This window comes from Phycodurus eques, chromosome 5, assembly GCF_024500275.1.
Source record: "Phycodurus eques isolate BA_2022a chromosome 5, UOR_Pequ_1.1, whole genome shotgun sequence".
In the NCBI taxonomy this organism is placed as follows: Eukaryota; Metazoa; Chordata; class Actinopteri; order Syngnathiformes; family Syngnathidae; genus Phycodurus; species Phycodurus eques.
In genome coordinates, this window is record NC_084529.1 from 4,604,961 (window position 1) to 4,660,977 (window position 56,017).

A 56,017-nucleotide genomic window follows, 5' to 3' on the forward strand; every position below is an offset into this window, starting at 1 on the left:
CCAGGACTGACCTGTGAGAGTCAGCGTGGCGATAGAGTGCATCCAGAATGACAGGAAATACGAAGAAGAAGAAGAAAGTATAGTAAGAGAAAAAAAATTTAAATTAAAAAAAAAAAAAAAAAAACTAGGCTGACTATTAGCTTGTCTGGTAAGCTAAACAATCGAAAACAATTTGACCGCTTGTAACTTGAAAAACATGTTGGTTGACTTTCTTATGTAAAATATGCGCCTTGGCTCAATTAAGTTTGGGAAACACTCACTCAACATAACCATTTGCGCGTCTATTTGCGCCCAGCAACGGCGCCATCTTCAGGATGCTTGCTAATTGGCCGTCGTTCCGTTGCACGACACAATCGGCGTGCCCGCGGCTCGGCCTTGCTCGCCGTTGACAAAACGCGCACGAGTTCTATCGAACGGGTTGAACATTGACGAGGGTCCGCCCCGACTCCGGGATAATCGCTCGGGACGATCTTGCGGGGACATTTGAGAATCGGGCCTTTGTTGACTTCAAACGCAATGGAGGGGAAATGCTCCAATTTGGTCCGATTTTCGGTATGTGTGCCGTGTTTTTCTACACATTGTATGCATTGTGTTCCAATATGTTTAGAATGTGTTTAAAAAGTGTGCTTATTGTAAATAAATGTAAATATGTTTAACGCGTGCAGGAGCAGTAAACGTGCAGCGTTGTGGAACACGAGAGACACTTCATCGATTATGCTCATTTTGGAAAATGTCAGGCAAGCGAGCGGCGCTATCCCGCCGCGCCGCGCCGCGCCGTCGACCTTTGTGAACCGCGTAAATCTGTCGGGAGACGTTATCGAGCGGTATTGTCGGCGGCTCGAAAATTCAAACGCGGACGTGAAAACCCGAGGGCGACAATACGCTGCAAAGCCTTCAGGCGTCGCAAAAAATGACCAGGAGCGATAAGAAGAATAACGCTTGATCGACACTGTCGCTGAACTATTCGATTAACAATATTTACAGTGATGAACAAATTGATTAGATGGTCGCAAAGTGTAAGTTTTTGTTTTTTTTTTTGCGACTGCAGTTTCTCAAGGCACCTTTGTTTGACCTTTGTTCCCCCCCCCCCCCCGGTGGTACTTGATGTAAAAAAAGTTCGACAATCGCCCATTTAGAGTTTGCAGTCGACGCGCTTTTGGAATGCTGCGAGGAAGCCGGAGCACCCGGAGAAAACCCACGCGTGCAAATGAGATTCCAACCCCAAACCTCCGTGCCGTGAGGCAGACGCGGCGACCGCTAGCCCCACCGTGCACCACAATAATAAAAACACGGTTGAATTCAAGGTGGGGGGTGGGGAGGGGAGAGAAAAGGGGGAAAAAAACAATTGTTACGCTTTTGGTGGCATTCTAGTCCAGAATATTGAGGGTGATGGAATGCTGCGAGGGTTGTGAATATTGTGCAAGACCCGCCCCCCATCTTCACCCCCACCCCCCCGTCTCACCCCCGGAGGATTTTGGAGATGCCGCCCATGCAATGACAACAGAATGATGAGTTCCCCTGGCTGTGAAGAAGCACAGAAATTTTTGGGTGCAGGTTGGACCACTCCTCCCTCCCCCTCTCTCTCTCTCTCTCTCTCTCTCTCGCTCTCGCTCTCTCTCTTTCTCCTCTCGGGGCTGAGAAAGAGACGAGCAGAGCAGAGAAGGGGGAGGGTGGTCGACGCGAAGGAACAGGACTTTATTGAGGAGTAGCTGCATCGGTGGAGTGGGGGGGGGAAGCCCCTCGCCTTGCGGATGCTTGGAGAGGAAAGAAAGGGAGGAGAGGAAGGGGGGGGGGAAGAGAAGAAAAATTGCGCGCTGAAACAAATCGTCACTTTGCCGCTTTGCCGAACTTGTTGATGCGACGCTATTGCGCCGTTGTCCGTCGGCGTGTGCGCGCGAGCGCGTGTGTCTGCAGTAAGGATGGATGGGAGGCGATACGGCAAGTAGTCTCCTGAGAGGATTTGATTCAAGTCCCCGTCGAGGCAGTTTAAGGAGCAGCCTACCCTAGGGTGAGTGCTTTTCTTTTTCTCCCCCCGTTCTGCTTCAGAATACGCAAACGCTCGCTAATCAGTTTGCCGCAATTGGAATGCGTCTCATTTGATCAGATTCTCGTGTGTGTGATTTCCCCGCACTGCGATAACCTCGCGTGTGCGCCCCCCCCCCCCCCCCCCCCCCCCCCCACCCCAACTCCCACCCCACTCCCCACTCGGCTTCCCGACTTCCAGGTCAGCATGGCAGCAGGTGTGGCGGCGTGGCTCCCGTTCGCCCGCGCGGCGGCCATCGGCTGGATGCCGGTGGCCAGCACCCCGATGCCGGTCCCCCCGCAGGACAAGCGCAAAGCCCAGGACGGGCTGATCGTCCTCAACGTGAGCGGCACCCGTTTCCAGACGTGGCGGACCACGCTGGAGCGCTACCCGGACACTCTGCTGGGCAGCACCGAGAAGGACTTCTTCTTCCACGAGGAGAGCCACGAATACTTTTTCGACCGCGACCCGGACATCTTCAGGCACATCTTGAATTTCTACCGCACGGGGAAACTCCACTACCCGCGCCAGGAGTGCATCTCGGCCTACGACGAGGAGCTGGCTTTTTTCGGGATCATCCCCGAGATCATCGGGGACTGCTGCTACGAGGAGTACAAGGACCGGCGGCGCGAGAACGCCGAGCGGCTGCAGGACGACGAGGAGATGGACGGCGGCAACGAAGTGACGCCGGTCAACCTGACGGCCAGGGAGTACCTGTGGCGCGCCTTCGAGAACCCGCACACCAGCACCCTGGCGCTCGTCTTCTACTACGTCACCGGCTTCTTCATCGCGATCTCGGTCATGGCCAACGTGGTGGAGACGGTGCCGTGCGGGACGCTGCCCAACCGCGCCAAGGAGGTGTCGTGCGGCGACCGTTACGCGCTGGCCTTCTTCTGCTTGGACACGGCGTGCGTGATGATCTTCACGGTCGAGTACCTGCTGCGCCTCATCGCCGCCCCCAGCCGCTACAAGTTCATGAAGAGCGTGATGAGCGTCATCGACGTGGTGGCCATCATGCCCTACTACATCGGCCTGGTCATGACCGACAACGACCAGGTGAGCGGCGCCTTCGTCACGCTGCGCGTCTTCCGGGTCTTCCGGATTTTCAAGTTCTCGCGGCACTCGGCGGGCCTGCGCATCCTGGGCTACACCCTGAAGAGCTGCGCCTCCGAGCTGGGCTTCCTGCTCTTCTCGCTCACCATGGCCATCATCATCTTCGCCACCGTCATGTTCTACGCCGAGAAGGGCTCCGCCGCCAGCAAGTTCACCAGCATCCCCGCCGCCTTTTGGTACACCATCGTCACCATGACGACGCTCGGGTAGGTCACCGAGCTTCCTCGGCGAATCGGCGGGAGTGCGAAAGGCTCCCGTGCAGCAGGTGGCGCTACTTTCCGCGGCCATTGCACATTTTATATTGAATACAGAACAGTGGGGGTGGTGATTCTCCAGTTAGGTGAGTTTTGTTTAGCCACACATATTTCACACTCGGCCTGTTGGTGCACCTTCGTTACTACGACAACGGTAAGACTCCAGTGAGAAGCAATCCGTGCTACGTTCAGCAGGTGGCGCTACTCTCCGCGGCCATTGCACATTTTATATTGAATACAGAACAGTGGGGGTGGTGATTCTCCAGTTAGGTGAGTTTTGTTTCGCCACACATATTTCACACTCGGCCTGTTGGTGCACCTTCGTTACTACGACAACGGTAGGTCAGGTAGGTCACCGAAGATCCTTCAGACTCCAGTGAGAAGCAATCTGCGCTACGTTCGGCAGGCGGCGCGACTTTTCGCTAACATCGCGCATTTGAACTTAAGCGTCTTCAGTGCCAACCGTTATTTAGCCGAGGCGCATCGTTTACATTCGCCGTTTCGGAAAGACTTTTGTCACCATGACAACACTCAGGTACAGACCATCAACGATCCTTCAAACGTTGGAGCGAGGAAAGCGATCGTGCAGCGATTGGCATTTTATATTTCATACAGAGCGGCAGGGTGATTCTAGGATCAGAACAATAAGAATTACACGCAAAATTGACCTTTCATGTGCACCGCTGGAATTATGACTTTCGTGACGGACTACGGCGGATTGTGACTTTATTCTTAAATTCAGATACTGACGTCACTGCAGTCGTAAACCAAGCGGCCCCGCCGTGAAATCTGCAGTATGCGTGTAAATATGCAACATATACTATTTATTAGTAGCGCTATTGGGGGGGGGGGGGGGGGGGGGTTAAGGTCTGCCATTCAGAATGAGTGACGTGCCATTTTTCATTGACCCTGTGAGGCAGTTATGATTGACTCCTCTGTGAACTCTGCCTAGCAACAAGTGGCCGTGACCAGAAAAAGACATCAAGCGATCCTGTTGATTTATGTTGCAACATCTACCCAAGACAGCTAAAATATATGTATTCAGTTATATATATATATATATATATATATATATATATATATATTTATGCACTACTACACAAGTACTATGATGATTTATGAATTATTTGTAGCATTGCTGTTGACAGACCGATTGGAATTTAAATGATGTACATCAGCCAGTAAGAGTAACTTTTTTTCCACATACAAAGCAAAACCACCACTGGATGGATTTATCTGGATGGAAGCATTTACATTTATTTTCTTTATCTTTTTTTTGTCCAATCAGATTTCAGCTTCTCTGTTTTTTGCTATGTCGACAGTATTCTGCCCAGGGCCTTCACAATCAGTAGCGCCGGCCGACGGGACTTCAACTCTACCTTGCTGCGTCGACTCACAAGTTTCATTTGTTTCATGGGCACGCTCATATCTCAAATCATCATTCTCCATTCAGATGAATCCTTCTGGTGAACAAACCTTGACCAACAGTATCATACAGTCATACAGACACAAACGAAGAAGAGTTCCACATCTAAGCAACTCACTCACCTGCAGTAATGTCGTTTTTTTTCGCAGAGGATAAAGAATACATGCCTGTAATTATTGTCGTATTGCCTGTCTAAGTGTTGCTCCGCCGTTTGTGTTCAAATAGCCGTTGCTTCAAGTATTATAACGCCTTCCATAGATGCTATTTGTTAGGCCGTACATAGTGTTTTGCATTGTGTTAGCATTAAGCACGCAAATAATTCAGAAGGCTTCGTTTTATGTCATATACAAATATTCATCGTCTTTATAACTGTGACGTGATAGCGGCGATATTAAGAGGTGAATTAATTCACGTGGGTCCCTATTGAAGGCCCGCGTACAACGCTACTGTCTTCGGCCGATCAGAAGGCTCGGCGGTGGCTCGCGATAATGATAATTCTGCAATACATCGGGCAGACAATCGACGCATTCCTCCGCATTGCTGCAAAATCATCACGTACGCCGGGGGGGAAAAAAAATATGACAAATTTGGTCGCACGATTGAAATGTGGTCATTTTTTGGGTTTGCTTCACACATATCAATCATGTGCAACCGATGTACATTTCAATTCAGTAAATCTAAAAGACTTCCCCCCCAACGCATATTAAATGCACTTGAATTTCCCCTGAAGGGATCATTAAAGCAATATGTTATGTACACGCGCACAACAACGACAACAACAACTGTCTGACTAAGACGTAGGTAAAGTGCCAGCTCCGCTATGCGCTCACGTGGCTTCAAATAATTCAAGAGAGCAAGAGGATTACACGCCAGCCATTTGAAAATGAGTTTACGAACGTATGGACGTGTGGCACTCGGCTGAGCGCGCGGCCCGCGCGGGCTACTTGACACGATTGTTATTCACGTCATGGCTACTGCTGTCGTGTGCGCCATTGCCATCTTTCGGCACGGCTCGGCCTCCGGGGTGCGGCGGCGCTTTGCGAGGTGCTGAAAAGTTGTGACGCTGTTCCAACAGGCTGCCATCTGCTTTTTCTTTTTTTTTTTTTTACCCACCCCCCACCCTTCCTTTCTACCTCCTGGAAACAATAAAACAGAAAGCGAGGTTTGGCTGCCTGGAGCGTGATTGCTGGTTATACCGTGGGGGGGGGGGGGGGGGGGGGATAATAATCAGATTAGTGTTAAAAAATGACTGGATGTGTTTAAAAATATCTTTTCAGCTAACTGCACCGTGTCTCCTCTGGGCTTGGTGACACACCCCCCAAAAAATATGATTTATTTATTTATCTTTTCTTTTTTTTGTCTTTTTTGTTGTTGTTGTTAGCAGCAATGGCCGAACTAACATTGCAAAATTGATTATCATGTTAGATTAGATCAGGCACACCTTGAGCCACTGGACAAACGTGCAACTGATGCATGTCTGATAAAACCGAGGTGAGTTTAAAGATGGTTATGGTTAATTATGGGGGGGGGGTGTAAATACTCACTGGCCACATTATTAGGTACGCCAGCATAGTTGACCAAGACAATGAAATGCAAACTCAGCACAGGCACAGATTGGAACCCCTAACCTCATTATCCATTGAAATTAATTTCACATTCTTTTATGTATATCAAAATATAGTTATGATCTCTAAAATGTATTTTTGTTCATTTTAGGGTGGGGGGGGGGGGGGGGTTCTGGAACCAATGAATTAGATTTACATTATTTCCTACGGGAACTACTGCTTTGGTTTGAGTCAGACTTTTTGGAACTGATGAATCCCAACGAGTATGATTCATTCTTCGACGCAGACATGTTCTACCGAACCATATCACGTTGTCTAACGAAAGTCCGCTAGCTTATTGCTAACACACATAATGTTGGGGACCTTCTCTGCCTCTTCTTCTTGCTGTTCATGACACTCCGTCTCTTTCAGCAGACCCGAGTGCTGCTCTGGCGAGTCGCGGCACAACATGATGGTACCATGTCGATGCGCGACTTCTCTTTTGTCTTTTTAATGGCATATAAAGATACTCTTCCACTTGCCAGAAGTCAGCATACTACCCACCTGAAAAGAGATCCCATCTGGAGCGTAATTAGCGACACGCACGATGCAGAGCTCCAACGCCGCTGCACCGGCTCAGCTCAAGCCCCGCGACTCAGTGCACAGATAAAAGATGACTCGTGTCTAAGAGAGTACTTATCGACGAGGCGCAAAGGAGATATCGCCGCCTTCACCTTCTGATCCCTTTTTGTGTTTCTTTCGAGGCACTTGACAAAATACGTTCTGCTCTAGTGAAACGCCCGCGGGTAACGCAGACGTTTGCGTCACCTCAATGTGACCCGCGACTGACTCGCGAAAGAGAAACGAAGCAGCGATCCCGTATGCTGCACAGTCCGGCCCCACCTCCGGAAAACCCTTTGAGCATTTAAGGTCCTTGTACTAGTACGCTCTTTGTCCTCACTAGTAGGACAAATCAGTACCAGTTTTATTTGCACATCTTTAATGGTGAGCTAGTTTTACCTTAGTTTTTCTTTGCATACCTTGCCATCTCTTTTTTTCTTGTTTTACCCACCACGTTGACCTTGTCACAGATTGTCTCCCATATTGAGTGTCTTTTGGTGGTATTGGTGGTACTTATTTATTCAGTAATATATTTGCCTCTTCCACTTCCAATTCCATCACTCTGAAAGTTTGTGCTTGCTGTGCTCTCATCAATTTTCCATGCTGGAAAAACAAACAAAACAAGCGAGCGACAGCTCAAAACCCTCTTTTCAGGGTCTCCGCCATTTTTTGTTGCCAATTGTGCCGCAATCTTAGTAAATCACGCGCAATATGTCCATTAGAGGCGCGCGCAACCTGTGAGCGTGAAAACGCAATTTTGCACCCGCTATTCGGGATCTCAGCTAAGGTTCCATCGTATCTCATAAAATCCTGTCGCTGGCTTGATTTGCCATTGGTCGTCGCTTGCGTGTGAGGCAAAAATGTCAGACGCTCTCCAACAGTGAGCTTCCAATACTAATGCGATGACGGCAAATGAGTTATTCTGCAGGGTTGTTTCAGGGCTCAGCGTGCAGGACCATCGATCCCCCATCTGGCCAAGAGTCCGATATGACGAGAGCAAGCCTTTGCAATGCGCGGTAAATAAGCACTGGCGAGGTGCCGCTGGCATCCGCCGCCGTTCTGAACCTTTTTGAAAAGCTTTCACCGTCAGTCTGATAGTCAATGACGCTTTGTGGCCGCCCGCTATCATGATGCCTTTCCACTACATATACTTTCAATGTCCCTTCCCCGCAGCCCGTGGAAGTTAAGACAGTGGCGGGCATTCTCCCTCCGCCCCGTGCCGACGGCCCGTTGATTGTGCTTAAGGAGACGCGCAGACGTCGGGAGAGCAGGGGTTCCTGTTCGGAGGCTCTTGGCAGGCAGCCGGGATGAAAAGGACCGGCGGAGAATCAATAGCGCTGCGCAGCTGCGTGTCACGCTTCCGCGTCTACCGCTCGGAGCCGCCAAACACGGGACAACACCCTCTTATTCTGCTTCTTTATTGAGCATCATAAGCGGCATCCAGACATCCTGGCTCCTTTGTTAACCCTCTGCGCTCCACATTGGCCGTTTGCCTTTATTAAAGTTACCAAGGGTGGGGATTTTTGTCAGATTTGTTATTTGTATAATTTTTTTATTTTTTATTTTTTTACTTCAAACTTCCAACTCTTTAAATACATCAGTAACATACTGTTGATATCAAATTATAACTTTTGGCTCTATCATGGCCCCTTGAAACCTATGAAAAGCGCCGCTACATTTTTAAATTCCTTATTTACTGGGTTAAAATTTGGGTAAAATTGTGATAATGCTGAAGGCATCTCAGTACTTCCACGTTTCTCAACAGATTTTTTTTTTTTTTTTTTTTAATGCAGTTAAATAAGTTTAAAAAAACTAAAGCAGCACATAGGCTGCTATGTGGCCAAAAAATGGCTACGGACCACGCAAAAGAGTAATAAAACCCAACGATAAAATATGCTAATTGGGTCTTTGGGGTGTGTTGCCTTTGAACAGAACGCATCGCTGGACGATTTCAAAAATATTCCCACACAAGAGATCTTGTTGCGCTTCACATGAGAGTGGAATCCGATGTTGCGGCGTTTGCTTGTTTTCCTCCGGTCGGCCCCACGCGGCCGCAGGAGGAGTTTTTTGGGTGCCTCGGATCTTTGAAGTGATTTAAGGTGGAATGGAGCGCACCGCTGGGAGCAGCTGTGAAAACAGCAGAAATCAAGCGCAACACACAAGGGAGGCGGAGTACGTGCCGAGAAGTGGCCGTGGTCTGGCGTGGAAGCGCTTTACGGACGGATGGACCGACACACGCACAAAGAACTTTTTGAAATCAGCACATACACTTTGCCCTGGTTCATGTTGCACCTTTGTCAGCTTTATGATTTTTAATGTAGAAATTAGGCGAGAATGTGCCCTCTGGAAAAGTATTTTGTGTTTCATGAATCAATATAATGTATGAGTATTGAAATAAATGGACCTTTCTACCATATTCTAATTTAGTGGGATGCACCTGTATATACTGCAGTAGTATACAGTGTGATCCTTCTTTGTTGATTTTTGTTGGTTTGTTTGTTTGTTTTGCTTTGACTTGCGAGCAAACATTTGACACGAGCACTGTATGGAACTCGAGTCAACTCACTTGACAACAAGCAGCGGTTTGGCAGATAGTGAAAAGTGGAGGTTTACTAAACTAAATATAAAGCAGGGAGAAATAGGTCCTCTGTATGTAAAACCATATAAGTTTGCCTTAAAGTCTGCTAGCCTAATGCTAACACATAATGGGAAACGCTATATATAGAAGGGCCTACGAATCGTATCGGTGCTGTGATGCTTTAAGCCTTTATTTCAACACAATCAGTTGAGCAACACATGTAGACAGATAACGTAATACTCCCAGGCATATATTCTTGATCCTCTGCAAGGAATAACTATTATTACTGCGGCGCACTGAGGAGCTGAGAGCATTTTCGTGTACAGTATATCATTAAGTCTGTATTCTACTGCCCCCCAGGTGGCCAAGGCATGCACAGCAGGAGGAGCACAATGTCCATTGAAATGAAGCGAAAAACGTGGCAAAACCAGATTTTTATTTAGGAACGCTTCTGGACGGTTTACCCCCGCCTGTTCAAAAAATGTTCTGGTTTATTTGTTGTTTTTCTTTCCTCAGGCAATTATCCACGTACTTAGACTATTTGCGGTCGGGGCTGGTCCCTATCGCTTGCGAAACGTGGCGGTCCGCGCTTACTTACTGTCATGTCCTGCACTTTTCAGTCATTGGTTACATGCTGAGAGAGCAGTAAAACACACGGAAGCTGCTGTCTGCCACAGCTCTCGCGCACACACTCACACGCAGGCTCGCCCACCAGAACCCGCCTCTTAAAGGTACAGTACATGCACGTACACAGACTCTATAATACGTAGTTTATTCGTTTTTTCCTGTTTTTCAAACATTGTGTAAAAAAATGTTTTAATAGATTTAAGTGTGTTTAAAGCGTGTTTAAAACACATATACATATATATATGAATGTCAGATTTGTATGAAAAAAAAATAATCCTCAAGAATCTCCTAATGTTGGGAAATCGGGAGTCTTGGCCTCACTGTAGTTTCTACTTGGAATGGTTTTGCTCGTATTTTCTCCGCCATCTTCTGTAAAGCCAAATTCATCACTAACTGGTCTTTGAATTCCACAATCATCAAGCAAGGGAAAAAAAAAATCCTTTTACTGCCCAGCGTTAGGATCATAAATGTGGATGATTATCGTAATCATTTGGGCCTTGCCGTTGTGACCAGTGGATGCAGAGGGGAGGGAATTGCGGGAGAATTCGACCCAAACCAGTTTCTGAGACCAGTCGCTCAACGCAATTCATCTCGTTTGCCTGCGCTGCGGCTCCACCCACCAAATATCAGAGGAAAGGCTCGCCGAGTGAGCCCCATAAAGTCCTCAGGCGGGATTTATGCGCCGGCAAAGGCAAGGTTAACACACACGAGGGTCACCGCAGGGCCCATAAAGTCCAACCGTTATCATGCGAGCTCGTTCGACACGCTGACCCCGATGTAATCACGACCTTACACGCAAACGTCACGCCTCGCCTCGCTCGCCGCCGCGCCGAGCTTTCCGGAGGGACTTGTACCCCAGCTGCACTCGGGAAGTAACAAATGCGTTCTTGACGCGATGTCACTTGTGGCTTGATAAGTTGCGGCGCCCCCTGGCAGGCAGTCACATGTAGTGGTGTGGAGTAACAAAGTACAAACGACCGCGACTGTAATTAAGTAGATGTTTCTCCTCCTTCTGATGTGCCCACTTTGGCCACAGGGGGGCAGTTTAATACGGCCATACAGACACAAATGAAGAAGAAGTGTTTCATTGTGCTGCCGCTGGTGTCATTTCTGTCTTTCGCCGAATACATGAAAGCGCTTGGCATCGTGTACAATATGTTAGGCCCATTATGAAAATCAGCAAGCCATTCAGGGCCCACTGATGTACAAGTGCGGTAAGCGCAAGTCGCCGGTGTGAGCCACTTAGACCGCCATTAGGCCCTCACCCGTGCCAGCCCGCCCCCCCCCCGCGGGTGCTTTATTGGGCACGGGAGCCGAGGCTCATAGCAGCCGGGTATAATGGGCTTGAAGTGACAGGGGACTTAATGAGAAGAGCCCGGTGGTGAAATGTGCTCGGTGCGAGATTCCTTCTGCAAATCACGACGAAATGGTGTAGTATGTGTGTGTGTGTGTGTGTGTGTGTGCGTGCGCGTGCGGGGGTAGCATGCAGCCTTCCGCCGTCAAGATTACGATTGCGCTGGAAGGCAAAAAAAATAGGAAAGGGGGGGGAGGCTTTTTGCTGTTGTTGCTAAACTGAAAATAGGGAAATCTTCCAATTTCGTGTGGCATCGAGGTGCATCTCAATTACAGGCGCAACAATTGATCAATGAATTCAAATCACTGTTATTCAAATAATTCAACTCAATTCAATAATTCCGATTTTGATCATCGATTAATCGTTTAGAGACCAACATATTCAAAATTTCAGCCTGGCTCTCCTTTGGTCTATTATCACCGTTATTCTTTTGTATGTAAAACATTTTTTTGCGTAAATTTCGCATAATCGCGATTGGCTACTTGTGAATTAACCTATTTTTAGATTTTTGGGGTAACCTTCCCTCCTTTTGTTTTGTGCTCAGGCCAAAGCCCTGTCTAACATAAAAGTTGTGCTTTGGTGCCATCTTGTGGCCTCTATAGGTAATTATAATCCTTTTAGTTCAGTCTCGGGCTAATGTACATACAACACAGAATTAGCCGAGTTGATTTTGTAATTTATTTTCTATTTTATTTTTCGCTACTGCTCAGCGTTTTCATCCGCTTCCTTACGACGGCGAGCCACGTCAAAGATGAATGGAATTTTCCGGAACGGGATTCGAGGGGGCGGCATCACCGAAAATAAGACGGGATGTGAGAAAACACATCACCTCAATTTCATTGTTGTTAGAAAGCATTTTCGCCCCCCTCCCGGGGGGGGGCTCCGCTTCCATCCAATCGAACAGCCCGAGAAAACCTGACCCAGCCCGAGTGAACGGATGCGAGCGAGATATATTGCCTCTTTCGCCGACTGCCTTCCTAGCTTGGCCGTTGATATGTCGTAAAAGATACAAGATTGAACGCGTACGCCAAGAGATCAGTGGCTCAAAGAATGCACAAATGATCAATCCCAGTGTAAAAAAAATCAAATCTTCGCCTCCTCCTCGAGTGCCACTTGCCATATTTACATACTCAGCATTTACATAGAGATGAAAATGGCTGGTGTGCTCACGGATATTAGCGCACAGACGCACATAATGCCTCCTCGTCACTTTGTCGGAACGCCCGACGGCGCGGCACGTCAATTTCAAGCAGCGACAATCACTATTGGATCTGTGCAGTCATCGTGTCAGCATTGGGATAAATATGCGACCCCAAAAAAAAAAAAAAAAAACCAAAAAAAACCAGACAAGTTCGGCTAATTTCTGAGCGGAAAACGCATTGGAAGGTTGCGATGAATTAAACGTAGACATCTACCGCTGTTTACGTTGTTTCATGAAGAAAAAGGCCCAAAATAATTATTGCAATCTGAAACCAGCCTGATTCGTGCACCTAGGTCAAAAGTGGATGACTAAATTTGCCATTAATTTATGACTTACGCTGATTACAGTTTATAAAAAAAATAAAATAAATAAAATAAAAAATTTTTTACAATTTTTACAAGCTAAGAAGAACATTAAGTAACCATTATTCGTCTTAATCCGGACGTAGACATTGCGGACAAAATTATTTATTGTCATGCTTTTGTTCTTTCTTTTACGGGGAAACGGATATGTGCGGAAAGTTAACGTTAGCATGAGGTTTTACTTCAAAATCGATATGGGCACCGGAATTCGTCAACTGGATTTCACGAGGAACAGAGAACGAAAAACACAAAAACACTTCAGAAATCGCCACAAATCATTCAAAGTATTTTGCGGAGTTTACTCTTCGATCGCGCTGTGTACAGTAAAGAAGCGAGTAGAATGAAATATTTCTGCAATTCGGTAGTGCAGGCGCGCTATTAAAGTCAATAAGCACACACCCAGACGTTGTGTTGATTGGTGGTATTTTTCAACTTCTCTGCTGCAGTTTGTGTCGATCTCGTCCATCGTTTGGGATGCATATTACATTTCCGTCGAGGACTTCACTGCAAGGTCAGGAAACTGATTAGCAGGCAACGAGTGGGACTAAATTATTGAAACAGCGAAATGAATGCGTGGGAAACGCCCATCCCCCCCCCCCCCCCCCCCCCCCCCCCCGTATAATCACTGTGGAAATAGTTGGTGTACTAAATTGTGGCATTAAACATTAAACTCAGTTTATGTATGCTCAGTATGTGTTGCTGCTCTGTCTGTGTGAAAGTAGCAGTTGTTCAAAGGCTTATAATTACCGTAACATCTATGCTAATTTCCATTAGCCCATCAATGGAATTCCACATTTATTCGTGCTCAGCTATTTACGGTATTACGTCAAAAGACACGCGACAAGGCTAAAAATAAACTAGCTTTCGACCAACGACCGGCGAATTACGACGTCGGAGCCGATCGGCATAAAATGCTAATTATCGGCCGATACCCATCAAGTCCATCAGATCGATGTGAAGTCCATCCATCCATTTTGTACCGCTTATCCGGGTCGGGTCGGCTTGATGAAGCCAACAGAACCACATCATCAGCAAAAAGCAGAGATGCAATACTGAGGCCACCAAACCGGACCCCCTCTACTCCTCGGCTGCGCCTAGAAATTCTGTCCATAAAAGTTATGAACAGAATCGGCGACAAAGGGCAGCCTTGGCGGAGTCCAACCCTCACCGGGAAGGAGTCCGACTTACTGCCGGATATGCGGACCAAACTCTGACTCCGGTCGTACAGGGACCGAACAGCCCGTATCAGGGGGTTCGGTACCCCATACTCCTGAAGCACCCTCCACAGGAATCCCCGAGGGACACGGTCGAACGCCTTCTCCAAGTCCACAAAACACATGTAGACTGGTTGGGCAAACCCCCATGCACCCTCAAGGACCCTGCCGAGGGTGTAGAGCTGGTCCACTGTTCCACGGCCAGGACGAAAACCACACTGCTCCTCCTGAATCTGAGATTCGACTTCCCGACGAACCCTCCTCTCCAGCACCCCTGAATAGACCTTACCAGGGAGGCTGAGCAGTGTGATCCCCCTGTAGTTGGAACACACCCTTCTTAAAAAGGGGGACCACCACCCCAGTCTGCCAATCCAGAGGCACTGTCCCCGATGTCCACGCGATGTTGCAGAGGCGTGTCAACCAGGACAGCCCCACAAAATCCAGAGCCTTTAGGAACTCCGGGCGAATCTCATCCACCCCCGGGGCCCTGCCACCGAGGAGCTTTTTAACTACCTCTGTGACCTCAAACCCAGAGATGGGAGAGCCCGCCTCAGAGAACCCACACTCTGCTTCCTCATGGGAAGGCGTGTCGGTGGAATTGAGGAGGTCTTTGAAGTATTCTTCCCACCGACTCACAACGTCCCGAGTCGAGGTCAGCAGCGCCCCATCCCCACTATACACAGTGTTGGTGGTGCACTGCTTTCCTCTCCTGAGACGTCGGATGGTGGACCAGAATTTCCTCGAAGCCGTCCGGAGGTCTTTCTCCATGGCCTCACCGAACTCCTCCCATACCCGCGTTTTTGCTTCAGTGACCACCAGAGCTGCATTCCGCTTGGCCAGCCAGTACCCATCAGCTGCCTCAGGAGTCCCACAGGCCAAAAAGGCCCAATAGGACTCCTTCTTCAGCTTGACGGCATCCCTCACAGTTGGTGTCCACCAACGGGTTCGGGGATTGCCGCCACGACAGGCACCGACCACCTTACGGCCACAGCTCCGGTCGGCCGCCTCAGCAATGGAGGCGTGGAACATGGTCCACTCGGACTCGATGTCCCCAGCCTCCCCCGGAACATGAGCAAAGTTCTGTCGGAGGTGGGAGTTGAAACTCCTTCTGACAGGGGATTCTGCCAGACGTTCCCAGCAGACCCTCACAATATGTTTGGGCCTGCCACGTCGGACCGGCATCTTCCCCCACCATCGGAGCCAACTCACCACCAGGTGGTGATCAGTTGACAGCTCCGCCCCTCTCTTCACCCGAGTGTCCAAGACATGTGGCCGCAAGTCCGATGACACGACCACAAAGTCGATCATCGAACTGCGACCTAGGGTGTCCTGGTGCCGAGTGCACGTGTGGACACCCTTATGCTTGAACATGGTGTTCGTTATGGACAATCCATGACGAGCACAGAAGTCCAATAACAGAACACAGCTCGGGTTCTGATCGGGGGGGCCGTTCCTCCCAATCACGCCCTTCCAGGTTCTCACTGTCATTGCCCACGTGAGCATTGAAGTCCCCCAACAGAACAATGGAGTCCCCAGCGGGAGCGCTCTCCAGGACCCCCTCCAAGGACTCCAAAAAGGGTGGGTACTCTGAACTGCTGTTTGGTGCATAGGCACAAACAACAGTCAGGACCCGTCCCCCCACCCGAAGGCGGAGGGAGGCTACCCTCTTGTCCACCGGGGTGAACCCCAACGTACAGGTGCCGAGCCGGGGGGCAATAAGTATACCCACACCAACCCCTCTCGAGAGGACTGGTACCAGAGCCCAAGCTGTGTGTGGAGGCGAGTCCGACTATATCTAGTCGGAACGTCTCGACCTCACACAGGGAAAACGAAGTCCATTGTTTGTCGTCATCATTAGGGGTCTTTGAGCCGTGCTTTGTCTGGTCCCTCACACAAACCCCTCCACCACGACAAGATGACGGCTCAAGGAGGGGATCTATTTTATATATGTGCTAATAAGTTTACATGCCCTTGCAAAATGTGTGAAATACTGGCAATCTGGGGGACTGAATGGGCATCATCTCATTATTATCTTGCTATGTTTTGAGTTTTTCTGAAATTCGTCTTCGTTCAATTGGAATTCCATAAAAAAATAGAAGAAATGCCTGGTCCCTCATCTTTTCTTTTGGCACGCATCTTACAAATTCTGCCACGAAATGTAAACTTATGAGCACAACTGTATTTTTATGGGTCATTTTCATATACAGTCATTTGAACAGACAATAACAGTCAAGACACGGGGCCACACAATTGTTGGTTTTGAAAATCAATACATGCCGAAATGTCTTTACAGTTAGTTGACGCAAATGAAAGTTTCATCATTTGCAACACGTTTTCTGACGACGTGATTTACATTTTTCCATACATAAGATTGTTCTCCTCTTGCTTAATACTTACTGTACGCCTTGTCGTGCACAAGCTTTGTCGTTCGTCACAGACAACAGTAAAATAATCAACGCGAGGGCACGCAGTTGAGAAGAAAAATAGAATCGTTTTTTTGCGTGCTGCCACCCACAATAATTGAAAATCAATGATGGATAAATCAGCAACGTTGATCATTTCACCTGCTTTAAACACATTGAAACTTATTCAAGCACACTTTCTACGGAATTCTTTGCCACCCGTTCTTACGCTCACCGTCAAGAAATGGGATACTATCATATGACTTTTAGGCAACCAAAACAACAAGACTTTTTTTGTTTGTTTGTTTGTTTGTTTTTCCACTCCCGGTTGAAGTCTGCAATAAAACACACAAAAAAGTGAATTCAAAATGCCGTAGCTGAACACCAAAATGTTCTCACCAAATCTGCAGGCAGCCATCGTGTGCCGCGACATGGTCGGCCTTCACGGCGAATCGGGACAAAGCTCATTAGTGCACAGTCAAAGAAAAGCGAGCCGCGAGTCAACGATCGCCTCTCACCTGCGTGTAAATTCTACGGAGCGTGACGCGTAGCGTTCGCCCCGTCCGTCGGCGACTTTCATCCTCAGAGCGTGTCGCAATCAATGTCGACTTTTATGTAACAGATTAACAGAAGGCGCGGCTTGTCATCACTTTCAGAGAGCGCGCTAAAACTTTGATGGCGACACATTAGCCGAGCCTTTATTTTTGGTTTACGGCCCATTGACAACACCTGAAGGAGCCGCTTCGTAGCGCGGACGCGGGGTATCGTCGCGGGCTCTTTGGCGGCCTCGTCGCCCGCCGTCTCGCTTTTCCCGGATCTCCGTGCGAGCTCGTGCCAGTTTACGGCGCCAGCACGCCACAATAAAAAGCTCCTCGTGATAAATATCCCGCTTGAATGAAACTGTAAAGGAAGATCTGGCAGAGTGCGGCTGCGGCTCAGGCTGCCCGCTGCTAACCCACTTTTCATTGTTCCGTCTTTGCCACAGGCTCCATAGATTATTTTACTTCCGTGCGCGCGGTAGGAATGATAAGAGACTCTGCCCCCAATTTAGTTTTGGGCATAAACAGCTTCCTCCTGTCCGCCTGGCACGGAGGTCCTGCTGCGAAGACGGATGTCAGCCTGTCACCCTGACGCATGGCAGCTGTTCCCTGCGTGCCCCAAATGCTATAAATAGCCGTATACATCACCTAATGTAGGGCGTTTGGTCAAACAGACACAAAAGAGGGCGTCTGCGCCGCTCGGGGCCATATTTGTCGCCCCCGTCGCCCTCCGACTCATTTCTGTGTCGGTGTCACCGTCACAGGCTCAGAAGTTCTCTGCCTCGACCCGTCTCTGTGTGCCCACGCCGGATCGATGGCACACTAATGGCCGCCGTATCCTTCCATTATATTCTGTCGCGCGCGGCCCTTCAGACACCCTCCGCGGATCTAATCCAAGCCATTTTAGAAATGAATATGATAAATATTCAGCCATCTATCGCGATGTTTAACACTGTAGACGGAGCTCGTGCTTTGCAATGAGTACAAGCAAATCATCTTCGCTGCTCCACTCATTGCATTGAGGGAAAACACTGCTCCCTTTTACGTACTCCAGTTAGGAGGCGGGCAGCCGCATTTTGAGCAAACTGGACACAAAGAGGACTGGCTGACTCCAAAATAAAGTGCAATACCGTAATCCAGCCGAGATGTAATAAAGGCAAGGATTACTGTTTCGAGAGTTGTCTTGTGCAAGAAAGGCCATACGTGTGCAACTCTAAATTCAGACTTGCCTGTACAGTATATGGTTAAAAAAATAAATATATAATAATATATATATTTTTTTGAATGAATCACTTTAAACCTGCGATGATAGCGGGAGTGCGAACGAACTACAAAATGAACATACGGTAGCTGGGGTTGACTATATTCCAATTTATTTATTTCCCCCCCCCCCCCCCCATCAACAGCCGCCGGCGTTACGCAGCGGTGGACCTTTAAGATTTCTGCACAAACACCGAGCGCATGCGCAGTGAAGTCCTCCCGTGCGCCGTGTCTGAGCTAATACTCGAACTTGACGGTTGATAATCGAAGAAACGTCTCCTCGGGCATCCCTGTTGGCTCTCCGTTTGAATAAGTCATGACATTTCGATCAGTTCGCAAGCGGCGTTAACGTCAGTCTCTGCACGTCCCCTCCAAGCTGATTATTCCTCCCTCTTGAATAATCCGTTATGTTTTTGTTTTGTTTTTTGGTGACTTTTTTTCCGCTACGTATGCGGGATAGGCCTGACAATACATTTCGCTCTTTTGAAGAATGATCACAAACTCATGCACTGCTTTTTCACCGTTTCCGTTCGGTACGAAGCACATTTTGTTACAAGGTCATTTTATGCTACAGCAATCGGGGCACAAATAGTGCCAAATTCCAAGGCAAGGTTTACTATTTGGACAAAAGTATTGTGGAAAACCTCAGAACTGATCGACTGATCATTCAGGGGTGAGGGGGGTGCTGTACACTGTACATCCCGTTGAATCTAAAATTTTATTTATTTATGGGTCTCTCCGTGTCCTCAAGCTTCTTCTTCTTTCTTCTCGAAAGTCAGAGCTCCTGTTTTCAGTTGCCGGTACTCGATTCTCAACACTATACGTGTCCAAGATTGCCCTGATAGTAGAAAATACAGCGCGTCGGTACGGCCAGATTGGGGCTTAAAAACTAGAGAACTGTGCCAGATGACAGCGTTTTGTCCCTTTTCGGCATGTCTACCATGTGTAGGTGTTTGTAATAGTTTGTTGAAAAATCAATGGTCTCCAGTGTGATACAAGCGAAAGCCCATTTAGCATGCCGTGACAACGAGGCGCTCTAAAGCGGCCACGGCAGCGCGAAGCCCCGGTCCGCACGTGGGCTCTCACGTCTGACCCTTTTTTCCCCACCCCGCTCGCTCTTCCGGTTTCTCTCTGTGACGCGCGTGCGCTCACAACCGACAACGAGGCGCTCTAAAGCGGCCACGCCGGTGGAGTATCTGACGATTCATGCATTTCTGGCTCGTAGGGTTGCCTAGACAGCTAACTGGACGTCGCCATTGCGCCATATTGCTGATGCGAACAAATGGGCTTAAGTTCTTATGTAGTGCGGGAGGGGCCATAGCGGGTCACGCGGCGCCGTTCTAGTCGTGCTCCTAAAAAGTGAAATGGTGAAAAACTGTTCAACCCTCTATCTCCACAATTCAATACTCCACACTGTAGTTCTCAAGTCTTTTTCAGACATTTTCAGCAGCACTCTGAATCCACGTCACAGGGCCTGTAACTTAAACTGGCGAGAATTTCGCATCTTGATTTAAAAGGGATAGCTTTCTTTGACTGTTCGGCGAATAGGCGTCCTTGAAGTGCCGCTTGAGCTTCCACTCACTTCTGTGCATCTCCATGTGTCTCAGCAGCTTAAAGACTGGATTTCTATGTGCCGATTTTATTTTTGGTTTTTTTCAAGGTATTAGTGGAAAACCATAAACAGATGATGATTATTTGGATTTCCCCCCCTCAGCCAATTGTCCCTAATCCTTGCGGAAGAGCTTAAAGTGTTATATTTCTAGCTTGCGTGGCCTTGCTTTTTTCGGCCACAGACAAATGGAATGCCACCGTTCGCAGTAAGAGTCTCACATTGGAGCTAAAAGGGAAGAAAGTGAGTCGAGCCGAGGAGAAAAGCCAGCGAGACGTTACCATTAATAAAAGCGGACACGGCAATCAATTTCCGAGCCGGCTTTGTCTCAATCACTTGCACATACAGATACTCTCTCACATGTGTGGAAGCGCGCACGTGGCATCGTTTCCATTGCTGCCGCAGCTGCCGGTTGCGTGGGGAATCGCGGCTGACGTATCGAGCATCGGCCTCCCTGACGCCACGCTCGATTGCCTCCAAAGGTGAAGTGGTCGCATTGAGATGCAAATATCAATCTTCTCCGGACTTACGCGGCGAGTTTACATCTGCAATTTTGCGACGACATCTGCGTGTGAGTCAGCGAGCTGCAGCAGTTGCAAAATGAAATCTGATTCTTTTTGGTTTTTGTTTTGTAACATCTTTGGAAACTGCGGAGATATTTCTTAACCCTCGCGCGCAACATTCGGTCGATACCGAGGAGCCCAACGCCGATTGTGAAATCTGCCACGAGGATCGTTCATTTTGTGAATGGCCGTCGGTGGCGCAGACCACACAGTCAGATGTACGGCGACGCTCCCGGCAGACGCTCGCTGATGTACGAGAGCATATGATTGGATGCTTCAGCCACAAAATCCCCAGAAGACTATTTGTGGACCTCGACAGATGGAAAAGTCCAATTAGAACGAACGGATAGGAGAAACGGGAGACGAACGATCCAAGTTGTTCCGCCTCTCCCTGAGGACTGACATCGAGTCTTCGAGACGACGTACAAAACCAACACCGCATCTCTTTTGAAAGAGAAACAGAAAGAGGAATAAAAGCTCCAAAGCAGGTGCGCTCTGGAGGAAAGAGAAAAAAAAAAAAAGGCCGATGATTTGATTTCTTAACAGTCAAAAAAGGGAGGCGTCGAATTTGATAGCGCTCCCTCCAACTTCACATCGACAGGATGTATAAATATCTCCTTCTGTTGTCTGATTCTTCAAGGGCAAACGTCCCACAAAGCAATTACCTCGCTATCAGCCAAGACCAAAAAAAAAAAAAAAAAAAAAAAAAAAAAGGAGAAGAAATGAAAAAGTGCTTAAATATAGCAAAGCCCCCCGGGATAGTGGGAGGGTGGGCGTGCTGTAGTGTGATTAAAATGAATAACCTTCACTCAGTCACGATTGTCAACGCCGGATTCGAATGCTCCATACGAGGCGGGTACGACGCGGCGCCTTAATTCCGCCTTTCTTCGGCAGCGTCAACATCATTATTCGTCATGAGGCCTAAGTTCTAAATAATGCGGGTCGTGTCATTAAGTACACATTCGTCGTCCTCGTGGGCCCCGGGTCATCTTCTGCCACCGTAGTCGCGAAAGCAGACAGTAAAGCGCCGACTACTGATAGATTGCGCAGCTGTGAAACCAATTTTCATCAACAAAATGACCTTTCGGTCCTGTTGTTGTTCCGCCCACGGCGCCGAACTATTATTTCTCATGTCATGTTTTGATTTGACAGGAGAACTCTCGTGGAATGAAATTAAAAAAAGTAATGATGTCGCTCGAGAAGTCGGGAAACAGCGAAATGAAGAATACGGCGGCGGCTCGCTCCTCCGCTCTGCGCCTGTCGGAAGGGATTCGGTTCCTCCCCCCCGATACGCTGTCGCAGCTTCTCGCCGGTTCGCTGCTACTCGCGGTTTTCCTGGCGGGGACACGCCGGGGTCGCCGGCCACCTTTCCTGAGAGAGCGCTGGGCACATTTTGACACGTCGCCACATCTTCTGACAGCCTCGTGTCAAGATGTTCACGTCTCTCTGAACTCACAGATGGTTTTCTACCTCCGCGTTCGATTCGGAAAACGGAAGAATTTAGGCCGAGTTAGCCAAAGGTATTCGCGTTCTGTCATTCAGTCGAACTACAGATACTTGTGTAAGACTCATGAAGAAACCTACACAAGATAGAAGAAGAGGGAAACACATAATAATAATAAATAAAAACACCTTACGTGTCGCATGTCGTTAAAAAAAGTACATTTGGACAAGGTAAGGAGTAGAAAGCACAGACATCTGCTTCCTCAAATGGAGCATATTAGATCATATTTTAGGGTCTTTTATTCACTGCGAATGTCTTTGTGGAAACGCCCACACATTGACGTTGACATTAACACAATGACACCGGGCTCACATTGATTGGCTAATTAGGATCTGTCTGCTTATGGTACAGTCACATTGGCAGATGGCTGTTTTTTAATCCACATTTGGAGGAGGACTTATTGCAAACTGAGGAGCTCAGTCCCAGTGCATTTGTTTTAATGTTGTTCCCCCCCCCCCCCCCCCCCCCCCCCCCACCCTATTCTCGCCGCCATGACTCATATCTAAATTGGGCCCCTTTGGCAGGGCAAAAATCGGAATTGTGTCACTTGTATCATGTACTGTACATCCAGCCTCAAGAGTGTTTGCTGTTTTAAGATTGTGGAATCTCAACTGAAAGATAACCTCTCCACCAATAACCTCTATGAAAGATTTCAATCTGGATTCTGTTCCGAGCACAGCACTGAAACAGTCCTCCTCAGGATCGCGAAGGACCTACTTCTCTTCTGGCAATCTCAGCATTCACATCCTCTTCGACCTCAGTGCAGCTTTCGACACCACACACCGCTCCGTTCCTCTCAGCTGGCTTGAAACCACCTCCGAGATCACCGACACTGCCCTCTCCCGCTTCAGATCCTACCACTCCGACAGAAGCCGATTCATCCACATCAACGACTCCAAATCCCCTACTGCTCCCCTTCTCCACGGTGTCCCCCAAGGTTCTGTTCTTGGCACCCTTACTCTTCTTCCTGTACCCGTTCCCTCTCCGGCACAGAGGCCAGTCTCCGGTTCCAATCTTCCAATCAATCTTAAAGTAAAGAATCTAGTTTATATCCTGGCCTTGGGTGTCAAGCATCAGAGCAGAGTCTTATCAAGAAAACATGCATTTGGGTATTTTTATAAAATTGGAACATCTTAAGAGTTCAAATGCTAAAGGCGTCAAAGAACCACACCTACTAGCAAATTGCCTATCATGGCATTATTCGATGGTGCTTTTCCTAACTCTGCAAAAACAAAGAACTACGTGTTTTACGTAGAGGTTTAAATAAAGATAAAGGTTTAAATAAAGGTTTAAATAAAGGTATAATAGCAGAAAGCGCCAAGTGCCATACCCATTTTGGTGCAGCTACTGTCTGACGGTGTTTGCGATCAGGTTTTCAGATTCCACGAAGAAGCCTTCGGCCGATGTCGGTCGCAATCAAGTGAGTCGACGTGACAGGATCTTGAGGACAGCAGCAACCGAGACGATAACTGACTGTGCAATCAGTGTGACGTTTCTCTCCATTCGAAAGGTTCGGATTAAGAGTTCAATTAAGGTTGAGTGTTAGCTCTCGAGATTGTAGTTCTAGTCCACTCACCTGCTTTTCATTTGTATTCATAAAGCATAATGGTTCCCATTTCAGTGTAATTTGAATGTGAAAATTCGAGACTAAACCAAATTTCCGGAGAGTTGTCTGGTTTTGAGATGAAATCATATCAATGACCTCTTTGAAAGACTTTTTCAATCAAAGTAAGATTTTTTTTTCCAAACGCCTCCTATTTGATTCATATACATTAACTTAGAATACCCTAAACAAAAATGATTAGCTTCAACATGGAACTAGAAATAAAAATTTAAAAAAACATTTGACTCAAGTCACGAACAAAATTCGATTTCTGCTTTTGCAATTTCACTCTTCATTTCGAAAACATTTGCTCTTATTCACTTTCAGCTTATTGGACCGGTGAAAGCCTTTTGAATTATTGGCCCCACCTAATATTTAAATGTCTTGGACTGATGAAGTCAGTAAATAAAACAAACGAGGAGTCGCAGAAAAGGAATAATAGCCTCAAGTTGGTTATTTAAAAAGGTGAAATCGCTGTATTACTGGGAGCATGAATCCAGAGGTCCCAAAACACTGGCAACACTCTTTAGTAACGGTCGTGTGCTCATACTGCAAGCTAAGAGTTTCGGGCCAGTTGGTGGAGGAAGCTGATTTCTAGCGGCTGCTCAGAGAGAAATTGCAGATCAAAGTTAATCTTGCACCGTCTGCTCTGTCGCCGCCGAGCACTAATCTGCTGTCAGTGTGATGAGGCTCCTGGACCGGTTCCCTTTTAACGACCCGGCGGCACTAATCCACAGGACCTTTCCTTTCCTTCGCCCCAACTCCCCTCCACCTCCCTCTTCTCTGTCGCCTGAACGCATGTCAAAGGTCAAAAGGGACACGCAGCAGGTCAGTTTTGTCCAAGACAATCTCATAACAAGCCAACTAAAGCCACAATTACTAACCCTACCAATTGAATATTTTCATTTGTCATCTACGTGTTAAACCCGAGCTGGGGCTAACTTCCTTTATGGTCGATCAAAGCATTCCAGAAAATATCGCCGCTATTCCGATAACATCGGCTACGGAATGAGCTCATTAGCATAAGCGCTCGGGAGCCGGACGATTTAACTTGATCATCGCATTCTCTTATAATCTATAGCTGTAGCTGGTTGAGGCACAAAGCAGCGTCATTGCATTATCTAAGTACTATACTGACGTTGTGTGAATGTATTTTTAGCTTCTGGCTTTCAGAAGAAACGCTGCAGGGATGATGGGAAAAGATGACAAATTGGCCGTTGAGTCACTAACAAATTTTCACCTCATTGTGACGCGCACAAATTGTTGTCACGTTTGCGTGTTTATTATTTTATGGCTCTGTGAGGACACTTAAACCCCCGTAAAACTTCTATTACCTCATCCACTGCCACCCGTTTTCAAAGCAGACTTCTCCATATTGTTCACCGTTTTAGAGCATTTGGATGTTTCAAGACCCATAGAACGTTGTGTTGTGTCACAATAGAAGCACCGAATCTACCTACCAGAAAAAACTGATTTTTGAACAAAAAGAGAAAACTGACGTTAAGCTTTTTTTTTTGCATTTGTTACCTCAAACAATAATACAAAATAAAATCTAATCAAAAACAGAGAAAAGGCTTTTGATGGGAAAGTAATCATTTATTCACAGCTATACTGCTAAGAAATGCCCTGTGAGCAACACTGACTCCCCGTATGGCTCGACTTGAAAGTCATTGGCTTTTTTTATATGCCATTTGAACTGCGTCATCTTTTCTCACGATCGCGGCACACACTTTCCACTAACTAGCGCAGCCAATACTCTGTTGTTCCGCAACTCCCTACGTGTGGGCATTTCTCTCCGTGGCAAGCCGAAATTCACCACCTATCCTCAAAAGTTGTCTCGTTTTCAAATCCAAAGCGATGCAACGGCACCCTCTACTGGCCTCTGTTTGTCACGACAGTTATGTAAAAGCTTGAATTTCATGGACGAGCTGGGCTAGACCCTCTTCCGCGCTTACCCGTTGAAAAACATACTTGATTCATACATTCGTCTGTGGCAGTAAATGTTTGGATTCCAGTTGACGAAAGTAAACGGCCACCTCAGTAAACGGTCACTTCAATATAGAGCAGCTTCTAGTGAATAAAAAAAAAAAAAAAAGGAATCGGCCGTTATCACAGCGATGAGGACCCCGCCTTAAGAAGTGACGTGGCATATAATGGAAGCAAAACCAAGACATTTCTTTTCCGCATAGGACAGCAGTTGTTTCTCAAGTGTCAGCGGGTGTCCACCGAATGGGTTGGGAGCGCAGAAGAAAAGAAAAATGTCAAGCCGGTCTCTTCCGACACTGCATGATAATGGCGAAATGGGGCGGGGGAAAAAAGCGGATGAGGCGTTTCATCCCCGACTCGTTGATGGAAAAGGCAGGCAGGTGGGTCCAGCAGGAGGAAGGGTGAGTCAGTCAGAAATGGAGAAAGAAAGCTTTTGAATCACCTTCTCTTAAGAAGATCCACCAAATGAGAGTGCGTGCATGCTAATGTCAGAGCCGCCGCGATAACTAGCCGCCTGGTTGCGCAGGGGTGAGGGTTAAGCTGGGATTTGGTGGGTTGAGGGAATACATGTTTGATATGTAAGCGGGGGAGAGCTGAGGTGCCTTTGCCAGGGCTGTATGCGAGGGATTAATGCATATGATTCATCTGTGTCTGCATGGCTGGAAGAGAAGAATTGTAAAGGCCTTTATTGCGTTTGTGTAGCTCGCGTGACTCGGGGATGAACATTGAACGGGAGGATCAAAGCCACATTGACAGCAGCACTTGCTTGCGGTCAAACACAGCAAAGGCCTGATTGTCGCATGTCTCTGAAAGATCATCCCAAGCCATTATCCTGTGGTGTGGAGTGTGTTAAGAGTGATTTTCTCTGCCCCGATCTGCGCGGATGACTGTAAAGTGTTTATTGCCACTGCCAGTTGAAGTTTACTGTCAAGCTAAACACAGATTGAACAGAAACAGTGCAGCATCAGATGTGGAAAGATAACAGTAGTCACTGTCATAGATTCTTTATCCTCTGCAAAGAACAACTAATATTAGTACCGCACTGATGAACGGGAAGGCATTGAGAGGTCTCAGTGGACACTTTATCCATCGGTTTTATTCTGCACCCCGGGTGGTCCAGGCAGACATACCAGAAAGGTACCTCAAGACACCACTGTGTATTATGAACAGTTTAAATATTTCTGTGAAAAACAAAAAAAAATTGCGTTGGTCAATTCAGAGTTCGGCTATGTTGGTCATTTTGTGTACACCAACCATGATAAGAGCAGTAAGCACACACACGACAATTTTTGTCCTTGCCGCACACATTTCCAAAAAATCAGTGGGTACCCCACTTTTCAGTGATTGTCAGGATCATATTTTATTAACCATTAAGAAGGCACGATTTCTTGAAAAATGCCTTTTGGAAATAGGATTCTAGTAAATCAATGACTACTAATTTATTTTTAGTTTAATTATTGTATATGTCAATGTCATGCCAATACAGGATTTATTTGGGAAGGTTTAGCTAACCTTGGTTTAAAAAAAAAAAAAAAGGTCTCAAAGTACAAGATTTTAAAAGGAACATTGTTTTAGTTTTCATTTAAACATTAAAATATAACAATATTTCTGCAGGTAAAATGCACCGAAATCAACGAATCAGGTGTTGCTGGTCAAGATAATGCGTTTGTTTTACGAGACTCCAACTAAACCTGCAGAAACATCACTCACATGCATGCATTCTTGACCCATATACACCCCTTTCCTGCAGTGTTCCTCAAGGGTCAATCTTAGGGCCCATCCTATTTGCCCTCAACATGCTTTGTCTTAGAGATGTCATCTCATTATCATTCAATTGCAATTCTTCACCTGTCTCAAAAAAACCTCTTTAAACCCTTTCCAATTAGTAGAAAATTTCACTGCTAGGCTTTTGTCTGGATCCCACTGGTTCATCCACATCACTCCTGTTCTGTCATCCTCCCTTTCCATTTTAGGATTCTGTACAACAGTCACAGAGCTTTCAACGGTCAGGCTGCTTTTAAAAAATAAAAATAAAAAATAAAAAAAAAAGCAGTTAAAAAACATTTGTTTAGGCAGGCATTCCAGTAAGACAAGATTGTTGTTTGTTTATTTGTTTATTTTTGGCTATTTTGGCAAAGACCTGTGGTCTCATCCACATAGTGTTTCTTCGGAGTACAGTGTTGTTTTTACAGCTCTGTATGGACAACAAACATTTTGACGACATTGTGAAACTTTCCATGGTCTCAATAGGCTGTTGTTCTGTAAAAATAGCAGACTGAAAGTGTTGCCGATGCCTCAAAGTTGTTCTATCCTGCAGCAATTGCTTTGCGGCTTCACTCAACGTTTCAGCTGCCATACAAATGGCGCCAAAGCAGTGCGGTCCTGTGGCTTGCCTCCTATCTCACACTCTGCTATCTCCCCATTATGTTGTGAGTCTTCTGCCAGCCTTCCCTTCCCTCCCTTATCACCTGTGGTGAAAATCTCGCGGGCTAATCCCGGTGCCCGTGGGATTCCCCCCCATCTTCCATAATGATGTCTATCCGAGGGATAGCATCAGAGCAGAGTCCTATCAGCCCACACACTCCTAATCCCATCAGTCTTTGGTGTCCAAACACAAGGGAGGAAGCATTTTGAATGCAGTGCTCCGGGGTTGTGGCCAGAGTTGCAGAGCATAACACCAGGAATGATGTGCAGTGTTTAGGGATCATGTCAGAGATTTTTTTTTTTTTTTTTATTATGATTCTGGAATGATGGTGGTGTGCATATACGTGCTGAGTGCTTTGGCTGCCGGTCTCCGTGGTATCGGTATTATTATTTATTATGATTATAAATTGAGAGTTTAACAGTTTAACTGTTCCTGGTGGAGGTGGATAAATACGTATCGCACTTAATATTTAATCACTGACCAATTGACATTTGTTTCATCAATAATCCAAACATATCATACACCAGAGAGGGTCTGCTTTTGTTCAGCAAGTACTTCGCCTTGTTGATGCGGTAATGCCGCAAATCTCTGTTTGCTGCATTATTCTTTTGTTCTGCTGGGGCATGGAACAGCACAATCCAATTCACTCTTGTATGTACAAGCTAAATGTTTTATGAGTGCTCTTAATGTGCCGTAACTTGCTTTAAGACCTGTTCTGCAGGACTCTATAAATCGTATAGCCGTAGTCTGAAAACTGTGTATCTCCTTTCACTCATGTGAGTCTCTGACATGCAGGCAGTGTAATCCATTTTCTTGAGCTACTGAATTCATAGCTGTACGAGCATGATGTGGAGTTGAGTGGAAAAATTTAATTGTTTTTTTCTTCTTTTTGGTATATCTATTATTTAGCTGTCAGCGAGGATGAATATTGTGCTCCTTCAGAAGGTGCAGAGAACCGCGTTCCTCCATTTGCTCCTTGTCATGACGCGTATTAAAAAGAAAAGCAGCCTCTCTCAATTGGTCAGCGCGAAGCTTCATCACGCGTGTCATGTCGTGATGATATGGATGATTTGTCGATTCTTGAATCTCGCATAAAGCCCACCGGCGATGGCGCTACACTGACGGCATCAGACGTACAACAGACCTTACCACTTTCACCTTTGAGTGGCGTGATGCATCGAGTCATTGACAAGGTTTTCGGTCTTGCGGGTCTGCTGCATTTGTACGTGTAGTGCTGGCCATTAAAACGGTGTAACTGAGCGAGTGAATTACCCGAGAGAAGCTGATGGGAAGCTCAAGGTGGCAGAAGATGAAGGTCAAACAGAAAATCAAGCCCTTCTCGTCCACTCTGGGTCCATCTTGTGTTGTCCTACTTGACAGAGAAAGGACATTGAGGGTGCTGCTCAGTCGAACAAACAAATGGCATATTCATCGCGAATAGAAATGGAAGCACCACAGCGCGCCTCCAGTCCCCCTAACAGCCATTGACAGACGAGGGTACATAAAAAGATATCCGTGTCAATAAATAACAATTTAAACTGACAAAATATCAAACCGAGGCATAATAAAACACGGACTAAATTACATACTTGCAGCAAATAACGTGGACAACAATATAACAGCAACAAATGAAAATGTGACTCATTCAGAATTGTGACGAGAGCGGTTGTTTATCGTACCTGCACAGAATGAAATGAAACCACAGCAGGTCAGCGTCTCAGCAAACACCTGACTGAGCACGCATCTGGTGACAAGGAGAATTGATGGCACCTTTGGAGCTAGATTAGAAAATCAAACACCACTGGCAGTAAAAAATAGCCAACTTGAAATGTTCATCAACAACAAACCATTCAATTATCTTCAGTAATAACCGTAGTGGATGAGGCCAAACACTCCACTATCTACTACTCATTCATGTTACAGGCTGTAGTGCGTCGGTATAATTAAAACAACTTTTACCGTTTCAATTTTCCGCTCCAAAACATTCCGACAGCCAATCAGAAGGCCGACAATCCGCTACCCTTTGAGCGTTACTCCCGTACTCGTGAGACGTCATCATGCGAGTATTCAAGTACCGACAATTCGCGGTCTATTATTCATTCGTGTAACAGTTTGTAGGGTTTATGTGCTCTTAAAAGAACTACGCCACAGTGGAACGCCACCTTTCCATCAGAAACGTTCCGACAGCCAATCGGAACGTTTTCCATGCGCTCCTTGGTATGCGGTACTTCCTTACATGCGAGATGTCGTTATTAAAATATTCAAGGCATAGTTATCAACGCTTTATGTCTTATTTGTCTACGGTTCAAGCATTCGCGTATTCAAGTTCCGATTAGAGTAGAAGACTTGAACTACCCGGATGTGTACTTCACTCCAGGCCACGGAATTGATGAATTCCTCTCATCAATGTTCAAAGTAGCACAAAATGGCAGATTCAAAGGGATGCTGAGGAGCCTTGACACTAAAACAATAGATTTAATCAACTTGTTCACGCACAGCTTGATGACCTTGACATATTTATCTCAGTTAATGTCCAAGAAGTCCTTGTTCACGGTCAGTTGACACGCACAGCGGATGACATTGGACTTTTCAGCACGAGATTCCCTTTACTTGTAGATGACAAAAAGGCCAAACGAAGCAGAATGCTCTATTAAACTAAAGAAAAAAAGTAAAAAGTGACATTGAAATTAATTTGAGGTTCATTGCCATAATTATTCCCATGAAAAAACTGCACTAGATTGCTCCAGTGCTTACTTACTTGATTCTAATCAGTTGAAGAATCAAAATGCTTAATTTCCTAATGAAATTAGTCGCATTGCGGTGCGTCTCATTGTGATTTCAGAGAGGAGCAGAATCAAAGTGCCGTTCGACGAAATGGACTTTTTAATGTCTTTAGCGTGGCACGTTTAATAGGATGGCGCCTTACAGTCGAGCGACTTCAATATCTCGTTAGATTTTACTCATCGGATGAAGAGAATAGCGGCAGCCTTTCTGTTATATTCTTTCCATTTGCTTTTATTGCTCAAGTTCTGACGTATCCAAGTCAGTGAAAGCTTGCATTTTAATGCTGTCGGGGGGGGGGGGGCGGAATACCGTACATCCAAACTGTCAACACTTCTACCATAATTTGGGGTCCACAAAGACTGATGGAGTCAAATTTGAACAAGCAAAGTCACGAAAGGCCAGATTGTCCGAAGGGTCTCTCACATTTAAAAAAAAAAATAAAAAAAATCAATTATCTGTTCCATGAAATAGTGCAATTATTTTCCCCCAGCAGTCTATTCTGTTCATTTCGTAGCATTTCAATGAAGCTATTGCATGTGTGACATCTGCACAAATTAATCCAATTATTAATCAGCATCTTTGGTGAGATTGATGTCTTTTATTTCAATATTTGGATGCTTTTTGCTCAGGTTATGCAAAATATGAATCCAGGTGATGCCGGGGGGCACAGTTGTGTGGTGCTGTGTTGCGCTTTCGGTTTTGTATCGACGGTTTCCACGATTGGGACGTGATAGTGGCAATCCACTGCCGAGCTGCCAACACTGCTAAGCTGCTTGGTGATCATCTCTTCCAACTGGCATGCGAGAGGACAAGAACACCAGGAATTTGGATCGCACCAGAACCTCAAGTCAGGGTGCACTTGAGGTGCATTTTGACAACGAGTGGGTCCCGTTTTCCTTTCGATCCGCAAACATCTAAAGAGCTAATTTGTCTGTGCCGCGCGTGGTTGTAGTGGCGCAAACGGACAAGATCATGGTCATGTTTTTTTTTTATTTTTTAATAACTGGCGTCCATCCCGGCTGAAGAATTTAATTATATCTCAAGTCTGAACATAAAGATGCGCCGTGTCTCTGAAAGGACAAATAAACAAATGACGTATCTGGACGGTCATACAGGCAGCACCCCCGCCGGCCCTCACCCCCCTCCCCCCCCCCCCCTCGCTTCCCACTAACCAGATGGCAGTCAGATTTCAGACGCAGGCTTCTCTGGAAGACAATCAAGCAACAAGAGTGCTTTTTTTAGGAAGGGGGGATTGGTTTAACGAGATGTCATATGAGAGACCTTTTCACACACACACACACACACACACACACACACACACACGTACGTACACACGCAATCACGTGTTTTCAAGTGTGTGTTCAGCGTTGTTTTCACAGTACACTATACTTTAACAAAAATACAAACCTATGCTAAAATGAGCCTCGAACTCATTTGTATATAACACTTTCTTGTCAGAACTGCATCGCAGGCGTCGCCACGGTGACCACTATCTGTCTGTCTATCGAGCTAGCTAGCAATTTCTCTAGCTATCTACCTCGCTATCCCGCAATCAATCTCGCAATCTGTCTGTCTATCGAACTCGTTATATCTCTCTCTCAATCTATACCTTACTCTCGCTATTTCACTGCCTCAAATTCTTGCCATCTTTTGCGATATCTCACTCTCTTTCGCTGTTTATCAAGCTCACTCTCATCTCCCTCTCAGCTGCTTACTGTCTCTCGCTATCTCTCGCTATCTCTCGCTCTCTCTCGCTATTTGAATACACTATGTCAGTTCTTGTGACAACAGTTCTTTGAAGTAATACATGTTTCGGGCCATGAATAATAAGTAATGACACTTCACACCTTTAGAGAAGCCAGTGAGATACACAAAGTCTTGGAAGTGCAGTCGACAGTGTGCGGTCTGACAATAATAAAATGTGTAAAAAGCTGTCACATAAATCAAACATGAAACATGTTTGGGACACAAAGGGTTAAAAAAAAAAAGATGATGGGACTGTATCATGTTTGATTTTGGGGGAGAAAACTTTTGTTTGATGCTAGGATGAGTTGAATGGGACTACGCCATTTGCATTCTGAGGCACGGGACGTTTTTGTTCCATTAGTCCTAAAAGAACAAAAACGGGAATATACAAATGTGTAACGTCATATTTTTGTTGGTTTGGCTGTCCACATTGCTAGTTAGCAGGCTACTTTGTGCTTCGTGCAGACCGACGAAAAGGGCGGGTGGAAGGGTTCCGTTGTGACTCAAATGGCAAACACAGAAAATAAATACATCATTTGCATTTTTATCCGGATTTGCATTCAAATGTAGAAGGATTCTTGCTCAGCACATGCGCCAGGTTGTGGACTTGTTTGCCTAATCCTGCTAACTAACCAACTAAGCAATTACCTCTCACCCATTGCAGAGGTCATTATTCCATACTTTCAGTTGTAGGAGAAACCCAAGTATGTGTCTCTGTGTGCAATAATGTTGGATGGAGTCTACAGATCACGTTTTTAAGACACTTTCAAAGAGGCTTGAGATAGGTGGGACCGGCGAATTGATACTCCGTCATCCCGACACGCCTCGCCTTCCGCTGTGAGGTGGATAACGATCTGGCCATCCATCTTTTTTTGCGCCCCACCTCTGTGTCTGCACAGCGTTGCGAACGTGGGTACCTGCTAGTCGGAGACAAAGCTCCAACATGGCTTTAATCTCTCTCTGCTGTTAATTTCGGCCTGCCGCCGCCATGGCGAAGGAGGCAGAGATGGTGTAGCTCAGCTCGCTCCCCTTTATGAACAATCCATCACCGCTAGTGCCTCTCTCCAGCGAGCTCTTTCCTTTTTTTTTTTTTTTTTTCAGCTCGCTGCGAGAGCTGCAATGCATTCTATTCCACAGTTGACTGCTTGTTTTTGCATTTTCAGCAACACGTGAGAAGTCCCATTTCAGCGGGTACGCACATGCCGATTTTTCACATCTGAACTGATCTTTTAAATGTGCGAAACCCCACGCATGACGAAGAATAAAATTGTCATGTGTGTTCTTACTTCTCCTATACGGCAATTCACCATGAAGTCATACGTTCTTCCGGGTGGCAAAAACTGAATCGCTCTCAGATGGCACCACAAGTAAACAAACCCTTCCATGTCATTGGACCAAGGCATAGCGATTGAGAAAACAGCGCTTGGATAAATGATTTTCTTCTTTTAAATGTTGTAGGAGAAGTCTTCTCCATCACCACAGTTCGACGGCACGACGTGTCAGTCGAAACTAAGACGCTATGTGAGGTAAATGGTATGCCTTTGCTTTTCGTCATGGTAGATGCTGCCCAAAGGCAAGCATACTACCCTGATTCGTAAATTAGCCTAGCCTACCAGTTATTTTGGCTACTGATGCTGTTTAATTTGGGCTACACAGTCAATGTTCTAATTCACAGTTATCTTGCTAAGAAGGCCGTGATCGCTTGAGGTTTCTGCTGCTTAGATTGTCAGATAGGCAAGAGGGCGCCGCCTACTCGTGTGGTCGCTCGCTAGTATTGTTTTTGTGTTTTTCGTTCGTCTTTGGAGACATTACACGACTCACTTACACAAGGGGGGACTTGCTAACCATCAAGGAGCCTACTCCGGACTTTCTTTCACCAACTTTCGCAAATCCGCTCAGTTTTTCCGCTGAGTTACTCACAGGAGCAGCGACCGCAGTCTTTGGCGCATGGAGGCGGAGGCGGCGCCGCCACAGAGGGAAGCGAGCCGGCATCCAGGTGAAACTCCGCAAGAGAGGATACAGACTGCCGTTTCCGTCCATCCACCTCGCAAAATGGACGAGCTTCATCTTCTGATAAAGACCAGTAAAGACTTCGGACGTTCCGCCGCCATGTGCTTTACGGAGACTTGGCTTTGTGAGGCTGTACCCGATGGCGCCGTCATGCTTCCCGGCTTCCATCTTCACAGGGCAGACCGCGACATGGAATCATCGGGGAAAACGGCGGGATATGCTTCCATATCAACGAAAATGGTGTACGGACGTCACGGGGCTCATCACACACTGCAGCCCGCATTTAAAGTCGCTGTTTTTGAACTGTAAACCATTCTACTCGCCGCGTGAGTTTGCATCATTCATTCTCGCTGGTGTATACATTCCGCCTCAAGCTAACACAAACGCCGCACTGCTAAAGCTTGCCGAACAAATCAACGAAATTGGGAAAAAAAACACCCGGACTCACCCCTCATTATTCTCGGGGACTTTAACAAAGCTAAACTCAACCACGAACTCCCTAAATACAAGCAGCACATCCACTGTCCAACCAGGGAAAATAAAATTTTAGACCACTGCTATACTACGCTAAACAACACATACCGTGCCAAACCTCGTGCAGCGCTGTGCTCGTCTGATCACTCCTTAATTCATTTAATACCGACAAGAACTTAAATGTGTAAAGCCTACAGTGAAAACAGTGAAAAAGTGGACCAATGAAGAAAAGATGGAACTTCAAAGCTGTTTAGAGTGCACAGACTGGAGTGTCTTTGAAAATTCAGCTGGCAGCCCGGATGAATATACGGACACTGCCACATCTTATATCAGTTTCTGTGAAGATGTGTGTGTACCAACAAAGTCATTTCACACATTCAATAACAACAAGCCGTGGTTCACTGGCAAACTTAAGCAACTTCGCCAAGCTAAAGAGGACGCATAACAAAGCGGGGACAGGGTCTTGTATAATCGAGCTAGAAACCAGCTGACTAAAGAAATTAACATTGCAAAGAGGAAGTATGCAGCAAAGTTGGAAAAACAGTTTAGCGCTAACGACTCGAAATCAGTCTGGGATTCCAATTGTTGACAAATTACAAGCGACGATCCCCCCAAGCTGAGAACTGAGCCAACAACTTGAACACCTTCTACTGCAGATTTGAAAAGGGCACTTTCACACCCCACACCCACCGAGCCACACCACCGACCACTATCACACCACCGACTTCTGCGTTAACCATCCACGAACAGGATGTGAGACGCATCTTCAAACAACAAAAGATTAACAAAGCAGCAGGCCCAGACCATGTGTCCCCATCCTGCCTCAAAGTCTGCACGGACCAGCTCGCTCCAGTCTTCACACAGATCTTCAATAGATCTCTGGAACTGTGCGAAGTACCATCTTGTTTCAAATGCTCCACCATCATTCCAGTCCCCAACCCCAAGAAACCTGCAATCTCGGGTCTAAATGACTACAGGCCTGTCACCTTGACATCTGTGGTCATGAAGTCCTTTGAACGTCTCGTGCTGGACCACCTCAAGAGCGTCACAGGTCCCCTGCTGGACCCCCTGCAGTTTGCCTACCGAGCGAACAGGTCTGCGGATGATGCAGTCAACATGGGACTGCACTTCATCCCAGAAGACCCGAGCAGATCAGGGAGTAAAAAAAATCACTCTTAACACATCCCACACCACTGGATTATCACTCAGGATAATCTGTTACAAGCATCCAACCTTTGCCGTCTTTAGAAAACTGCACAAATTAGGCCGGATTATCGTTCTGTGTACAGTACTTCATCAGTGTTGGCAGTTTGGATGTGGAATGTGGCAGATCTCTCACCTTTTTTTAAAAAAAAAAAAAACGTGTCCGACAACAGCGTGACCTTCAGATCACTTCCTGATTGGTTGTCATTCCATTTCACCTCACAATCATGGAGTCCGTCGATCGACCCATTGATTGACCTTGGGATTTGAAATCGGAAGGGTTGACACTTACGATTGTTGGCCCTGACCATTTTCTGAGCGGACTCAGAATGAAAAATCTATCTTAACACCCCATACACCACAAGATAATCTTCTCGGGACATTTAGCAATCAGGCCTTTGTTGACTTTGAAGGCAAAGAAGGGAAAATGCTCAAATTCGTCCCAATTGTGGATATGTACCAGGAAGGCTCTCCTGCTTAAGAGCCTCGCTGGAATCCATAATTGACACCTGCTTTCAAGATCCCTCTGCGATTACGTAGGAAAATGGCTTGACCTGTAATGAACTGTAAAACTAATGACATCTGTGAGATTACTCAGCTTGAAAGCAAACTGTCGGACACGAAGTCCCGTCCCGTCAAGCATGATATTAAAATGTCCACATTTACATCTTTCCGCCCAAGCTCTGTAAAAGTAGGGCCCCGCGCCTTGGTGGACACCCGAGGCCTAATGGCTCAAGAAGCAGACGGCCGCCGGCATTAGACAAGTTCATTTATGGACGAATCAACCTCCCGTGTGGTCGTACATTCAGATTCGCCCGCCTCACTGGAGAGACGTGCGGCTGTTGTGGCAATGCTCATGTCCTCCCCGCACGCCATCCGTCTTCCTCTCAGGAGGTAACGGTCTTCTCGGGTCATTTACGCATTTGGGTCTCCGTCATTCATCTCGCGCCACCTGCATTTCTCCGCAGCGCAGGGTGCACATATTGAGGGGGCAAACACACCCTCTGAATCAGTCATTCAGCTCCCTTCCCGGCCTCGGTGTTGCCTGCCAGCGAGCGGCTGTGGAAGGCTATTCAGCAACATGCATCTTACGTGCCGATAATTTGTAGACATTATCATCGAGGTCGGTCGGACCCGCCGCGGTCAATTGCGTCCGAGAAATCGAGCCCTGCTCCCTAATTGGCAGTACGAGTGTTTGCTTTGCTTTGCTAGTCTTGCTTTCATTGGCTGAAAAGATCCACTGGAGACATGAAAGCGAGAGTGATTATAAAGAGAGATTTAATTGGAATGTTACCTTGGAATGAACTGACAATGAACACACTGTTGTATGCTGCCGCAGCGGTTCTGATTAGAAATCTATCGCAGGCGCCTTTTGTTGGGAGGTCATCAAAACAACCATTTTTTGTGATCTGGGTTGAGCGGATGAGCTCACCTTCAGTTCTCTGGAAAAAATACACCGTACCTCTATTCTGCCTTTTCTATTCTGGCATAAGACAAGAGATTCACCGTGAAACATTTTTGTCGCCATCAACATCCAAAAAGTTGTCTAAATCAGGCGACAGACGGGAAATTTGGGGGGGGGGGGGGGGGGGGTTCGCCTTATTAAGACCCCAAGATATCAATCAATCAAAATCAAAAGTAAGGAGTAGGAAGGACATCTGTTTTTAACTGTAAAGAGTAAGAGCAAAAAGTCCTCCGAAAAATAAATACAGCCCTACGTCGTCTTACGAGTGCCAAGATGTTACAAGCCGTCGCTCTTCCGATTTTTTTTGCCTTGACTTGCAAACAATGACTTGAGCTATGAGTGAGCTTCAGGCTCTCCATCGCTCCAGTGAAATGTAAAAAAAAAAAGTGAAGCAATTCGAGTGGAACCTCTTATTAAACCTCAGTTCGCCCGAAAAAATAAATAAATAAATCGGTTTTGCTTTTGTAAGGCACTGTGGCGTTAAATTCTCTCGATCCAAACATTACGCATTTCAGGTATTTTTTATTTTTTTTTGTGCTGTAAAGTAGCTTTCAGTGTGAAACGTGTACGTGATTTTTGCTATTAAGAAACCCTCGAAAGACCGTGGCGTCGCCAGAGCTCTCGCTGGTTAGGTAAGCTTCCATGTCCCCACTGCCGGCCCCCAAAAGAATTTTGACCCGTAAAAAAGGTTTAAAAGGTCCCAGTTCAGCACAATGTTCCGGCATCCTTGGGCTCTTGGTTCTCTTGCCGTCCACGCACCTGAAATGCGCTGACGACTTTGACCCTCCTAGCTTAGTGTCGCCGTAGGCAACCAGCTCTAAAGGGGCGTGTCCTATGTAGCTATTCTAAAGCTGGTGCCCCCGCTCAAACACAGACCTCTTGGTTTGTCTCACTGCAAAGTGATAATACAATATCAGCGATATAGGAAGGAACAAGGTCTACTTTCTTATCCTCACACTAAAACTAGGATGAAATGAGGTTGCACTTGGTTACTTCCCACTGTTGAAAATTGGTACGTGTGTACGCCACTCAAGAATGCTATCGCAGCCGCGTATTGCGAAGGAGCCGATGTCAGTGTTAAAGGTTCAGCGTACGTGCCAATAAAGTGTCTGTTATCTTAATGGAACACTCGAGATTGCTTGTAGCCACACGTCCGCAGCCTTCTTAATGTGCGCCTTAAGAAATAAATACGTCATCTGACTGACCTTCGCAAAGGGAGCATGGATGCTTTCCAAAGAGACTTTTTCTCCGCAGCTCCGCTTTCATCACATGCCCGCATTTAAAAATGTAACATCTGCCTGAATGTAAGAGCAAGAACAAAAAAAAAAAAACAACGCACGCCATCAACTGAAGAAAATGTCTCCGGGGTTTAGCATCCCCGCCGTTCCCGTTTGCTTTTTACCTCTCCTCAATATTGTACGACTCGCTGTATCTTTCGCATGTTGTTTGGCTAACGGGGGCGACGGGGGACGCTTGGTCACGACACGAAGGTATTGATTGGCCTCGGCCAGCGAATACATATGAAAGGAGCTTTAAGTGGTACATCACAATAGTACGTGGAAAGTAGCCCGTCGAGAAGACACTTCACATAAGTCCTATTTATTCCGCAGCCGCTGCTAATGTCGAACTTCTCTTTTTTTTTTTTTTTTTTTTTTTTTTTTTAGTCCGAGGTCACTGCGACTATTTCAAGACTATCAAAAAATAACATGAAACACACAACAAAAACTCCTGGTTGGACTATTTCAAGGAGACATATTATGCATTTGTTCGTCACAATTTAAAACACGGGCCAGGTCTTAATAAAAGCTCTCCCGCATTATTCAGACAAAACACATGAAGGAGGAAGAATAATAGTTCATTTAACTCATTCACTATCATGGATATTTATATTCGCCAACTGCAAACCGACCGTTCACCGTTCATATTGGTCAAGTTCGGTTGTCAGCGGGTAGGAGTGTAAGAGGGCCTTCCGAAGCTTTTCTGTGAAATTCAAGCTTCGACGTAGCTGGCCACATGGGAACTCTGCTTTGAAAATGGCTGAGAGTGAACGGGTTAACAAGCTAATTTACATAATAACCACCTCAGCTGGGGTGGGTGAGGATCCGGAGCCACTTTCACTTTTTGGAACACTATCAAACACCCACGAGAACTGTGCACGAGTTGACAACTGTGTGGTAGTAGTACTACTAGTGAAGTGACTAATGTAGTCCCGCTCGTAAGTCAAAGTTGTCCTGCTTAGTGTGCACAAATGTCACTAGAGAGTGTGGTGGATACTAGTTACTGGTTACTAGTAAGAAAAGTCGCTCTACTCGTGCACTGATTTGTCTTACTAGTGAGGACAAAGAGTGTATTTTGCTGGCGATCTTGTTGCTGTTTTGTTTTTCTTCCCGTCCTGCAGAAGTCAGCAGGGCCTTGTTGAATGTTGTCTTAAATATGAGTGTAATATCCCGTCTAATAATCAGATGAAGCCAAAAACTGTCAAACGTGTTATTTGTCTCGATGACTCTGTTGCGTCACCCGAGTACAAATTATATCTCGGTGGTGTTGTTTGGAACGACTGATCAGATGAGCTGGACAGGAGGAGGAAATTCTCTGGTCGGGCAATTTACTGTAAGCTCCAATTATCGAAATGTTTTTGCATACAAATATTCTTCTCATCTCTGGCTGTGTTTAGGAAGGCTGCAAATGAGGAAATGGATGTCTGGTGCTAACCTGGGAGGTGTAATGCAGCAGCTGGGTGATGGAAGGCGGCCTCCGCAATTGACTGTGGCTGTGCGCTTGCTTGCTTTATGGGGCCGGGGGGGTGGGGGGGGAGTCGGGGTTGGTGAAATTGGTGAAACTAACCAGCTGTGGCTCCGGCGCACACGTCATTCGTGTGCGGGCGGATAGGGAGGGGGGGGGGGGGTGGGGGGCGGGGTGTTAGAGAAAAAATAAAATAAAATAAAAATAATTTTAAAAAAGCTGCTGGAAGCGTCAAAACAATCAATCAAGTACGCTCGCTTCGTCCCACGCTCGAGCTCCTCTCTCGGTTGTCATGGTAACAAAAGCTATCATCTGCATTTCCCTGAGACAAAACTGCCCCCCAAAACGGAATCATTTCAACCAGAGTCTGACAAGTAGATATTAAGTAACAGCGATGGCGGAGGTCCACAGCGACTCGCTCAAGGAAATAGACCAAATGATTTACTCGGTTGTTTAATTTCACACTTGATGGGGAGGCAGACGCTCCAGAGGCCCGACGATCTGAAAAGAAGCAATTAAAAAGTCAATTCTCCCAAAGTGTACTTTTTCCACTCACGCCTGCTTGTTTTTCCCAGGTACGGCGACATGGTGCCCAAAACAATCGTGGGGAAGGTGTTCGGCTCCATATGCTCGCTGAGCGGGGTGCTGGTCATCGCCTTGCCCGTGCCCGTCATCGTGTCAAATTTCAGCCGCATCTACCACCAAAGCCAGAGGGCGGAGAAGCGACGAGCCCAGAGGGTACTAAATCCCCCTCTGCTCTCTTATCTCCTCCTATCTGCCCCCCCCCCCCCCCCTCTCTTCTCGCCGTATCCCCACAGAACAAACGCTATCTTCCGGGATATTCATCTTGTATTGCGTTCCTGTGTGTAGTGGCTGAGAGTACATTTCAGTGGGAGTCAGGAAGAAGACATGATCTTAAGAGCAATCATGTCAGCAGCTTTCCAATAGCGATGTGTGTATGTTCCCCATCCTGAACGTGTTTGCTAAGGCAGAGTTTACTCATCGTAGATCTCAAGCTTAGCCGCTCGTGGCTAAATAGCGGGGCTGCCACGGGGAGACGGAACCAATTAGTCTGACAGCAAAGGCTAAAACCGAGGTCTGTTTGTTCAAACAGAAAACTCGGCTCGCTAGAATCCGTGCGGTGAAGATTCGGGGCACTAATGCCTATATGCGCTACAAACAAAACGGGCTCCTGATCGACTCACTGGAGGAGGTAACGGGGGCCAAGAGGACGCTCGGGGGGCCTCGCTGACGCTTGCATGCCGCTCGGCTCGAGGGGGAGGGCAATGTCGGGTCTGGGGGGCGAGGGGAAGGGGGGGGGGCATGCCACCGCACTCACGGGGGGAGGGGTTTGCTGCCATCTCAGTGCTTCCGTGTGATCGTCTTCTTGCATCGCACCTCTCGCCTCTCGGCATCGACATGCTTGGTCAACAGACTCTCTCTGTCCGTGCAGCGGGCGGGCCGGGCGGGGGCGCTCCACGCCTTGCGGCGGAGAATAGCCATTACAGTCCCGCTGGCTCGTGACCCAGCTCTGCATGTCTGTCCAACAGCGTTTGGAGGGGAAGGAGGGAAGGTGGGGGGGGGGTGGGGGGGGGGGGGACAAAAAATGAAAAAAAAAGAGAGAGGGCTTCCTGGATAGCGGGTCGCCTCTGGAGGCTGTCTGCTCAGCCTCGCATCTCCTCTAAACTCTGTTTTTGATCCGCTGTGTGTGATTTCGAGAACATTCTCCGGCTGTAAGCGCAGACTAACATCTTCCATCCCAGAGCCGTGCAGAGCTTCATCTAAAGTGTGTGCGTGTGGTGTCGTCGTGCTGGTTTTCCGGTTCTGTGCTGTGTTTGGTGCAGTGTGTTCGATCTGTGTCCCGGGCGTGCCACTGCTGTTGCACTGAATCGTCCGTTTTGGTCTCTCCCACCGTCCTTCTCGACAAAACAAAACAAAAACAAACAAAAAAACTTTGTGCCATACGTCCACATTAGGGATAGACCGATTATCGGCCAGACCGATTATCGGGCTTGCCGATATTCTGCATTTTGACGCATATCAGCAACTGATTTTTTTTTTTTTTTTTTTAAATCCAAACGCCGATAAGAGATCAGTTTATTCATTTATTTACATTTTCAGTTTGCTGTATAAGAAATGCTGCTGACTCTGGGAACTCACTGCACTTTTTGTTTTTGTTTGAACTTAAAACAAACATACAGTCAGTGAAATATTAACATTGCAGTTCAATTGAAATTTTTGGAAAACTTTATTTGCCATAGAAGACTTTAAGGAGATATTTATTTTGTTTCAGTTTTTGTTTGACCTTATTAGCAAAGCAAAGCAAATTTATTTATATAGTACATTTCATACACAAGGCAACTCAATGTGCTTTACATGATTAAAAGCATTTAAAAACAAACCTAAAATATGTATACGACAAACTGCTTCATGCACGTTTTGTTTACATTTCACAACAAATAGGTCTATTTTCTAAGAGAAAACTAAAAAAATAAAGTGAGCGTTGCAAATCTGAAAAGCTGTTTCAAGGCATTTAAATGAAGTGTTAGCGTTGGTATGATTCTAAATTGTGATACCAATAGCTAATTGCAAACGAATATCGGGTCCAAATATCAGTTATCAGCCTCCGTGACGACTAATAATCAGTATCAGTATTGGCCCTGAAAAAACAATATATAATAATAATCATAATAAGAAACACATATCGGTCTATCTCTAACATTCCCGCTCACCCGGTTCGCAGTAGATTGGCTGCCGTGCTACAGATCAGCATTTGTGTACTCTCCACTACATCACCGAGCTCGCTGTTGCCTGACGCTCATTGCATCGAACGGATCACGCTCGGAATGTTCCAAACCTGCTCACGGATATGCACTGTGTCTTGTTTCTCTCACTGTGTGTGTTCCAAGGCCTCCAAGGAGGCAGGACAAGCCCTGGTGGGGAAGGCCGCCAGCCCTCCGTTCGAGAGCCAACACCATCACCTGCTGCACTGCCTGGAGAAAACCACGGTAAGGTCCGACAGTATTTCGACCTCGCCAATAGTGCGCCTCGACGCTTGACTTTAACAACTGCATGGTGGACTATCGCTATTAGATCTGCCGCAAATAGCAGCAATTTGTGAATAAGAGACGTCCCCACCCTTAAAACGTTTATACAACGGTGTTGAGAAATTCGAGTGACCAGGCCCATTTTTTTGCTTTGACTTGTGAGCGCAAACTTGAGAAACGATGACCGGGAGTTTGGCAGATATAATTCGGAAATACTGTTTGTTGCCACTCTCATCTGGTCACTTACTGTCAAACTCAATATAAAACACAGGGACGTCGTGTATTTAAAGCCAACCACGTAGCCTCTGTTCGTTGAATGCTAACATACTGGCGCTACAAATGAATCAGTGATTCGGATTGACTCGCAAATGCCCATGAGAAAACGAACGCCGAATCAGAATTTTCGCATTTGAATCAAAACGAATCAAAGAATAACACACATAATTTAGTGCGACAAGAGCTGCAATGGTGCCACTGCTGTTGTTTCACGCCCGCCGGCATTTTGACTCAGCGTGCACGGCTTCTGTGCATGTAAGCATTGTAGCTTCACCGAGATCGTCATTAAGTTTGTTTAAAACCTTTAGCCAAGCTGCAGGAAGCTGCACAGATAACAAGCAAGTGCCACAACACGAGCCATCGCTGGAGAGTGGGGCCGCGGCAGATTTAATGGGGGAAAGTTCATCCAACGCAGCGGTGGCTAGGTAGCCAGCAGGCTAAGTAGCAGCAGGCTACATGCAAAGGCGGCAGCTCGGTGCAGTCCACTGTCAAACGCGAAACAGACCTCGGATTCTACCAGTGGCCAACGTACGGCGAGGGATCCTCGTCAAAGTAAGCCATTTTAAACGGAAAAGAAAAACCTCTCTGTATGGAGCTGAAACACGCCAGCCGAAATGCGCCAGCGTACTCTTGCCGGTTCAATTGATCGTTTTCAATCAATCCAATCGGATGTTTCATTTGTTGTACTATTATTGCAGAATAGTACAAGGAGTAACGATTCGATTGTGAGTCGATAGTCAATCATGACTGCCAACAGTGTGAGGAGCTAGCCTTCAGTAATGTATAGCCGTATGTCCGTCTTATACTGCCCCCAGGTGGCCAAGGCGTACACTCCAGAACGAGCAGCACAATTGAAGGAGAAAGTGGGACAAAAGCTGTTTAATTCTTTATCATTTTATTTCATGATGCCATTACTGTATGTTTTTATCAATCTACAATATTACAGAGTGCTATTTGTCTTATTAAAAACCACATTACAACAATTGTTTGGAGGGTGGTGGGGGAATGGAAAAGGTTAAGGACATTTCAGTTCATTTCATCATCATCATCATCATCATCATCATCAGTGTTTGTAGTTGTTGTATTTGCATTTGCGTCAAGGACCAGAAAAAGAGTCCGACCACACTAGGGATGTGAATTGTTCCTCTTTTGTTTACACAGTTTAAAATAGCGGACTACAAAGCAGGTCGTCCGTGCAAAAGCCGTATCACTCACGCGGGGCCGGATTAGCGGTTGCGTCCGCCCGTGATGCGACGCGACACACAAATAGAACCAAAGTGAGTTTTTTTTCATCCGTGCGCTAAATGTGGAATCTATTCATATGCGGCAGGAGTTAAAAATAGCTGCGAATGGGGCCGGGGAAGATTGCTTCCTCCCCCCCCCCCCCCCTACGTCAGCGACATGATAACATGTCTCCAGCCAGCCAGAAACATTATTCCCGACAAACAAACCGGCACGCTTGACTTCATCCGATGTATAATTTAGAGGCTTAAGAGCCTTTTAAATGCGAGGATGCGTCTGCGCCAGCCCGTGCGGTAAATCACTGTTCTTCCTTATTAATGACCTCCAGCGGGCAGTCCGCTCCTCGGTGGCACTTCATGCAGCCGCGGCTCCATAAAGGCCTCATGCCGTCGCGATGCGCCCACACACACACACACACACACACACACACACACACACTTTAGTCCCGCGCGTTTCTCTGCCTCGTAGTCGACGTGACACGCTGCGATTCGCCACCTCATAATCCAAAGCGATGCGACGCCGCCATCTACGGGGATCTGTTCGTCATTACAGTGGTTTACAAACCTGAATTTCACAGACAAGCTGCGCGAGACCCACTGGGAACGCGTTGATTTAATAGCCTAAAATTGGGGAAAAAGCTAGCTAGCTCTTAAACAACGACATGCGCCATGAATGTGATCCCGCCCCCACCAATTGACTAATTCCTAGGAATCTATCCTCCTATTCGCTGCTTTTGCGCTCTTCCATAAATGCCCCAAGATGGCGCCAAAGCGCTAACGATATATAATTCAGGGCTTTGGCGCCATCTTACGGCAATAACTAATGATTAATGGGAGGGAACGTCGACATTGAAATAGTTTCGATAAATAAAAGATGAATCAAACAGACTCGGGATCTGTTCACAAAGATTGCATTTAAACAACTATAAAAAAAATAATCGGCACAAAGGTATAAAGAGTTGTTAAGGCCTTAACAGGCAATAAATACACTGCTAATCGAATTTCCATTTGGTGTAGAAAAAGTCTTTCTCCTTTCAAAAAGCGCTGAGATTTTTTTTTAATCTTCCTGAAATTATTCTATAATTATGATAATCCCCCCCCCCCATTATTTAGATAGACTGTACTTGTTTGAACTATAAACTGTACATGAGTTGAACCGGTACTGCAAGTTTTGCTCATCTTTATTTGTTTTTCTTCTTAAAGTGAAGAGAGTGCCAGCCAGTAAAGTACCTTTGCCACTTTTGTATTGTACGACAACAGCAAAATGTTTGGAGAAGCAAGATATTCCGTGAACTTATTTCACAGGACTTTTTTTTTTTTTTCCCCCCCCCCAATGTGCCAAGCTGTCAAAATGTCTCGTTAGTAATTGGCAGTAAATGTTACTTTTTATGTTGTACTTAAGTACATTTAAGGGGTGCATACTTTTTACCTTTACATAAGTACAAGAGTCGGATCAGTATTTCTTAATTTTTTAGAGAATCCGAGTACTCCCCCGCTTGTGTGCGTTAACACGGCGACTCGTTTCCATCCAGAACCACGAGTTCGTGGACGAGCAGACGTTCCAGGCCAACTGCACGGAGATCTCGGTGATCAAAAAGTCGGGCTCGCGCACCTCGTCGCTGTCGTCGTCGCCGCCGCACGGCCTGGGCTCGTGCTGCTCGCGGCGCCACAGGAATAAGAGCGGCTTCAGCCTGCCCAGCACAAACAACCAGGAGCTCAGCACCATCCGGATCCCGGAGAGGCCCGTGGCCAACAGGTAAGCGCCGCGCTTCTCCCACCGTGGACGATCGAGCGGGATTGTCAAAGTCGGTACGGTCCATTTTAAACATTTAACGGATTTTTCACGGATATTCTCCGCTATAGTCACAGCTCCTCAGTAAGCTGCAGTAACAGGAGTTGTTTTGTTTTTTACAGAGGATAAAGAAAACACGCCATTTGTGCTCAAATATCCATCCCTTCAATTGCTTGTAAGCTAAGCACCAAAGCTAAGGCAAAACAATATGTTTCTTTTCAATACACGTGTAATTCTCTTTGTTTTATGCATTAAAAGCACCAAAGTGCTGCTTGTTGTGAAGCGAGTTGAGTTCACAGGTGCAAATTTTTTGCTCTTAAAAAAAAAAAAATATCGTCCGTGCCAAGCTCTTTCCCACATTTAAATTGGAGAAAATGAACCATCCAGTCTGAGCAAAGCTCATTTACATGTCGCATATTAATGAGAAATCCGGCCGAATGTCTCCGCTCTGTGGAACAACAAATATTAAAAGGGCAAACGGTGGCCTTCCATTACAATGGCGGGCCACGTTTGTACTTCGGTGTCGCTCTGCAGTCCACTGAGTTGTCTCCCGCGCGTCTTTCCTTTCCGCAGCCGCTCCAGCCTGAACGCCAAACCGGACGAGAGGGCGCCCTTGAAATGCGACCAAGCTTACGTCAGCCCCCGCATGGTGACCCTGGCCTCCCCCACGGCGAGCTCGCCCGGCCCCGCCTCGGCGTACTCTCAGAGCAACATTGTGCGAGTTTCGGCCTTGTAGACGCCTGCCCGGAGACCTTTGACCCCCCTCCCCCCGCCACCCTCCCCTCAACGCACCCCCCCATGCTCAAGGAGACGGGACCAGCGAGCATGAACCTGCCATAACCCCGGAGGGATTACGAGATGATTTGTTTCCGGCCGGTGATCTCATCTGATGTCAAACTCTTTCTGCATGTTTTTTTTTTTTTTTTTTTTTTTTTTTTTTTTTTTAAGTCAACATGGACGACGGCATGAAGTGACCAGCACATGTTGTCCCATTAAGCACAGCACAGCCGAGGGAATGAGCGGTGATCGTCGTTGCCTCAACATACTGACACTTTACTTTGGAATATGTCTATTGCAGTGATTTTTTTTTCTCTTTTTTTTTTTGGGGGGGGGGGGGGGCCTCTGATGACAAAGCACACCCGTCCATTCCCCTCCCCGCGAAGGCTGTTTTTGTGAAAACAGTGGTACCTTGACTTACGAGTTTTCCCCACGCCCGCCGGCTTCGCACCCCGCACTTTTCGCTATTGGTCTTGAGCAGACAGACCACAGTCGCCACGAAAAACATATATATATATATATATATATATATATTTTAAAAAATCAGTGCATAACCACAATATGTGGGGGTCCACTGTATAATTTTCAATTCCATTTTGCGTGTCAGTTTTAAGCGGCGGATTGAACACAAACAGTGCGGCAACACGTTCGACAGAAAATATAACGGTACTCACAGCCACACGCTTTATTCTTTAGCCTCCGTGTCGAACGACTAATATTAGTGCCGCACTGATGAGTTGGATCCGGATACCTGCTTTGAGTTACGAGGTGGGTCACGGAACACACGAAACTCATTTTTCAAGGCACCGCTGTACTTTCAAAGTGTGTTTTAGTAAGTTGAAGTGTTTTTCAAAACGTTCAAAAGTGTTCCAAGCGTCTGGGAGGGGTAAAACTAATAATACAATGGTACTATTGTTTTTTTCTAAATGGTCTGTACATCGCGGGCGGGTCTGGAACGTATATGCCCCGCGACTCGCTGCAACTGGTGAGCCAAGGTACCACAGCGTTCCTTCTCGTCCGCGCCACAAAATTGCTTTAACCCCGCCCCCACCGATCTTGTAAATTCACAGCATCGCGGAATGGAAACTTGTTGTGACAGAGATGATCTTGCGCCTGCCCAGTCCGAATCCGCATCCCGACATTTCTCAAATACGAGAACGCGCGTCCTTGGCCATGAGGTAGAATATAAACCGCATTTTACGCAGGTGTTTACTTTGTAAGCACTTTGAAAGAGTTGGAAAGAATTCCAATTCTGGATTATCGTGATATTCTGAAGCGAGTCTGGATAGATTTCACTGTGTTTAAGACCCATTTTGTACATTTTTCATATTGTAAATATCTCCAGGACTTGATCGATCGGGAAATTGGATCCTCGTATTTCTAGATTGAGTTTGGTTTGGACAGTGGTTGGCGTTCTATTTCTGTCTGTCGAGCGGTTGGATTAAGGATTTGCATGCTGTCATTTGCAAAATTCTGTTCTATTAAAGTTTGTCTCTGCTTCCTGTCGGTGGCTTGTCTGTAAACGGGATCAACGCAATGAGGCCGGCGTGTGCGTTCCGATGTAAAATTCTGCAACACTTTTTGCTTTTGTCAGCGCGTAACTATACGGGGTGCCCCACCCCCGAAATAAATGTTTGAAAACAAACCGTTCTAAAAGATTCAATGCAAACACCCTCTGCTCACCGTGGCGAGCAAGAACATTGGAATTTGACAACTTTCCGTAGAAAGACTGTACAATGAGCAATAGGAGAATTTGAAGCGTTAAAAAAAAAAAATTAAGATCAATATATATTTTATCCCCAAAATGTCTCTATTTATATATATATATATATATATATATATATATATATATATTAAAAAAAGAATATCTTAAAATTATATATAACAAGTTGAAATCGAACAAGGCCTAAGGATTAATGTGCACAAGAGCAGGTTTATATAATTACAATAATGATAGTGCTGATAATAATAGCAATAATAATAATTAGGTGCTACTGGAGGACGTGTTTGGACGTGAGCAGGCCAGCAGGAGTTCCCGGCCTGAACGTCTCTGGAGGTTCATTCCTGCAAAGCCGATTAAGTGTAGCGCGGCCGTTTTTGTGGGGTTTTTTTCACCCACAATGCAAGCGGCGCCGCATATGAAATCATATTAAACGAGCCTCCCACTCCAGAATGCCACGGGCGGGACTAATTGAGCCGGCGTTTGACGGCCGGCAAGGCACACATCAGCGGCACGGCGCAGAGGATGCCAGCTTGTTTTTGAGCCCATAAAACTCGGTGCGGGCGTGCGGGTTGACCGCGGCGTCCGTTATCGGGTTACTCGGTGACGGCATGCGGGCGATGGACACTGACAGGGATGGAATGACAGATGAGTGGATTCTATGGATGAACAGAAGGACAGATGGACGGACGGATGGATGATTGGTGAAAGGAGTTGATAAATGAACAAATGATAGATGAAGGATGGATGAAGTGAAGATGGATGATGGCTGGATGGATGAATGGAGAAAAGGAAGAAGGGATGATAAACAGATGAGCAGGTGGATGATGGACAGAAGGATGAATAAACATGAAAGGAAGGATGGAGTGACGATGGACAGACGGATGACAGAAGTATCGACGGACCAAGTATGCACGCGCGATGGATGACGGACGGACGGGAGGAGGATGAGAGCGGCCCACAAGGGCGGCTGAGCGGCCCGCCGCCCGGCAGCGCTGGACAGTCGCAGACGCAGCGGAGGACGTCGGCGGCCGCCAGGGCGTTGGCCCGCGTCCGCGGGCTCTTCCGGTTGCACACGGCCAGGATGACGAAGGCGTTGGCCGCCGCGGACAGGATCGAGCAGTCGGCTGCCGGATGCGCTCCTCGCGCGCGCCGCACTTTCCGGGAAGGTTCCATTCGGGAGTGGGCGTCGCTCCGGCGTTGCTCACCTGCAGCTCGGACCGCGATGCCAGCGTGTCCGCCCCCTTTTCCGTCACCTTCCCCAACGGCTCCGTCGCGCCACGCGGGACCTCTCGCCGCTCACATCAATTCAATCCACAGCGGGGGGGGGGGAAGGAACGGCTCCTAATTGAAAAGCGGTTCCGTGGCTGTTTAATCTCAAGTCTTTTTCCTCCTACTTCCTACATCAAAAATGATTACGACATCATTCAAAAATAATAAAAGGATGTCGTGGTGCAGGGGGATATACTGTATATACAAATCAAGTATATGTCTTCTACTTTAATGCAAGCGTACGGTGCTTAACCTGCACTAAGAGCAACCTGGACATATATTTGGCCTTCTGATGATTTGCAGTCGCCTTTTAATTTTCATACATTTTGGCTTCTTTCAGTACGCTTTTACAAGCACTCTTATGGACTAATAACTCTGGGTTGGAAGATGTGAAATAGCAGGTCTGTAATTTATGCAGAACGCAGTGAGTGTACAGGTATACATTTTACCTCCATGAAAAGTTGACTGATTTGCAGCAAAAAAAAAAAAACGATTATTCCGTGTAGGATGGATGGGCAGATTGGCAGGAGAAATTGGTGAAGGGTAGACAGACGAATAGATGGAGGGGAAAAGAGACAGATGGACAGGAAAAAAAACAAAATTAGAATACAATTGTCACTGATGAAGACAAAATCTTTCACCTCCTTCCATCAATCGGCGCACACCATCCCGCGAGTACGGAAGTGATAATCACTAATGAATACATCAGCTTCTCTGATTTGGCATCAATAATTTCTCTCTCTAACTCACCAACCTGCGTTTTAGATCCGATTCCTACTCGCTTGTTTGACGATCCTTTACTACGAGTTGGCACTGATATACTCAACACGATCACCAGCAGTAGACAAAAGGCCCAAATTGTCTTTATGTGCATAGCGGGCCTTTGGTGTGGCGTTTCACAAAATTGACCACCACATCCTAATACGGAGATCAGAACATATCACTTGTATTAAAGGAACTGCCTTCAATTGGTTTAAAGCCTAATTTGTCGGACTACTGACAGTTTGTATCTATTGGTAATTGTAAACAATCTGCGCTTGTAGAGTTAGCCACGGTGTCCCGCAGGGATCCATACTTGGACCGTTATTGTTCAGTCTTTGCATGCTTTCCTTAAGCAGTATCATTAGAACGCACTCTGTTAATTTGCAAGGTTGTCCAGACGACAAGACACTTTATTTATAAATGAAACCAAATTAATCAGACAGTTTGGATAGACGGATGGATTAGTTTTAGAATTACTTTTGATTTCAAATAAACACCCCGCAGTCATAAAGTCAACTTTCAACCGCACCTACGATCATCCGACAGAAAGACGTTTGGGTGCACTTTTAATCATAGCGCCAGCGAACAGCCGTCCATCCCATTTGGCCGTCCAAACGCGAGAAGCTTGGCCAGATGGGACTTGTTGAATGGGCCGAGGTAACGAAGGCGAGCCGGGCTGGAGCATTACGGCATAACGTTGCGTAATCCTGTTTGCCGATAAAGTGTGACATGCTCTTAGCTTCCAATGCGAAGCTTACCGACTCAACGGCAAATCTGGGATTAAATCAACACAATGTACTATTTCCTCTCGCCCCCCGTCCAGAATATTACAATAGACACGTTAGTCTCAAAAGTCCAAGCACTTGACTGAAAGTAAGTCATCAGTGAAAAACTGGTGCGGATCGAAACAAAAGGCAGCAAACCAGGCAACAATTCCATAAGCCTGGTTTACACGGAGGCTTGTATTCTGGTTAGAAACGGGTTAGAAGCCCAAACTGAATAAAAATTCTTCATATAAACACCTCAACTGGAATAAACCGACCAAATTCAAATCGAATTTAATTCGCTTTCACAGTGGCGGAATATTCAATTTCTCCAAACCGATGTAGTCATCATGTAGCCGGCTCAATCGGAATAGTCAGCCCGCGTTGTGTCTTGCGTATTTCGCCGTCTTGTCGTAAATGCGCGGCGGTGCCGCCGTCGTTCACCCACTTGAAAATATGACGGCTTCAAAACAAAGGAGGTCTGCGACGGAGATCGTTTTTAACTATTCGTAACGTGTTTATAATCAAGCTGTCGCTTTAATAGAAGCGTAAAAACAATCGCAACTACGGTGCTAAATTGGATGACTGACCTCCATCTTGATAAATCACGTGACGTTTGCATCGATCTGCGCGTGTCTGAAAAAACGGCTCTTCCGATTCAAATGTTGCTCACGGGACCGCCTGAATCCATTTGATTGGTCGGATGCGGTCAAACATCGCTCGCGGTCACGTTGGATTGGTCATGTGACACAAGTCAATCTCTCTGAAAACATGGCAGACCGCGCAAGCAATAAGAAATACAAGCAGCGAGCGGAATGTAGCTCAGTGTGACAGAGTAAAAGTAGCGTGTCTTCTTAACAGAAATACTGCATGTTGCATTCAAACTAGTCTGGCAACAAGTAACAATTTAACCCATAAGTTACTATTTAAGTTAAATGTAGCTCATTACTACCCACCTGTGGACATTTGTGGTCTTTTGGAGACAAAAGTGAGTGTATCGGCTGGTGAGTGTATACTGTATGTACACACACATGCAAAATATGAATATGAGTAATATGGTGCGTTCCGGCGATACAGATTGCAGAGACGCATGAAGAGGGGAAAATGCTTCTTTAAGTCAATATTGATTTTTTTGAACTCCCTGTAATTTGTGACTTCTTCCATCCTATTTGTGTATTTCGGTGACATTTGCGCTGTGACGCGCACATGATATGTTTGAAAGCGGCCCAGACACTTGATCAAGTCAGGATTATGTCACCGCGTTTCTCTGAACTGTTTAATCCGCCTCAGAAATCCTTTGGAAAGACGACAGCCAGTACGTTTCTATTTAAAGTCTGCTCCGCTCCTTTTCAGCACTGTGGGCTTGTTTTGTTTTGTGCAACACTGCAGTAGTTGATTTTAATTAAAAATATGAAAGGGGCTTCTTCTTTTTTTTTTTTTTTTTTTTTTAACACTGAAAATAAAGCAAATGTGTTCGATTGCAAGTCAGTAACTGATGAATAAACTACCAAAACATAACATTATTGTACATGACATTTACTTTTAAAGTCAGAGGATTTGCAAAAATGCAAGTCTACAGTACATATTTGATTGATATACACTAAAAACTACAGCGGACTCATACTCATAGGCCATATCATTAAGTACGCCTGGCCAATCTAATATATACATATATCTAATAATGATAATGCTAAATATTGATTGACATTGTCAGATGATTTATTAGGCCCTCTTAGAGTCACTATTTACTACTACGTTTCCCACAAATGAATGAATTGCGTTATTGTTTTCAGTTTTTTTTTTGTGTTTGGGACAGAGAGACTTGAGAAATAAAATCCAGCCCCCTCTGTAACTTCGACAGAGATTGAGGATTGACAATAAACCATAGCATAGCATAGCACAGCATAGCATAGCATACACAATACAGTGGTACAAAGACCGAGGAGCGCAAAGAGCTGCTGCTGTAGGCCACAACTCACGCCCAGACGCTCACATGCAGACTAACCTGTTGACCTGACTCAACTTCTGTTGTCACTCACTAGGCCACGCCTCTTAAAGGCACACATGCAACACACAAATACTACAGTATGTACAGTAGTTACACGTTATAAAACCATTTTTTATCATTTTGTTATGTATTGTGTTTTTATCCAATACAGTGTTATTTTCTTTATTAAAAACATTCAAAAAATGTTGGGGGGGGGGCTGGGCTGGGAGGGATTCATTACTGGACTTAAGTAGATTTTTCAGGGAACTGTGTCTTGGGTATGAATTTTTCTGACGACTTTCTACTTAAAAAAGAAAATTACATGTGTACTTTCTTCACAATTTTTTTCAACCTTTTTTTTTTTTTTTTTTTGACACAAGTATCTGTGTCTTTTTAAGAAAAGGGACCGGACTGAATTACAAGTTTGGTAACTCAGAAGTCAAATGTACCACTGTGTATTATTATGACGATGCCTGGAGAACACAATTATTTTTGCAAAGGCAGAATCGTCTTGATGAGCGAGTGCCGGTGTACCTAATGAAGCGGCCAACGAGAGCCTTGTCGCGTGCGTAGCGACAGTCACGACGGACAAGAACAAGTGAGGAAAACAACACTCAGCCTGTCTTGGACTGCTTGAGTGTGCAGCAGAAGGACTCCCCTTGCTTCCTTTGTCCTCCTCCTGCTCCTCAGCTGTCAGTCTCCGTGTCCGGACCCCCACGGCGTCGACGGCGTCTGGTGAGTGTTGCTCTTGCCTGCTTGTTGGAGAGGAAGTAGATGACGGGGTTGTACACGGGGCTGGTCTTGGTGAAGTACACGGGCATGGTGCCCAGCAACGGCGGGACGTAGAGATGGGGGTCCAGCACCACCATCACGGACGTCGTCGTCATAGCCAGGACCATCGTGACGGCGTGGTCCGTCTCCTTCTGCAAAGAATGTCCGACCTGCAGCTCCACACTCTTGTTCATCTGAAAAGAAAATACTGCAGTTGATCATTTAGGATAGGGAACTTTTTTTTTTTTTTCTCCTCCCCACTTGGAGGCACATGAAGAAAAATGGAAGGTGATGATTTTCTATATTTGCAACGTGATAGTGTGCTAAGTCAGATTCGCGGCCCGTCACTGTAAAGCGCTGCCTTGGGATAGGAGCTTAATTTGTTCCTTGACCATTGTTGTAACTCACTTTCATCTCGAATAATCTTTCCCCATTGAAATTAACACTCTTTAGCGTTATCGTATATTATAATATTTTCCATTATTAAATGTCATTAATCTATTCCAGCCAGTTGTTCTTCACAGAGGACAAAGAATATATGCCTGTTAGAATTGTGTTACTCAACCGTTTGTGTTCAAGTATCCATTGCTTAAATGGTTAAAGTAAGCAGACGTTCCTACGGCAAATCTATGCGGTTGTAACTTGTAACGATCTTTGTTTTATGTTTATTTTGACAGTAAACTTCAACTAGGAATGGCAAAAAAATTAAAAATAAAATACAATTTTAACAGCTCATATCTTGAAAAACTCGTAAGTTGGGTCACTCGTATTCTCAAGGCGCCAACGGATATTTAACGGACAGTAAAAAATAAATAAATAAATAAATAAAAATCAATAAATACTTTTTTCCCTCCTGTATTTCAGTAGGTTTTAAGTACAGGAGCTTAATCAGTACTTCTGCTTTTACACAAGTATCTTACTTCTAAGTGTGTGTGAGTACTTTCTACTATTGGGGAAAAACTGGCGGGCCAATTAC

The 56,017-nt window shown here is 46.2% G+C and overlaps 1 protein-coding gene across 2 annotated transcripts; it reads left to right on the forward strand.

The window, feature by feature from the left end:
* The first annotated feature begins 1,678 nt into the window (after positions 1-1,678).
* Positions 1,679-47,927, forward strand: LOC133402983 (potassium voltage-gated channel subfamily D member 2-like). 2 transcript variants are annotated; one of them, XM_061677390.1, is made up of 7 exons: positions 1,679-2,008; positions 2,225-3,342; positions 41,208-41,370; positions 41,747-41,845; positions 43,542-43,640; positions 46,729-46,952; positions 47,562-47,927. In XM_061677390.1, the coding sequence occupies exons 2-7, from the start codon at positions 2,231-2,233 to the stop codon at positions 47,722-47,724; spliced, it is 1,860 nt and encodes a 619-aa protein (XP_061533374.1). In that variant the 5' UTR covers positions 1,679-2,008; positions 2,225-2,230; the 3' UTR covers positions 47,725-47,927. The 2 variants fall into 2 exon arrangements, with proteins under 2 accessions (XP_061533374.1, XP_061533373.1); XM_061677389.1 differs by lacking the exon at positions 41,747-41,845.
* Positions 47,928-56,017: the final 8,090 nt, after the last annotated feature.

Coding starts and splice junctions, on each gene's coding strand:
- LOC133402983 (XM_061677390.1), top strand. CDS start 2,231: ATGGCAGCAGGTGTGGCGGCGTGGCTCCCGTTCGCCCGCGCGGCGGCC. Junction 41,371..41,746: donor AGAAGCGACGAGCCCAGAGG/GTACTAAATCCC, acceptor TTGTTCAAACAG/AAAACTCGGCTCGCTAGAAT. Junction 43,641..46,728: donor ACTGCCTGGAGAAAACCACG/GTAAGGTCCGAC, acceptor GTTTCCATCCAG/AACCACGAGTTCGTGGACGA.